Source organism: Salvelinus alpinus, chromosome 1 (genome assembly GCF_045679555.1).
Source record: "Salvelinus alpinus chromosome 1, SLU_Salpinus.1, whole genome shotgun sequence".
NCBI lineage: Eukaryota > Metazoa > Chordata > Actinopteri > Salmoniformes > Salmonidae > Salvelinus > Salvelinus alpinus.
In genome coordinates this window covers 29467801-29539889 of record NC_092086.1, presented here as the reverse complement: position 1 = coordinate 29539889, position 72089 = coordinate 29467801, and the positions used below count along the sequence as shown (strand labels likewise).

Sequence of the window (72089 nt, the reverse complement as noted above, 5' to 3'; positions counted from 1 at the left end):
CTGGTAACCAAGTAACCTGCCATGGCAATAGAATGCAGTACAGTACAGGACAGTTCAGCAGTAAGACGGCTGCTCACCTGCCACTGATTTCTCATAGCTCTTCCCCAGGTTGACCAGGTTCCTGAGCCCAGGGTTGAACTGTTCCATTACATTCTGGGAAGAGGAGAGAAGATGGGTAGTTGGGTTAAATGGGGTCACCGTCACATCAACATGAGATATTCTCAGCCTTTTCTCACTTTAGTGTTCGTGAGTGAGTGAGTGAGTGACGTATAGAGTGATTGATTAAAGGAGCGAGAGGAAAAGGAGTCAGTGAGTGAGTAGGTACACCATTCACACGGCTACAGAGGGCGGGACTCAGACCAACGCACCATTGGGTGCACACTGCCTGCCCTACAGGTCACCTACAACACCAGGTGTCACAGGAAGACCAAGAAGAACCTCAGGGATCTCAGGCACGGCCTGTTCTCCCCACTTACATCACTCTGTATAAGAGCATCATGGCTAAAACTGACACACTGGCCAATAGCTTCTACCCCCAGACCATCAGGCTGCTGAATAGCCACCACTAGTCAGCTACTTGCTCCCCCCCCCCAAATGGACATTTATCATTGTTACAGTGGTAAATAAGTGTATATTATAATTTGTGTTATTGCCCCATTCACTTCTCTTGACCTGCACTGTTGGAGCGTAAGAATTTCCCTGTACCCTGCAATTACATCTGCTAACCTGTGCATGTGACTAATGACCTCTAAACTAAACTAATACAGTTAGCTCTACAAACTATGACCAAAGCAGCCAATGATTAACCAGAGATTGACAAAGGACTGTGGCCTACACTCTGGCTTTCATCTGCATTCCAATGGCAACAGTGCCATTCCTCTGACTGAGAAAGAGACACAAATGGAAACAGAATATGGGAGTAGATGGAGAGAAAGAAGAGGAAATCTAAAATCTAAAAGCGAGAGAGTGATGCATGTTATTATGCATGTTATTATATTATGTTATTATATTATGTTATTATGCATGTTATTATGCATGTTATTATATTATGTTATTATATTATGTTATTATATTATGTTATTATGCATGTTATTATATTATGTTATTATGCATGTTATTATGCATGTTTAGAGATCATTTCCAATATCAAGAGGCTTTTTTGATTGACAGCGCCAATGGATTTCAATAAATCAGGAACACAAGGTCTCTCTCAGAAGTCTCCGTCATATTTTCTTCATTTTCCCAGAAGCCTCCATTCTAAAAAATGACAATGGATTTGACTGATATGGATCCTTGGGGACCAGTAACGTCAGCTCCGTTATCATCCTATATAATTGATTCTCTGTGGGATCATGATCATTGTCTCAGGGGTCTTTCTTCCTGTACACACTTCTTCTCTTATTTGACAGCTTTCTTATGTATTAATGACATGCCCTGTTATATCATGTTTACCTACTGTTTGGAAAGATAAGGGTGAGTTACACCCAAGTATCCGGGAAATTATTTATAAAACCATAGTAGCATATCCGTACAGTCTTGTCTATGAACAAAGCAGCAGGAGAATCCAGTGCAGTGTAGTACGTTAAGGCTATGCAGTCGCACAGTAAACAGTAGACTACACAATGAAAAGTAGACAGTATGCAATTCACTGGTGAGTCAACTGATTTGGCAGTAAACTTCTTATTTTAGAGAGCTCGGCAAATATGTATGTTATAATAGAGAGGCAGGTTATAATTCATCCATTACTATGTATGTTATAATACAGAGGCAGGTTATAATTCATCCATTACTATGCTCAAGCAGGTCTCTATTATTCAGAAGGAAATAAAAACCTGCATAATGCTGCTTGGCTCCCAGGTAATATTTTAAATAGGACCATTTCAACCCTCATGGATCCTCTTTTGCATGTACTCACATCATATTAGGAATAAAGGCCATGTTAATAAGCATGAGAAGCAGTCAGGAGCAGCTCAGTTGACTTGCCTACCACTGAGACCTAACTGGTGATGTTGGAGTAGGAGGGGGAGGCCGTCTAATCTTACCACAGTCAAACTGCAGCTAAATAATTAAACCTGGGGACAGTTTTCCCTCCGTTTCATCATCACCTCAAGGAGAGAGAGGAGCTAAAGGGGGGCTGTTCTGTTCCTGTTCTGACTGTCTCAGGGGACCAAAGTCTAACTCAGTCTAACTGCTCTCTGAGGTGGACTTCAATGCCAGTGAGGCACATCAAGGCATCCACTTGTTCCTTCTTTCATATTGCAGAGAGAAAGAGAGAGAGCACACCCTATCACTCAACAACCTGTCGAGTGTGTGCACTGTGAGGGTGCAACACTTGACACCAAGCAGAGCGAGTTACACAGTAATAGCTAATTAATCCTTAAGAGTCTAAGTCGGTGAGTGGGGGGGGGGGGGGGTGGTTCTATTAAGTGAACATATGGAATTGTTTTAAGATGGTCATACCAAGGATCATTTAGCTATTAGATTTGGAATCTTTCTAGCTTTCCTCTTAGTTTTGCTTTTCCTTAGGGTGCTTTTCTTTTATTCTTTAGTTTTTATCCTCTTATCTTTGTTGTGTAGTAAATTTTTTGGTTTTTATTAACTTATGTTTTTTCCTGTGAAGCGCATTTCATTCATGTCTGAAATGTGCTATATAAATAAAGCTTGATTTGATATTAGGACCCCTATAGGTATCAAAAAATAAATATTTGATGAAACACTGAATTTGGCCATACTGCTATTAGCCCATCGAACCGCATTGAATAATAGATTCATACATGGAAAAATAAATCAAAAGGAACTTTGTTTTAAAGTGTCTGTCCTTATATCAGATATAAGAAAGATCAGGAAATAATTGGTATTATATTTTTACCCATATTTAACCCCTTTTTTGGGGGCACTAAAATAATTCCATATACTTCAATAAATGTTTTAAACTGGTACCAGGTTACATTCAGACGAGCCTTGTAAGCATGCTTGAGATAAACCAAGAACCCCATTGTGTTCGTGAGAGTCATCTGTAGGCCAAACCGTTTGGACACTACAGATGTTTTTGTGAGAAGACCGATTTTCAGGATGTCTCATGGTCTGACAAACACAGCTGTAGTTCAGCCACCAGATATCTGGCTTAAACAGGCGGATTTGATGAGGATTTTGTTATTATGCGGGGGCGCGGACATCGACTCTAGGGGGTTAATTAATGGGTATGACTACTAAAAACAGTTTTTCCAATGGCTTTGACAAGTGTCAAATTAATCCATTGATGTGGATACTGTAACACTTAGGGTAATTGTATTCTGATATAACACTGTAAGTAGCATTTGTGATAATCAAATGTAGAAAAAAAGCGACCCAAGACAACAGAGACAGATAGAAACAGTTTCCCCCCCCAAAAAGACAGCTTTCCCAGCAATAGATTTTATACCACCTACTCATCTGTCAAAATGAGAGGCCATTAACTGACACAGCTGGTGCGTGGTCAATGGACATTAGGGAACTAACGATGGGATAAAAAGGATTACATGTGGTGGAGAAAACAATGAGGGGGAGTACTTCTCTGCTATTATGCTTTCTATTCTCTCTAACCAGCCAGACTCAGACCCTGCCTGACGGCAAGTGTAGCCGGTCAAATCATGACAATACATCACAGCTGGGCTACACTATGAAGAAGGGTATAGTGAGGACAACCCTTATTCATTATCACAGTGAACTTAACTGTATACAGTAGGCTACTTGAAAGCCTGCACAATGATGCTAGGCACAAGTGGTGTAGGCTAACTGAAGCCTCTCACGACAGAAGTATTATGTTTTGTGCCTCTACATCAGGGACAGGCAACTGGCGGCCTGCGGATCAATTTTCGAAAGTTGGTTGTGCATCCCCAGATCGGTTGTTATGTCAGTCACTCGATTAGCCCATGTCAGCTAACATTTTTTAGATTGGTAAATTAATCTAACGGCATGCTATCTAAACTTGTAGTAGTCTAAGCATGGTGGAATTACCAACCGGGGGCCCCATTGATCATCTGATATAATTAAATACTGCAAACATTTGTCCCCACCTAATGGCAAAATGTGTACAATTGCAGGAAATTAACTCTAAAACTTTTTCAAAAATGATCTTCGGCTAGGGCCGCTCTGACTGCGTGTGTGGGTATGGATGTGGGTACGCAGACCCACGAGCCACTGCGGCCCCTCATGATGAGTTCCTATTTTTTGTGGCCCCCATCTGCTTCAAAGTTGCCCATCTCTCCTCTACATAATGTTCTTAGTAGCCTATGGCATGTGTGTCTACTGTACATGCATAGCATAGTACAATAGTACACTACATGACCAAAAGTATGTTGACACCTGCTCATCGAACATCTCATTCCAAAATCATGGGCATAATATGGAGTTGCACCGCCCCTGCTGCTATAACAGCCTCCACTCTTCTGGTAAGGCTTTCCACTAGATGTTGGAACATTAATGCGGGGACTTGCTTCCATTCAGCCACAAGAGAATTAGTTAGGGCGGGCACTGATATTGGGCAATTAGGCCTGGATCGCAGTCGGCGTTCCAATTCATCCCAAAGGTGTTCGATGGAGTTGAGGTCAGGGTTCTGTGCAGGCCAGTCAAGTTCTTCCACACCGATCTCGACAAACTATTTCTGTATGGACCTCGCTTTGTGCACAGGGGCATTGACATGCTGAAACAGGAAAAGGCCTTCCCCAAACTGTTGCCACAAAGTTGGAAGCACAGAATCGTCTAGCATGTCATTGTATGCTGTAGCGTTAAGAGTTCCCTTCGCTGGAACTAAGGGGCCCAGCCCAAAGCATGAAAAACAGCCCCAGACCATTATTGCTCCTCCACCAAACTTTACAGTTGGCACTATGCATTTGGGCAGGTAGTGTTCTCCTGGCATCCGCCAAACACAGATTAGTCCGTCGGTCTGCAAGATGGTGAAGCTTGATTCATCACTCCAGAGAACGCGTTTCCACTGCTCCAGAGTCCAATGTCGACGAACTTTACACCACTCCAGCCGACGTTTGGCATTGTGGATGGTGAGCTTAGGCTTGTGGGCGGCTGCTTGGACATGGAAACCTATTTCATGAAGCTCACATCGAACAGCTCTTGTGCTGACGTTGCTTCCAGAGGCAGTTTGGAACTCGGTAGTGAGTGTTGCAACCGAGGACAGAGGATTTTTATGTGCTACGTGCCTCAGCTTTCCAGTTCTGTGAGCTTTTGTGGCCTACCACTTCGCAGCTGAGCTAGAAGTTTCCACTTCACAATAACAGCACTTACAGTTGACTGGGGCAGCTCAACTGTCGGCAACCGGTGTGGCTGAAATAGTCGAATCCACTAATTTGAAGGGGTGTCCACATACTTTTGTATATATAGTTTATATCTAGTCTCTCTGGCTATAGGCCTACAATATTTGGGTGACAAGTAGTGAGCAACCTGTTATCAACACCACTTTCGGGAATTCGGGTAACTTCTGACAACTGAGGAAGTTATTACCCTACATAGTAAAACAACATTGCAGGTGTTTATATGGGAGGTGTTTTCACGGGGAAAGCCCGACCATTTATGGTATCTCATAAAGGTTCTTTCACAGTTAATTATAATACATTGATTCAAGCAACACATGGTCTCATACGGTCGTTACCTTGTATGTACTTTCGGTGAGCTTGTTCACTTCTTCAGGGTCCCTCGACATGGTTATATCCCTTTAAGCGCCCGTTTAAAACAATACAAATGTCCAGAATAAACTCCCCAGACAGAATAAATATGTGACACTATCGACTCATCGAATTCTTCATAACATGCGCGCGCTCCATATAGCCTGCCGAGAAAGATCCTATTTACCTGTCTTTCCCTACTACAGTAGTCGGTCATGAAAAAGGGAGAGACAATTTCTTCCGAAGGCAAAAGTGAAGTGCAACGGTGCGTTCTCAAAGGACTGCCTGGGGTAAAAGCTGAGCTGTCAAACTTCTGCTTCGATTAACAGTGAGTCGGTTGGTGGGAAAGGTAGGCGGGCAGGGTGTTATTATTCGACGTCATTCATTAGTGCTATGAAAGGTAACAGTCTACAGTGGACACTGGCAGGTGTAGGGCGCTCCCTGGAGGCGACCAATGGCCAACCACGTGGGCAGAATATGTATAATCTATGGAATAATTATAATCCATATCCTATTTATCAATACAAAGATGAATAATTGAAAAAACACTGGACACACAATTTATTTAGGCTACCCTTCCCTTCCTTTCCCACTCACAGGTAGGCATAGGCCTAGCCTAATTCCCTGCAGCAGTCTTGATACATTGAGAAACAAAACTTTATCAGGCTCAAACCTGTTGCTGCAATTTGACATAATATAGTGATGGGTCGTTCGCGAACGAACGGTTCTTTTTGAACGAATCTTTTTGGTGAACGTCGGGAGCCGAATCGCATCGGATGAAAGAACCGTTCATTTGACTACCTGATTTGCATATTGCTACTATTGTTTGTTTTAGTTTTTCAGGCCAGGTACAAATCTATTTGAACACGCATTTCACGATCTGACATAATGGTAGCCTAACTTCTGGGCTGTACATTGGAAAGTTGCATTTTCTTTAATTGTTCTGGGTGAATGTTTACGCATATTGGGCTCCCGAGTGGCACCGCGTCTAAGGCACTGCATATTAGTGCAAGAGGCATCACAACAGTCCTTGGTTTGAATCCAGGCTGTATCGCATCCGGCCGAGATTGGGAGTCCCTGCGTCGTCCAGGTTTGGCCGGGGTAGGCCATCATTGTACATTTGTTCTTAACTGACTTGCCTAGTTAAATGAAGGTTAAAAAAATAAATTTAAAAAAACGAAGTTTGTTAGCCAAATGTTCCGGCTCTTTTACTTGAAGGGAGCCAAAAGTCTAGAAAAAGTGTATCCTTGAAGTGGTGATATAACATTTACAAGTGAAGAGAAGATCGATATCACTAAGAACTACAACAAGCGACATAAATCACAATAATAATAACACAAGTGTTACAGCAGTGCCTATGTCGAACTCTGATTCAGGACATCCTCTCGTGATTAGCCTACAATCAACAACGTTGATAAGCAATAAAACGGGAGGGAATTCGCCTTCGACAGCATGTAATGGTCCGTCTGACATGCAGTGGAGAATCACTCGATGAATAAAGTCAGGATAGTACTAGGGCAGGGCCAAGGGCATCTAATCCATAATATGTTGTCTCTATATCTGTCCAATAGGTATCTGCGGTCCCTGGCTGGGATATTACCACAACAACATACAGTTCCATGACTATCCAACAGATGTCAGTCGCTGCCAAGTTTGTATAGTTCAATTCAGTGCCTGATGATGGTAGGAGAGGGTTGTGTGGGAACATTACAAGCAGTGGTGGGCCGTCAGGGCCTGCAAGGCCTTCTCTGCTGGCCTAAACATCATCAGAATATAATTTTTTTTTAAATATATTTTCCCACAAATATGTATTAAATTATTCCCCAGAGTAAGAGTTATACTCTTCATTTCATAGCTTTCCTCTTGGTTGCACTGCTTCCAGCCCCAGGTTGAGATTTGGAGGGCTGGTCTTTATGTTAGATCTTTTATCCAATCATATTCAGCCATCATGTGTTGCCAGGGGTCTAAAATCTGCTCTCAGGCCTTCAGAATCAACAGTGCGGGCGCTTGTAGCTTAAAGTGAATGGAAATTAAAATTTTGTGTCAACCAATCAGCTTTAGAGTTGGCTATTGTACGCCTGCTGGCTGGCTCCAGTGTTACACAGGAGCCAGCTAGCAGGCCTAGGGCGTCCACGTCTTTTGATTGGATTACCAATATTGAGAGGCAGGTCCTATGGGCAGGTCTATGCAGATCTAGGAAACTCTACTAAGCTGTTTTTTGAACCCACAATGGCGGAAGGAGGAGAAGATATCGATTTCGTCGAGGATATAATTATAACGCCATTCTCAAGACGAACTTTTCAAGAAAAGTTAGACATTGTAAGGAGAGGTCGCCCGACGCCACAAAGCCTGTCACAGGCGGGAAAGGGGTTCGTTCGCTCGCCACTTTCAAAGTTTCAACTACGAGCGCTGTCAATGGCTCAAAGGCTCCGAGAAGCACTGCAAACTGTACTGCTGGGAATGCCTATTATTTGCAAGTGATCGATTTGGTGTTTGGAGCCACACTGGCTTTGCAAACTTGAGTTGTCTGTTAAACACTGTTTACCCAAAAATTTCAATTTGTCAATTTCAAGGTGACGCAACGCCTGGTTATACTGCGTTTCTGTCTAAATGTATAGTGTCTAGAGCCATGGCATAATTGATGATAATAAGAGGTGGATTAATTCGGGTGGGACTGTGTAGTACCTCACTGAAGGCCTAGGCCCCAGGCCCACGGCACGCCACTGATTACAAGCCTAATACAAAGTAATCTAATTTTAGAACACTCAACCTTTACATGGCATGATATAAATGTAATTTCTGGCCTTCTCTTGTTGGATGTTGCTAGCCTAGAAATGTATTATTTTTCCATGTGATGGATTTGCTATGACTATTACATGCATTGCATCACTTTTGGGCCTGTGATTTGACAACCACTAACAAATCTATTTGGTTCACTTACCCTCAAATCAATGAGAGGAACAGAAATGCCATGCATATAGATTTTAAAAGCAAATTTACAGAACCTTTGCCTGTAAATGTCAGTTCAAGTCGAAGCCTGGAGTTTGTGCCCAGGGAGAGCCCCAGAGCAGATAGGATAGAATGTGATATGAGTCCAGGGCCTCTGGTTCTATTTGGACTATTGTATTCCCACACCGCCATTTTGCCTTCAGATGACAATGTCATGCTTTATTATTTCCTGAATCGATATTAAAGTTGGAATCTGTGAAACTGCCATGTCCATTTGCGATATTACAACAACAAAGACATTACTTCCAACAACGAACACTATTCTTTCCCCCCTCAGACATCATTTCAAGCGTGATAGAACAGCTGACTATGTACTAGGATAGAACAGCTGACTATGTACTAGGATAGAACAGCTGACTATGTACTAGGATAGAACAGCTGACTATGTACTAGGATAGAACAGCTGACTATGTACTAGGATAGAACAGCTGACTATGTACTAGGATAGAACAGCTGACTATGTACTAGGATAGAACAGCTGACTATGTACTAGGATAGAACAGCTGACTATGTACTAGGATAGAACAGCTGACTATGTACTAGGATAGAACAGCTGACTATGTACTAGGATAGAACAGCTGACTATGTACTAGGATAGAACAGCTGACTATGTACTAGGATAGAACAGCTGACTATGTACTAGGATAGAACAGCTGACTATGTACTAGGATAGAACAGCTGACTATGTACTAGGATAGAACAGCTGACTATGTACTAGGATAGAACAGCTGACTATGTACTAGGATAGAACAGCTGACTATGTACTAGGATAGAACAGCTGACTATGTACTAGGATAGAACAGCTGACTATGTACTAGGATAGAACAGCTGACTATGTACTAGGATAGAACAGCTGACTATGTACTAGGATAGAACAGCTGACTATGTACTAGGATACAACAGCTGACTATGTACTAGGATAGAACAGCTGACTATGTACTAGGATAGAACAGCTGACTATGTACTAGGATAGAACAGCTGACTATGTACTAGGATAGAACAGCTGACTATGTACTAGGATAGAACAGCTGACTATGTACTAGGATACAACAGCTGACTATGTACTAGGATACAACAGCTGACTATGTACTAGGATACAACAGCTGACTATGTACTAGGATACAACAGCTGACTATGTACTAGGATAGAACAGCTGACTATGTACTAGGATAGAACAGCTGACTATGTACTAGGATAGAACAGCTGACTATGTACTAGGATAGAACAGCTGACTATGTACTAGGATAGAACAGCTGACTATGTACTAGGATAGAACAGCTGACTATGTACTAGGATAGAACAGCTGACTATGTACTAGGATACAACAGCTGACTATGTACTAGGATAGAACAGCTGACTATGTACTAGGATAGAACAGCTGACTATGTACTAGGATAGAACAGCTGACTATGTACGAGGATAGAACAGCTGACTATGTACTAGGATAGAACAGCTGACTATGTACTAGGATAGAACAGCTGACTATGTACTAGGATAGAACAGCTGACTATGTACTAGGCCTACAATCATTTTTTACCAAAACGCTGGATGATCATCTCCTCCGTTTAAAAACAATAACAAATAAACTTTCTCTGATCTCACACAGTTGGAAGGGGAAAGACGTCTCTCCATTTGTGTAATTACTGGAAAGTCCTTGAGGCACTAATACCTCAAGGTTTTTGTCAATTTGGTATGGAATGCACCACTGGAATGAGTAAATCAGTTAACATGACATCATGAAAGCCTTGACATTTTTGAAAGTAATAGGCCTATGAATAGATATTATCAATAGCGGGTTGCCTCAGTGCAGGTGTAACAGCTTTACGATCAAAATGATTATACTGTAGTACTGCACATACAGTTTGGCTGATATAGGATAATATACTGTATATACAGTACTAGTCAAAAGTTTGGACACACCTACTCATTCAAGGGTTTTTCATTATTTTGTACTATTTTCTACATTATAGAATGATAGTGAAGACATCAAAACTATGAAATAACACATGAAATCATGTAGTAACCAAAAAAGTGTGAAACAAATCAAAATATATTTTATATTTCAGATTCTTCAAAGTAGCCACCCTTTGCCTTGATGACAGCTTTGCACACACTTGGCATTCTCTCAAACAGCTTCACGAGGTAGTCACCTGAAATGCATTTCAATTAACAAGTGTGCCTTGTTAAAAGTTCATTTGTGGAATTTCTTTCCTTCTTAATGCGCTTGAGCCAATCAGTTGTGTTGTGACAAGGTAGGGGTGGTATGCAGAAAATAGTACTATTTGGTAAAAGACCAAGTCCATATTATGGCATGAACAGCTCAAAATAGCAAAGAGAAACAACAGTCCATCATTACTTTGACATGAAGGTCAGTCAATCTGGAAAATTTCAAGAACTTTGAAAGTTTCTTCAAGTGCAGTCGCAACAACCATCAAGCGCTATGATGAGACTGGCTCTCATGAGGACTGCCACAGGAAAGGAAGATCCAGAGTTACCTCTGCTACAGAGGATAAGTTCATTAGAATTAACTGCACCTCAGATTGTAGCCCAAATAAATGCTTCACGGAGTTCAAGTAACAGACACATCTCAACATCAACTGTTCAGAGGAGACTACATGAATCAGGCCTTCATGGTCAAATTGCTGCAAAGAAACCACTACTAAAGGACACCAATAAGAAGATGAGACTTGCTCTGGCCAAGAAACATGAGCAATGGACAGTAGACCGGTGGAAATCTGTCCTTTGATCCGATGAGTCCAAATTCAAGATTTTTGGTTCCAACTGCCGTGTCTTTGTGAGACGCAGAGTAGGTGAATGGATGATCTCCGCATGTGTGGTTCTCACCGTGAAGCATGAAGGAGGAAGTGTGATGGTGTGCGGGGTACTTTGCTGGTGACACTGTCAGGGATTTATTTTGAATGCAAGGCACCCTTAACCATCATGGCTACCACAGAATTCTGCAGCGATACGCCATCCCATCTGATATGCGCTTAGTGGGACTATCATTTTTTTTTCAACAGGACAATGACTCAAAACACACCTCCAGGCTGTGTAAGGGCTATTTGACCAAGGAGAGTGATTGAGTGCTGTATCACATGACCTGGCCTCCACAATCACCCGACCTCAATCCAATTTAGATGGTTTGGGATGAGTTGGACCGCAGAGTGAAGGAAAAGCAGCCAACAAGTGCTCAGCATATGTGGGAACTCCTTAAAGACTGTTTTAAAAGCATTCCTCATGAAGCTGGTTGAGAGAATGCCAAGAGTGTGCAAAGCTGTCATCAAGGCAAAGGGTGGCTACTTTGAAGAATATAAAATATATTTTGATCTGTTTAACACTTTTGGTTACTACATAATTCTACATGTGTTATTTCATAGTTTTAATGTCTTCAATATTACTCTACAATGTAGATAAAAGTAACAATAAAGACAACCCTTGAATGAGTAGGTGTGTCCAAATGTTTGACTGGTACTGTATATATATATACATATATATATATCTTGTTTTATTGTCACATACACCAGAGATGTAAATTGTACTTTTCTCAGTAAACAAATAGCTCATTATTTGCAATGATAAGTTACATACAGTAAGTTACAGACCAGTTTATGACTGTTAGAATTGAAGTGGATGAGCACATATTGACAAAATGTCAATATTATTCATTGTTCAACTTCTATACTAACACTCCAAAACAATTCCAGTCACTGCATTTCCAAAAACGGTATTGTGATACCAGAAGTGATGTATTTTTCTGTGAAAACCATTTGCAACTCCACAATACTGTTTTATGAGGAACAATAGGGTTCCATAGTTTTGTCCAACAAGCTGGTGATCTCCACACCCTCATTTTCTTCTCCCTCTTTCATTGTTCACATCTTGCTGTCTCACTCAAGGACACGTTTCCATCAGTGCTGAGTGAATAGACACTGACAGTGGTGCTGATAGTGCAGGAAGCAGTCAGCTTTCAGAAGAGCACCTCGCTATTGTAAATCCAGCAAGGCCGCCTAGCTCCTATTGACATGGGCTTTTCTTGCCTTTCTTCACAGAAATGTTTGACAAAGCAGCAAGGAAACAGTGAAGGAAACGAAACCTAGGACGAAACTGCATATTGTTAATGTGACAACTAGTATCCAGTCAGTACTGGAATTAGCCAGTCCTGAAATATCCGTGTGATTTACGCAATGCACCTACCCATACACCTCTCCCAATCCCAGTCCTAGTTGGTCAGAGTGTGTGCAGGTGTTTGTTCCAGCCTAGTACTAACACATCTGATTCAACTAAAGGTGATCCAGATTGAGGCCATTACAAATTGCTCATTTTGATCAGCTATGTTGAGGCAATATCCTGCACTCACAGCAGCCCTCTGAATATGGAGACCTCTGTCTTAGACTGTGTCACCTTTTGGTCCATTTGTAAACTGCCTCAAAATGATCGAAATGAAGGAATTGCTAAATTGAGTGTTCTAATATTTAAGTCTTGCAACCCGTTCCCAACCCAGTCCAATTTGAGGAACACCAAGCATCAGGATACATCGTACTGTACCTCCAGCAATGAAAACAGTGAGATCTAGTTAGTATGAGATTAACTGAGCTGCAAGCATAACACAGGCAGCAAGCAGCAACCCATTATGCTTGGATCTATTTCTGCTGTCTGAGTAATTATTAGACCACTGGCAAAATACAGATTTTTGTTGGACAGGGAATACATTAAGGCACTGTATCTATGCTCTGAGAACACTTGGTGGAGCAGCCATCTTCTCAAAATTGCATAGCCCACTCGATTAGAGTTCACTTGTAGACACGAGAAGCTGTTCTTCTGAGGTTCATCAGCCAGTCATGGAAAGGACATACAGAAGTACAGCCACCACTTAGAGGATAATCATTTCAAGGCACAGCATTGAAGTAAATATCATATTTAATTAGCCTTTTGTGTCTCTATGGTTCAAGGTGTGTACTTACCTCTCTAGGATGCTCAAGGTGCTGCTGTTTTAGTATAAACATTTTCAAACGTCCCTTTTTTGCCTCCTTCAAACTTGTGTGCCTTACATATTCTTGAGAAGAAGGTGACCCTGAAGCTATTTTGTATTTTTCTGTGTTATAAAGCAGTGGCTGTTTTTCTTCTGTGGTTTCCTAGATGCAGTATCCTGTTCAATTAGTAACCTTGAATACTCCCATACAATAAAAGCGTACTGAAAGAGTTCTGTTCATACCACATCTGAAATGAATGTATGTGTATGGAGCAGTTAGGGACCAAACAAATCCCCATTTCATTTATTGAGCATTGATTTATCCGTGCCAGACTGTTTCAAAGCTAGCCAGGGTGCCAGACTATTTCTACATTCATCAATGCTACATCCATTCCATCATTTCCATGTCCACCCAGACAGACTGGCCCTCTCCCACGTAGACCACTTCAAAGACACAATGTTGTAACACGTTGAGTAATCTGAGATTCATTCCTATCGATGAACAATATTTTCTCACAGAAAAATGGCATGTGTAGGATGACTTGTGTTGATATTCAGAAGCTAAAACATCTTGCACAAATGCACACAGACAGCCAGCCGGCCGGCCAGTGGGGGCATAGAGCCCCAGCCTCTGTGATTGCTTTGATAATATTGTAGTGAGAGCCTTGCAGTGTGAACATTTCATAACATGAGTGAACTAACGCTGAGGGAAAGTCCACTGGGATCCACTCTGGTGGATGAGGCTGGGGCTCTACCCCAGCTATATACAAGCTCTCATTGAAACAACCACAGAGAAAATAAACCAAAAACTGTATTTTCAAATGCATTTAGTAAGCAAAGCATGTCGTCATTTTTCTCCACAAGACACCACCACCTCACTACAAAGGTATGCTCTGATGTAGGGCTCGTTTAGTTAGATTCATTTGGGGGTATGGAAAGCCTCAACCCTTCTCCTTCTTCACTTACTTCCTCCCATCCCTCCGTTCTTTGAGGTAACCACTGATCTAACACAGCCCAATAGGAGACATAGAGTCACTGAACTGTGTTTATACTGTGTTCTAGTCATGGGTCATCCTATGTACAGTAACTACTCAATATATATACAGTGCCCTTGGAAAGTATTCAGACCCCTTGACTTTTTCCACATTTTGTTACATTACAGTCTTACTCTAAAATTAAAAAACAATACCCAATAAAGACAAAAGGAAAACAGTTTTCTTTTTTTATTTAGCAAATTTATAAAAAATAAAAAAAAGATAAAAACCTTTTCAGACCCTTTGCTATTAGATGCTAAATTGAGCCCAGGTGTTTCCATTGATCATCCTTGAGATGTTTCTACAGCTTGATTGTAGTCCACCTGTGGTAAATTCAATTGATTGGACATGATTTGAAAAGGCACACACCTGTCTATATAAGGTTCCATAGTTCAGAGTGCATGTCAGAGCAAAAATCAAGCCATGACGTCAAAGGAATTGTCCGGAGAGCTCCGAGACAGGATTGTGTTGAGAACAGATCTGGGGAAGGGCACCAAAACATTTCTGCAGCATTGAAGATCCCCAAGAACACAGTGGCCTCCATCATTCTTAAATAGAAGGAGTTTGGAACCACCAAGACTGTTCCTAGAGCTGGACACCCAGCCACACTGAGCAATCGGGGGAGAAGGGCCTTGGTCAGGGAGGTGACCAAGAACCCGATGGTCACTCTGACAGAGCTCCAGAGTTCCTCTGTGGAGATGGGAGAACCTTCCAGAAGGACAACCATCTCTGCAGCACTCCACCAATCAGGCCTTTATGGTAGAGTGACCAGACGGAAGCCATTCCTCAGTAAAAGGCACATGACAGCCTGCTTGGAGTTTGCCAAAAGGCACCTAAAGGACTCTCAGACCATGATAAACACGATTCTCTGGTTTGATGAAATACAAGATTGAACTTTTTGGCCTGAAGCCAAGCATCACGTCTGAAGGAAACCTGGCACCATCCCTATGGTGAAGCATGGCAGCACCATGCTGTGTTTTTTTTTCAGCGGCAGGGACTGGGGAACTAGTCAGGATTGAGGGGAAGATGAATGGAGCAAAGTACAGCGTGATCCTTGATGAAAACCTGCTCCAGAGTGCTCAGGACCTCAGACTGGGGTGAAGGTTCACCTTCCAATAGGGCAACGATCCTAAGCACACAACCAAGACAACACAGGATGTCCAGCTTCTGGACAAGTCTCTGAATGTGCTTGAGTGGCCCAGCCAGAGCCCGGACTTGAACCTGATCGAACATATCCGGAGAGACCTGAAAAAAGCTGTGCAGCAATGCTCCCCATCCAGCCTGACAGAGCTTGAGAGGATCTGCAGAGAAAAATGAGAGAAAGTCCCCAAATACAGGTGTGCCAGGCTTGTAGCGTCATACATAAGATGACTCGATGCTCTAGTCGCTGCCAAAGGTGCTTCAAGTTTCTAGCCACGCCTATTGCTTACAGGTGTATACAATCTAGCACACAGCCATGCAATCTCCATAGACAAACATTGGCAGTAGAATGGCCTTACTGAAGAGCTCAGTGACTACCAACAAGTCAGTTCATAAAATGTCTGCCCTGCTAGAGCTGCCCCGGTCACTGTTATTGTGAAGTGGAAACGTCTAGGAGCAACAACGGCTCAGCCGTGAAGTGGTAGGCCACACAAGCTCACAGAACGGTACCGCCGAGTGCTAACGCGCAGCGTATAAAAATAAATCATCTGTCCTCTGTTGCATCACTCAATACCGAATTCCAAACTGCCTCTGCAAGCAACATCAATACAATAACTTTCAATCGGGAGCTTCATGAAATGGGTTTTCATGGCTGGGCAGCCACACACAAGCCTAAACTCACCATGCACAATGCCAAGCATCGGCTGGAGTGGTGTAAAGCCTGCCACCATTGGATACTGGAGCAGTGGAAACACGTTCTCTGGACTGATTAATCACGCTTCACCATCTGGCAGTCAGACTGTCACGCCCTGACCTTAGAGAGCCTTTTTATTTCTCTATTTGGTTAGGTCAGGGTGTGATATTTCTATTTCTTTGTTGGCCGGGTATGGTTCCCAATCAGAGACAGCTGTCTATCGTTGTCTCTGATTGGGGATCATACTTAGGCAGCCTTTCTTCCACCTTTAGTTTGTGGGATCTTGTTTGTGTGTAGTTGCTTTCTGCACTGCATGTAGCTTTACGTTCATTTTGTATTTTGTTGTTTTTTCGGTGTCATTTAAAATAAAGAAAGATGTACGCCTACCACGCTGCACCTTGGTCCAATCCATCTCTAAACGAACGTGACACAGACAGAGGAATCTGAGTTTGGTGGATGCCAGGAGAACGCTACCTACCCCAATGCATAGTGCCAACTGTAAAGTTTGGTGGAGGAGGAATAATGGTCTGGGGCTGTTTTTCATAGTTTCGGGCTAGGGCCCTTAGTTCCAGTGAAGGGAAAGCTTAACAATATAGCATACAGTGACATTCTAGACGAATCTGTGCTTCCAACGTTCTGGCAACAGTTTGGGGAAGGCCCTTTCCTGTTTCAGCATGACAGTGCCCCTAAGCACAAAGCAAGGTCCATACAGAAATGTTTTGGCGAGATCGGTGAGGAAAACTTGACTGGTTGCACAGAACCCTGACCTCAACCCCATCGAACACCTTTGGGACTGCGAGCCAGGCCTCATCGCTTAACATCAGTACCCAACCTCACTAATGCTCTTGTGGTCTCCGCAGAAATGTTCCAACATCTAGTGGAAAGCCTTCCCAGAAGAGTGGAGGCTGTTATAGCAGAAAAAGGGGGACCAATTCCATATTAATGCCCATGATTTTGGAATGAGATGTTCGACGAGCAGGTGTCCACATACATTTGGTTATGTAGTGTAGAGACTCTGAAAGCTCGTTCTGATATTTCTTTATTTTTACTTTGTGGATTGTGTGTGTATTGTTGTGTATTGCTAGTTATTACTGCACTGTTGGAGCTACTGTAGACACACTGCACCTGCGATAATATCTGCAGATCTGTGTATATGACCAATAAACTTTGATTTGACAGCAGGATTTCCTTAACAGCATGCTACACCAATCCAGTCATGTCAGATCAGTGATTATTCCAACAAGTAATTGAAAATGACCCTAGAGATCAGTCTCCAGAAGGAATTGCCTTAAAGGAGATAACTTTATAAAGTCCAGACCCCATTTTTTTGGGGCAATTTCACTTCTTTTTGAGAAACTTACCCCAACCAGTGATACATACTTATAATGTAAACAAGCATGACTGTCAGTCACTTTGGATAAAAGCGTCTACTAAATGGCACATATTATGTCATTATTACAGTGCTCGTTCTGCAGTGCTCGTTCTGCTCGTTCTGCAGTGTCAGGGCTTAGATGAAACATCAACAAACATGTCCTTTCAGAAATGGCAACACTCTCAGTATAGTGATGCAGGTCTTTAGATGTTGCACACATGCAGTTGTGTCATTATTAACTTTTTCTGCAACGTTATATTCTATTTTGTGCGACTCGAGCTTTCCCCTGTCATCTGTGATATTTCTCTGTGTAGCCTGAGCATGCGCACACGGAAAACAATGGCTTGAGTCGCACAAAATGAAATATTACAATGCGGATAACGTTCATAATGACGCAGTTAGATTGACACAATTAAATTACACCATAGACTTCTAGTCATTGCGCTAACGAGAGTTAGCGTTGGCACGCGAAACTACCTCACTGCCACAATCCCGAAGTATCCCTTTAACTTTAAAGGAAATTTCGTCAGTGAGGTAGTTTCGCGAGCCAATGCTAACTAGCGTTAACGCAATGACTAGAAGTCTATGGTATCTGCTATGGGGAAGTAGATAAAGGGCCAAATCCCTTTTAGCACGTTGGGACTGCTTGGGAATGCAGGTTTAAACCAGCAGGGTGCAGATTCTAGAGTTAAATAGAGTCAAGCACGGCTACAGCACACTTCCATTGTACACTCTTAGAAAAAAAGGTGCTACCTAGAACCTAAAAGGGTTCTTCGGCTGTCCCCATAGGAGAACCCTTTGAAGAACGCTTTTTATTTCCAGGTAGAACCCTTTTGGTTTCCATGTAGAACCATGTCGGCAGAGGGTTCTACATGGAAACCAAAAGAGCTCTTCGCGGAACCATAAATGATTCTACCTACAACCAAAAAGGGTTCTCCTATGGGGACAGCTGAATAACCCTTTTGGAACCTTTTTTCTAAGAGTGTACTTACACTGACTTCATTGCCATTAAATGCCTGCCTTGTCGTAGCCTATAATCTATGTGCATGTGACAACACGGAGGTGAATCCGTTTAGATGTCTCGTCTACTCCACAAAGATATGATAATTACAACACTTTACATGGAAATCCCCCTGGAATTTGGTCTTTTTGATCGTGTCAACCAAATCTAGAGTCACAGACAGCTAGCTGCATCGAACGGATCCTCGGTAGTGTTTTCAAACTTGAGAGGGAGCTCTGTCTGTCTGACTACAAAGAGTTCATTGATCATTGAGGAGTCCTGAGACCGTATTCATGAAGTGTCAGTAATGCTGTTCTAAGATCAGTTTTGCCTTTTAGATCATAATGAATTTGATTAAATTAACAGGGGGGACCTGATCCTAGATCAGCATATGTGACGTTTTATGAATTCATGCAGACGGCGACCGCTTACTAATTCTGAGAGCTTGTGTTTCCTCATAGGCTCAGGCTAATTGCTGTGGTCCAATACCCATAGAGATAGCTTACTACAGTATGTTCAAAGCAGACGTGTGACAGACAAGGGACACTTGTTGCGTTTCAAGTCTTACCTCCCTCTCGTTTAATCACACATGTTGTTTTGACGGCAGGAGCGGAACACATGACAAAACTCTATGTGAACAATGCACGTTCTTCATTTAACTGTCTGACAGTGTGTGCATGTGTGTATGTGTGCGCATATCTCTTTCTGTGTGAGTGAGAGAATTTCAATAGAACACTGTTCTTTAATGTTTTTGACATGTGTATGGAATATTCTGCTTGTACTATGGTGAGCTGAGTACCTCACACACACACACAGATGAGATAGATAAGGGATGAGGTAGTTCACAGTGCTCCAGATGTAAGGAGCCACCCACAGAGATATACTCCCACTGCCGCTCCCTCTTCCATAGAGATATTATGTCAAGAGCAGCCTGTGTGATCCTTCTCATTGTGGAAGTGCGTAGCTAGCCATCAGAGGAGTCATCACAGATAGTGAATGGGGAATCAGGGAGAGTACACTCTGTGGGGTTTGTTAAGAGGAAGATAGAGGAAGCAAAGAAGTACTGAAGGTGTGTGGGTGTTAGGGTGGGAGAGGAGAGTGTGTGTGTGTGTGTGTGTGTGTGTGTGTGTGTGTGTGTGTGTGTGTGTGTGTGTGTGTGTGTGTGTGTGTGTGTGTGTGTGTGTGTGTGTGTGTGTGTGTGTGTGAGAGAGAGAGAGAAAGTTCAGGTGACATGTTTACACAGAACACTCTTTTGGGCAGCCTCTCCAAAGCTAGCGGACATAATACATTAAATTTATTTTGAACCTCATATAATCTCCAGCACCAAACCAGTGTCTACATATGTGAAAATAGCGAGTTAGGATATGTAGTTCAAAAGATAAGAAGGTCCTAAAAAATATCTGTCTGTGACATCACAGGGTAGCATTAAAAGTCAAAAACGGTTATTTTCAAAACCTGCATCGAGTTTCTAGCCCAAGGCAGGGCATTGTCTTGCTCCCCACGTCACCGTGAATCTCATAGTGCTTGAAAAACACTGTTTTTAAAATGGTTTAACTCTTGATGATGTCATTAGGTAGAACTTTTTCACTTTTTCCTACAAAACTAAACAATTTGCTGTTTTCACAACACTGGTATTGTGCTGGAGATAATGAAAAGGAGGCTGAAAAGTGGTGGAGTTGCGTTTTAAGTCCCGAAGCTCTTTCGCAGACCTTTAGATAGATCGTGCTGCGTTGCACAATAACTGGCCCATTGACGTCAACAGCAGAGATGGGAGCTATTGTAGAGAGAGGAGAAGATCAACATAGTAATGGCCTCCAGCTCCAGGTCATCGTGCTAATTTCAGGCTCATACCTTGGCAAGAGAATGTGTTATTACTGGCAGTGAAAAGTGTAAATTGAACTTCATATAAAGTGCTGTGTAGGTTCCATTTCAATTCCACACGGGAGATGAGTAACAACACACACGGGTCTGGAAACCTTTCTTCAGCTGGTGCTGAACAAAACCAACCAGCACTCAAGCTACATACTGTACTACCTTGAGAAAAACTACTTCCAGAGTAAAGTACAACCTACCAGTTATTCATTATGTAGAATTTGTTAGCGTCAACTTCAAGTTGCCCTTGAGTCTCCTGGAGGAGCCTTGGCATCCTGACTGAGTCAGACATACCCACTCACATCAATCATGGGCACAGTGGGCACCGTGAGGACATTGAAGATTGGATGATGGGCATCAACACAGCTGTTCCAATCTGTGCCTGTCCACACTTCCATTTGTACCTACTGTGCCATGTTTCAGCCATCTGCCTCAATGTTTACTTTCCATAAAGCCTGACTGAAATATATTCTAAAATGACAGTGACCAGGCACTCACTTGTTTGACTTGCATTTCACTGTGTGAGAATGTGTTGTTTAAAGTGTTCATTCGTGCATAGTAACTCCTTACTTCTACATCAGTGACAAGCACCTATAGTTCTTTACACAGCTGTAGAGACAATGTATTTACCTAAACATACATGTATGACTGATGTACCCATATACAGTGCATTTGGAAAGTATTCAGACCCCTTGACTTTTCCCACATTTTTTTATGTTACAGCCTTATTCTAAAATTGATAAAAAATGTTTCCTCATTAATCTACACACAATACCAAATGACAAAGCAATACCCAATATCACATTTACGTAAGTATTCAGACCCTTTACTCATTACTTTGCACCTTTGGCAGCAATTACAGCCTTGAGTCTTCTTGGGTAAGACACCACATGTTCGATCTGGTTCAGGGCTCTGGCTAGGCCACTCAAGAACATTCAGAGATTTGTCCCGAAGCCACTCCTGCATTGTCTTGGCTGTGTGCTTAGGGTCGTTGTCCTGTTGGAAGGTAAACCTTTGCCTCAGTCTGAGGTCCTGAGCGCTCTGGAGCAGGTTTTCATCATGGGTCTCTCTGTACTTTGCTCCGTTCATCTTTCCCTCTATCCTGACTAGTCTCCCAGTCCCTGTCGCAGACAAACATCCCCACAGCATGATGCTGCCACCAACATTTTATTTATTTAACCTTCATTTAACTAGGCAAGTCAGTTAAGAACAAATTCATATTTACAATGATGGCCTACCAAAAGGCAAAAGGTCTCCTGCGGTAGACGGGGGCTGGGATAAAAAAAAATATAAATGAATATATATATATATGTATAAGCTGTCAAAGCTTTGGGGACCTTTAACAGAATGTGACTGGCAGAATGAGTGTTGTATGTGGAGGATGAGGGCTGCAGTAGATATCTCAGTTAGGGGGGAATGAGGCCTAAGAGGGTTTTATAAATAAGCATCAACCAGTGGGTCTTGCAACGCTATACAGAGATGACCAGTTTACAGAAGAGTATAGAGTGCAGTGATGTGTCCTATAAGGAGTATTGGTGGCAAATTTGATGGCCGAATGGTAAAGAACATCTAGCCGCTCGAGAGCACCCTTACCTGCCGATCTATAAATTATGTCTCTGCAATCTAGCATGTTTAGGATGGTCATCTGAATCAGGGTTAGTTTGGCAGCTGGGGTGAAAGAGGAGCAATTACGATAGAGGAAACCAAGTCTAGATTTAACTTTAGCCTGAAGCTTTGAAATGTGCTGAGAGGAGGACAGTGTACCGTCTAGCCATACTCCCAAGTACTTGTATGAGGTGTTTACCTCAAGCTCTAAACCCTCAAGAGGTAGTAATCACACCTGTGGGGAGAGGGGAATTATTCTTACCAAACCACATGACCTTTGTTTTGGAGGTGTTCAGAACAAGGTCAATGTTAGAAAAAGCTTGTTGGACACTAAGAAAGATTTGTTGTAGAGCATTTAACACAACATCCAGGGAGGAGCCAGCTGAGTATAAGACTGTATCATCTGCATATAAATGGATGAGAGAGCTTCCTGCTGCCTGAACTCTGTTGTTGATGTAAATTGAGAAGAGCGTGGGGCCTAGGATTGAGCCTTGGGGTACTCCCTTGGTAACAGGCAGTGGCTGAGACAGCAGATTTTCTGACTTTATACACTGCACTCTTTGAGAGAGGTAGTTAGCAAACCAGGCCAAAGAACATGCTTCACCATAGGGATGGTGCCAGCTTTCCTCCAGACGTGATGCTTGGCATTCAGGCCAAATAGTTAAATTTTGGTTTCATCAAACCAGAGAATCTTGTTTCTCATGGTCTGATAGCCATTTAGGTGCCTTTTGACAAACTCCAAGCGGGCTGTCATGTGCCTTTTACTGAGGAGTGACTTCCGTCTGGCCACTCTACCATAAAGGCCTGATTGGTGGAGTGCTGCAGAGTTGGTTGTCCTTCTGGAAGGTTCTCCCATCTCCACAGAGGAACTCTGGAGCTGTATCAGAGTGACCATCGGGTTCTTGTTCACCTCCCTGACCTAGGCCCTTCTCCCCCGATTGCTCAGTTTGGCTGGGTAGCCAGCTCTAGGAACAGTCTTAGTGGTTCCAAACTTCTTCCATTTAAGAATGATGGAGGCCACTGTGTTCTTGGGGACCTTCAATGCTGCAGACATTTTTTGGTATCCTTACCCAGATCTGTGCCTCGACAAAAATCTTGTCTCGGAGCTCTACAGACAATTCCTTTGACCTCATAGCTTGATTTTTGCTCTGACATGCAATGTGAACTGTGGGACCTTATATAGACAGGTGTGTGCCTTTCCAAATCATGTCCAATCAACTGAATTTACCACAGGTGGATTCCAATCAAGTTGTAGAAACATCTCAAGGATGATCAATGGAAACAGGATGCACCTGAGCTCAATTTCAAGTCTCATGGCAAAGGGTCTGAATATTTATATAAATTAGGTATTTTTGTTTTCGCTTTGTCATTAGGAGGTATTGTGTGTATATTGATGAGTAAAAAAAAGGAATCAATTTGAGAACAAGGCAGTTACGTAACAAAATGTGTTTAAAGTCAAGTGGTCTGAATACTTTCCGAATGCACTATATGTCCCAAAACACCTACAGCACACACACACACACACACACACACACACACACACACACACACACACACACACACACACACACACACACACACACACACACACACACACACACACACACACACACACACACACACACACACACAACTCTACACACACCCTACATCCGCCACAAAACATACACTAATTGAACAATCACCAATGCCACATTCATCACCAGCCACACATTACCAGGCAAAGCACATGCATGAAAGCCGAGCTGTTCCACACAGCCACATGGGCCCTCTCTCCCAACCAGAGCCCATAGGAGGAACATGTAGGACTGTGAGAGTGGATTGACCTTGTGCAGCTGGAGGTTGATGTTGGGTAAATCACAGTACCTGTGTGTCTCTGGCTCTCTGCCATCCATCCACTCACTACCATGCATTAATAGGATCTCATCTCACCTTGATGAAAACGCAAGTTGACATTTATTGGGATGGAATCTTGTCCTGGAGGCAGAGCTGACTGAGCGGTTTCTGCTAGATGGACCAGCTGCAAAGTCAACATTGGCTATATCGTAAAGAATTATTAAAACTAAAATTAGCTTTTTGTTCTTAATTTAAGGTTAGTATCAGGCATTAGGGTTAGCATTGTCTGATAACCCTAATGAGCTGCCTCCAGTACATGAGTCATCTCAATAAATGCCAACCTGCGACGAAAACCTGAAGTGATGTCACGTCACAAGGATCATATGCTCTGTATTTTATCATGTATTATTCCTAGGTATCACCAATGATATCATACATGGTTTTTATGTATATGGTTATAATAGTACTTGAGGCCTTTCTTTCCAACCAGAAATGACGTGGTCATCATGAGTAATTATTTTTCGGACCCATTTCTAACCATGCCTACAGAATTAAAGAAAACATTATATTATACAGTATATACAGTACCAGTCAAAAGTTCAGACACATCTACTCATTCCAGGGTTTTTCTTTATTTTTACTATTTTCTACATTGTGGTTGAGAGAATGCCAAGAGTGTGCAAAGCTGTCATCAAGGCAAAGGGTGGCTACTTTGAAGAATCTCAAATATAAAATATATTTAGATTTGTTTAACACTTTTTTGGTTACTACATGATTCCATATCTGTTATTTCATAGTTTTGATGTCTTCACTATTATTCTACAATTTAGAAAATAGTAAAAATAAAGAAAAACCCTTAAATATATATATTATAGAATCTCTATGACCATGTCTATCCATCCCCCACCCCTTCTATAAAAGCTTCTGTTAGTGGAATTAAATAATTCCTACAATATACTCATTAATTAAATTCAAACTGTCTATTTATAAGAATTTGTAAGATACTTATTAACATAAAATAGACAGGATACAGTCATATTAAAATTAGATAATAGTGTTTATTCTCGGAGCAAGCTCCCATTTGATCATAAACACAGACTTATATACAATATATGACGTCATAGGTTACAGAATGCGTCTCATTGTCCTAATCAAATAGAAAACAGGTTCAAAAGTTCATTCTAACCTCACAGGGCACTCACATGAAAACACCATATAATCATTTATCCTGAAGGCTCACTATAATTGATTACCACTTGAGCAGACAACTCAAGATAATGAAAGACCTAAAAAGTGACCCACAGCCTTATCTAAACATCTCAGGGCTAAGTTAGATCCGTTCTCACAGTTGAATGACCTATGATAAAATTACAACCCACAGCGTAAGTAGGAAAACCTGCATGCAGTGTTCAATTTGTTCTCCCCACTTAATGTTAGAATCTCTATGACCATTTATCAACCCCTTCTTAAAAGCTTCATTCTGGTCTTTTGCTCGGGGAAAACTATAATTTACGGTTTGATACTGAGTGAGATGGGTCCAGGGCTTTGACCGACCAGGGAGCTCATGAAATTCACATTCATAAACAGCTGAGCAGGCTCTATAAATAAACACTTAAATGGCTTCACGGTCGGGGGCAGATCTGTTTCCTGATGAAAGTCAGATGATCTGTAAATGTCACAGCAGAGAGAGGGCTTAACAGTCCTCCGGCAAGTGTGTGTGTATGCCCTTGTGTGTGCCCTTATCAGTAGCCTACTAGGCAGATGTAATATCCTCAGCCTCCCAGGCGATGTAGTATCCTCAGCCTCCCAGGGGATGTAGCATCCTCAGCCTACAAGGCAGATGTAGTATCCTCAGCCTACCAGGCGATGTAGTATCCTCAGCCTCCCAGGCGGATGTAGTATCCTCAGCCTACCAGGCAGATGTAGTATCCTCAGCCTACCAGGTGGATGTAGCATCCTCAGCCTACCAGGCGGATGTAGTATCCTCAGCCTCCCAGGGGGATGTAGCATCCTCAGCCTACCAGGCAGATGTAGTATCCTCAGTCTACCAGGCGGATGTAGTATCCTCAGCCTCCCAGGGGGATGTAGTATCCTCAGCCTCCCAGGGGGATGTAGTATCCTCCGCCTCTGAGGGGGATGTAGTATCCTCAGCCTCCCAGGGGGATGTAGTATCCTCAGCCTCCCAGGGGGATGTAGTATCCTCAGCCTCCCAGGGGGATGTAGTATCCTCAGCCTACCAGGGGGATGTAGTATCCTCCGCCTCTGAGGGGGATGTAGTATCCTCAGCCTCCCAGGGGGATGTAGTATCCTCAGCCTCCCAGGGGGATGTAGTATCCTCAGCCTACCAAGGGGATGTAGTATCCTCGGCCTACCAAGGGGATGTAGTATCCTCGGCCTAACAGGCAGATGTAGTGTCCTCGGCCTACTAGGCAGATGTCGGATCCTCAGCCTACTAGGCAGATGCAGTATCCTCATCCTCCCAGGGGGATGTAGTACTCGCAGCCTACCAGGGGGATGTAGCATACCCAGCCTCCCAAGGGTTGTAGTATCCTCGGCCTAACAGGCAGATGTAGTGTCCTCAGCCTACTAGGCAGATGTAGGATCCTCAGGCTACCAGGCAGATGTAGGATCCTCAGGCTACCAGGCAGATGTAGGATCCTCGGGCTCCAAGGCAGATGTACTGTAGATCCAATAGTTTCCACAGAGAGCTAGAGGATCACACTATGCTTCTCCATCAGTCATGTACTGTATTATACTGTATAGTCTTATATCTCCAGATTAACGTTTGTTGACTTTGAGTTGATTGCCTCAGTGCTGTGACCCTTGGCTGTCTTATCAGTCAACATTACATCATAATGCAACAAAACATGTATTCATATTTGATGCAACGGCACCGTAAAAAATTTATGTCACAAATTTGAGTATTGCCTATAATATTGGTTGCGTGGTTGTGGTCAGACAACACTGGGACGTTTTATAGAGGTGCTATCTAAGATAAGATCGTACTTTATTTATCCCCCAAAGGGGACATTTGTTTCCCCCAGCAAATACATAAACATATATATACAAACTAGATACACTACAAAAGACACACAGACACTAAAATATGTTATCAAGATGTTACAGAAATATGTAAATGACATGTGAATTAGATTTGTGTGCACTTCATGGAAAACAACATTTCAACCTTTTTCTCTTTCTCTGTAAGAAACCAGTCATCCTGGCTTTAAAATCCTTCTCATATTGTCTGTCTTTGTTCCAGGTAATTATGATCAAAGTGGTGCAGTATCAAAATCCAATCAAATATCAAGAAATACTATTTCCGATATCATATGGACCAATGGTTAGTGATTAAAATGGCAGCGTTTTGAAACTACTGAAATACAAATACAATGTTCCAATGAGGCCACAACATGTTCATTGTTGGGCTGTGTCCACAACATGTTCATTGTTGGGCTGTGTCCACAACATGTTCATTGTTGGGCTGTGTCCACAACATGTTCATTGTTGGGCTGTGTCCACAACATGTTCATTGTTGGGCTGTGTCCACAACATGTTCATTGTTGGGCTGTGTCCACAACATGTTCATTGTTGGGCTGTGTCTGTGTTGTTGGCTTGGGCTACAGCTGACACATTTATGAAGTGTTGATGAATGTGCATTACCTCAAAACTTATCAAAGTAAGTGTCCAACATGTTCTCATTATAAATGTTCAATATTATGACATTTAACTGTTGTAGTTACTTATATGTCACCCAAGCTGACATGTTATTTATACAGTATGTCACTGTTACAATGTGTTATTAGTGGGAAAAACAATCTACACAAGTTAAACCTTTCATTACCCACCATTACACAGTACTATCTTTTGAATCACAATGTTGAGGCACATTAATGTGTTTTAAAGAGTAACATTGATGTATTTCTGCCTTCATGCCTTCTGCTTCGCTTTTTTCTTTTGAACACACAAACTAACTAAATATGAACAGCTCAGATAAAAGAGGAGGAGGGGCTTAGAAAATAGGCTCATTTAAAAACAAAATGGCAGCCAGATGGAGAGAAGACCAGGGCAAAAATCTGAAGAGTTCTTTATGAATCCTCATTTCATGAGAGTTGTTGAGGCCAAAGGGGGTGTGGGTCTGCCTAATAGTCGGAGAGATCCAAGTAGCCTAAAAAACGGCAGCAGGCAGCACACCCAAACCCAGCTGTATAGTCAGATCCTGCTGCTGTTCAATGCCTTTATCCTACAGACTCTAATAATCACCAGGGCCAAAGGAGCTTCTCTGTGGTCTGAAATGAAGTTTTATCTCCCGGTCACGAAGCAAAGCGCCGGGTCTCGTCTAGTCCCGCTCTCTTCGTGTCCTGAGAGGACCGTCTGAGAGCCCTTTAATTCTCCATTCTTCACTTAGCAGTGATGGGATGCTTTACCACCAGTGATCAAATATGCCCGACACCGGTTGGCTTTAATTACAGGGTTTAAACTTGGATGCACCCAGCTTCACACACTCCAACACAACCTTGGGCTCCGTTGAAAATGCATAGCGCGAACACCCAACATCATGGGTGTGTGTGTGACTCTGTGTCTGTGTGTCTGTGTGCGTGTGTGTTGTATGTGAGTGTGTAGGAGCAGAATACAAAGCTTTAATAAACTATCTGCCAAATAATTGTGAGCCTCCGGTGCCAATGTCATCCGCGGAGCAATATACGTAGCATACACTCCATCCATTGTGCTAGGGAAGTGGAGTGGGGCAACTGGCCTACTGGGTAATAACATTGAGTTAAACCCTTTCAAGTGATGCACTTTTAGCCTGAAGTAGTTGTCATTACATCTGCATCTACGCTAGCACTTATTTAATTACATTCCTTGCAATTCCTTCCTTTAATACTGTACTTCCTTTAATAGTGTACTATCGTGACTTGTGCTGAAACTCCCTAAGTCTATTCCTATGCCGAAAGAGTCGCGAGTAGCTGATGCATAGTGTTTAAACGCAATAATAGCAGTAGCACATCCCCACTCTCTCAAAGGTCCAGATTAATCATTTCACTGTTGGGTACAAAGATGTATATGTCTCCCTCTACACTTGTTAGATGTATTAGCTACATGCCAATCTGAATTACATTTGCGTAGGTTTGTGTAGGTAGTACTGTCGTTTGTCACAGAATGCGTCACAAAACCCGCTTTTAAACTCAACAATAGAGTATGCCTCTAGCAACAGTTGGGAAAGAAGGAAGAAACCTGGAAAGAATCTTTTGAGATGGAAAATGAGCTCTTTCTCCACTGGCTGGCCAGTCATATAGTAGACAAGTAATATGTCAACGTATATGACATATCGCTACCTACAATAGTAAAACGTCATTATTTTGACACATTCTTATGAGACCATATTGGAAATCTAAGTTCAGAGTAGAATTATCCCCCTATATTCTCAAGCAGAGTGTGCTCTCCCTCCATCTCCACAGCAGTTTACTGAACCACTATTTCCATCCTCTTGTTTACAGTCAGTAATTGGGCCTGATTTACAATGCATTCACAATGTGACCCCCTGGGGTGTCGCGGCAACACATGAATTAAGCAATAGTGCCAACCGTGACAGCTCAAGCAGAGAACACGGAGAGAGGAGAGCTCTCGAACGCAACGTGCCCTACATTACCGCTGCTGCTTCCCATAATCCACTGAGGCCGATTTTTCATTTCCACCTGGAAGGCTGCCAGCCAGAGGATTTCTCCGCTGTTGATAACATTCCACGGATGGAGAGAGAGAGAGAGAAAACATCCATTCATATCCTCTGGGTTCGGACTCGTTGCACACAACATGACACTTCTCCTGACTTTGTGTGTCTGTAGTCAACAAGCGCGACAAATAAGACGGTGTTAAGAAGTATACAATCACATTCTGTCAGTTTACAAGCCTTATGAAACATGTGTTTGGTTATGATTCATCTGTATTGATAGAAGGGGAGGCAGTATGAGTAGCCACTGACCCTAGGTAATCTTAACAGGACAGAGGTACTATTTTACTGGACGTTATCCTGTTTATCCTCACATGGGACTATATATATTCCTACTACAGTGAAATAGCCGACACATGTGAGTATACAGTATTTAGTATAGTTTGATTACAAGGTGGGTTTTTAAATATGTTGCACTATCTTTAATGTCTTTCAATAGTATAAGGGAGATCCTTTCTCCCCTTTCTCCCTGCACCAGCCTCCACTGCACTCCGCAGCTGACCCATGAATCTATTCAACACTTGAACTCTTTCTGATGGCACGATTTTCAGGCAATTGTTCGTATTTGGATTTTGAATATTTTATTAGGTGCAAGAGGACATCCAACCACACTGCATGGAGACACAGAACATAAATGGTAGATGAAGATGAGGTTAAAGCAACAGCTGAATCCTTTTTGTTTGTCATTTATCTTTTCACAATTCCAAGGTTGCATTGTAGGGAAAAAATACAAATGATATTTGCTGAACTGAAAGATGGAATCCACAGTAGGGGAAAGCAGCGCTACTGGTCATCCCACCGCCGCTGTTATTGTTTTGTCACACGGCATTGTAATAAGAAAAAAGTAGTGCAATGATGTCCGAGGTGAAATACAGCGTTTGTTGTTTTCAGTAACTTCTCTGTTGTTGTAATATCCCAAACGGACGTGGCTGTTTCACCTTAAGGATTCCAACTTTATGGTTTGAATCATCCGCAAACAAAAAGCACATTCGGTGCTGAAAAAAAGGCCATTGAACATTTTAAAAGAAGATGTCCTTCTTCCACTAACATTCTGAATGAAATAGTGACTCAGTGCAGGTAAACACATTAACTCATGAGCAGAAATGCTAATAAAATACAAGAAATTAAATCGTCTCTACAGAAATAAAACATACATTTATATAACACATAAAAGGACATTCATATGTAGAATAACTTTGAAATGTTCTAAAATGATAGGTGTGTACCCCTTTAAAACATTACTGCATTATATCATTCTCAAAGGCCATCAGAAATGTTCTGAATCCCGCTGTTCTGTTTTTACAAACGTATATCTTTCCAAGATGTCCCAAAGGAAAGGAAGAGACAAACGTCCATTTGTTTCCTAACATCAGGTTAGTCCTCTGCACTCTTCATAACCAGATAAGGGTTGAATTGACAGGCATTGTGGTATTGTGTTGCAGCAAAACAAGTGTGAACAGAGTTGAAGAAGCAAACTTGACACATGTGTATCTACTGCACCACATTTCAAATCACTGTAGTTTAAATGGACTGGAATGAACCACAACATTAATTCAGAACGGAGTTCTTTTTTCTTATCCCTAAGGAAATTAAAGACATTTTCTACAAACAGAAACATAGCAAAATGTTCCAGTGCTTTTTGTCTTGTTCCAACCAGAAACATTCAGATCTCTTCTCATCTTTAGTTTCACAGTCTTCATTTTCATAGCGTCTCTCTGGCTTATAGCAAAATGCCTCTATATTATACAATGCAACGGGATAGTAAAATAGCTCACATTCATCTTCTCATTCATTTGACAAACATGATATTTACTAACACAGATTATGGACAAAATCCTTCCTTGAAGGTCATCCAGTCCCTGGCATCCCATTCCAACCCACGCTCCCCCAGTGTGGCACACAGAGCGCTGAATTCCCGGCTTCCCGCCAGTCCTCGGCAGCTTTCCGACTTTGCTTTTAACCTGCCTGGGCCGGCCGCTGCACAAAGCTGCTTGGGATGGCAGCTGCTCAAGGGGAGGAGAGGTATTAGAATAGATTTACAAGAATGTGAATGTCCTCGTCACTAATCTCTAGGGCCTTTTACACAACGAGAGCGTGCACACACCCACACAAACTGCTATTACAGTAAACACACCCACCTGTGCATGTACATATGCACACACATATACACACATACAGTACGCATGCATTCACTTTTGCACTCAATACTCTCAGTGACAGGTCAAAACACATGCACACGTTGAAAATGGTCTATTCCACCATTGCCTTTACATTCTATACTCATCAATAGCCCTCTCTGGAACATGGGGCTTCTTTTTACTGCAAAGGAACACAAGCTCACATCATTTACCGAAGAAGTTTGCCATGCAACTCAGAAATAGCTGTCCACACAACACAATAAAAGCTTCTATGGGTTATATATTAGCTCACATTCTCTGAATACAGTACAGTGCTCAATTATCAGTGTTTGAAATGCCTTAGAGAGGAGCTGTGTTCAAACATGACTCAGTCAAAAGGATATCTAGCTAAAGGAGTAAAAGACAGAATACAGAGTAGAGAGTCCTCAGTCTCAAGTGGGTTCTCTGTAAAATCCTCTAGTTAGAATCACGTTGGAATGGGCATGAACTTGTGAGCCATGTACTTAAGCATGGAAAATCACACCAAAACCCATTTACTAGATCTAGGTCTGTAAACAAAGGCAATACCCGTTGAGCCCTTTTTCCTCCTTGAGGGGTGTTTCTGAAGCAGCACAGAGAGCGCGGAACCAGAACCACCTCTCAAGCCTCCGGAACCTTCGGAACCCAGTGTCATGACAACGTTACACATCCAACTCCTTTACGGTTCGAACATACGGTCCTCGCAGATCTCCAACGCCACCTTGGATGCTCCTCCCATGACTTCTACGTTGGTGTCGATCCAGGGAACAATGTTCCCGGGCATGTAGGAGGAGCAGTTGGCCATTCCCATGATGTCCACAGGCCGGAGGACCCGGTCCCACATGTTGAACTGGCTCAGCTCGCCAACGAAGGCCTGGGTGGCGTCGAAACGACCCCCCACCATGTCCTGTACAGGGAGAGGGACTGTGTTTAAAATCCCATCAGTGTACAGAAACGTCATAGCCTGGGTGATTCATCGTTTCTGCGTTCAACAAGAATTCAAAGACATCAATAATTTTGCCAAAGCCGGAACAGAACGACAATTTTAAATAAATTGTATAGTACGTCTGATAGATGAGACAGATCTATTGCTCTGCTATTGGTTTCCTCTGTGCGTCTGTCATTTCACTCTACAATTGCAATTTTATCCATGAAAGACACACTACATGCACTGTAGCTTTCCACATAGACTAGCAGCACACGTGCTGCATAAAGTAGTCCACCCAATGAGACCCAACAGCTACGTTACATTACTGGGTCCCTATGGGAACGATCTTAATAGTCAGTGTTCTGTACTACATCGCCGTAGAGATAGTAAGATGCTGTCATGGAGATATCTGTTGGAGTGTCACACTAACAATGCTCCCAAGGGTGCGCTGTCACTGGTTAAGGCAGGCAGAGAGGTGAGGTAATGGTAAAGGGTTGTTGATAGCGTGACAAGAGCCTTGCCTCCCCCTTCTCATCTCTCCCTCTCCCTCTCCGGTGGGAGTACATCAGAGCCTGGCTAAGCCTCACCTGTTCCTGTCCCAGGATGATCACCCCTCCAGGTTTAATTGGGTGCCAGGGGGCCAGGTTCTCCCCGGTGCCCAGCCTCTCCCCATCCTGGTATGCCTCCCAGAAGCCGTCCCGCGTCGTCCAGGTGATGCAAATGTGGTGCCAGCGGCCGTCGCTCACCGACAGGGGCAACTGGGCCACCTGGGTAAGAAGGGTGAGATGGGCAGTACAACGTTAGATGGGATTAATTTTTAATTGTAAGCCGCTCTGGATAAGAGTGTCTGCTAAGTGACTCAAATGTAAATGTAGAATACTTATAGGGGCAAAGAGGGTAAAGGAGGGTAATTCATGTTAGAGGGGCTATACTAACTTGGGCAAAAGGGGCAAGAGAATACCTGTGTTTTTGTCTTTGTGTGGTGAATCTTAATTTCCACTTAAGTCCAATTTTCATTTAGTCATGCATGGATGTCTATGGGAAACTTAGAAAAACATTCACTCAAGTGAAGGATATGATTCCCCTTAAGAGCTTATTGTAGACTTTACTATCAGGGAGAATATCCCAGGGCAGATAGGGCAATAGAGCTCAAGTTGAACCGTACAATCTGCCGTAAGAGGCAAGAGAGCACAAGTGCTATATATCACTGGGGCAGATGGCACAATGAAGCTTTGACTGAGACACACAACACAGGGCCAAATGGAGCAAGACAACACCAGCACTTTACAAATAGTTTAGAGTAAAGTGACAATATACTGTAGACTGTAGAAATTGCAGTCATATGGGATTGCAATTCGAAAACAAGACCAGAAAGATATAGCACAGGTTACGACATCAGAGCTTTACCCAGACTTTACAATGTCATCATGGTCCACAGAGGATTCAGCATAGGAGAGAATGGAGGTGGAAGTCATTAGCTTTATATAGAGCTTCTATATGAGCCATAACCATAGAGACCATGACATGCAGAGGCTACTGCCAACAATTTCCTGTCTGCTCTTAATCCCTCCCATGAGAAACTAGAGCTTGACCTCCAAAGGTGTTCCAGCATATCACATTTACACTAAAGCCAATCAACCAGAGCATTGATACTGTGGAACTAATTACTGCCCTCTAGTAATATCCCTGAGCCTTGGTCAACCTGAGGACGCTAGGTCTGATATCATACCCGGAGCCAGGAGTTTCTCCCTGACCGTGTGAGCAGGAAACAAACACAGCAACTGTTGTTTACATAGGGCCCGGCAGATGAAACAGTTGCAGAATGTCTTTTAGACCACACCAACATCTCTAATCAAAGCTCTGACAAAGGCTATGAGACCCAAACATTTGCAAAAAATAAACAAGTGATGAGGGAGTTTATTTTCTATGAACGATTATTCAACATTTCCTAGAATGCACCTGCAAGCAATCCTTAAAGGTGTGAGGGCATTTCACCTTTTAGATCCGACAGGTGCAGAAAGAAATTCAATAAAACCACCCCATCCGGGTATTGACTAAACCCAACCAACCACAACATCAAAAGATGTTTACTCTTGTCCAATAGGCAGCCAACTGCTGCGAAAGTACTGATAAAATAAGTTCCAAGTGGATATATTTTGGCATTAGGAAAGCTTTAAAGGACAGGTTCAATATTTTTTTTACCTAATCTGTATTTCGGATGTAAATGTCATCTTATAGAAGGGTCCAGACACTTTTTGTGTGAATTTACTTGGTGATTTTGCTTTTTTCTCTGGTGCTGTATTAGTTCCTCTTTTTTCAGAAACATACCGCACCTGGAATAGACTTTATCATTGCTCGTTCTGCAGTATGGGGGCTCCGGAAAAACAACGGCTCCAAAAACAACCAACTAAGTCCTTTTCCAAACGGCAAAGCTCTCAGTATAGTGGTGCAGGTCTTTTGATGTTGTACACATTAAATGATGCATTTCCAAACTTTATCCGCAAAGTTATATTCCATTTTATGCAACTCGAGCGGTTTCCGTTACCAGCAGTGCTAAACAGAGAAGCATGTTTCTCAAAACCAAGTGAATCTGCTAAAGTATCTGGACCCTTCTAAAACATGCCATTTACATCCAAAATAGAGTTATGGTTCTATAATAGTGAACGAATCCTTTAACTCCTTATAGAAGCCAAAATAATGAGATGCAACAGGAATGTTGAATGGATTTGATCCAGGGAAGATTCTCTCTATCTTTAATGAATCTCATTTTGGAGCACGAGAGCATTTGCACCAGATGAATGGTGTACCATTGACAAAAGAACATGGTGTAACATTCTAACCTTAAACTGTTGATTATATTACCAGGAATCACCATGCAGACCTGGGTCGTGTTAGTTAGGTTTTAAAACATTTTGAAACGAATATTAGTGTTATATTGATGATTTCATCTTCTCTCACACATACAGTCTCTGACCCTCTTTCCTCCTCTCTCACACTCACTAACACTTTCATTGGTTCCTCTGTTCTCTGGTGCTGTATCGGTCCCTCTGTTCTCTGGTGCTGTATCGGTCCCTCTGTTCTCTGGTGCTGTATCGGTCCCTCTGTTCTCTGGTGCTGTATCGGTCCCTCTGTTCTCTGGTGCTGTATCGGTCCCTCTGTTCTCTGGTGCTGTATCGGTCCCTCTGTTCTCTGGTGCTGTATCGGTCCCTCTGTTCTCTGGTGCTGTATCAGTTCCTCTGTTCTCTGGTGCTGTATCAGTTCCTCTGTTCTCTGGTGCTGTATCGGTCCCTCTGTTCTCTGGTGCTGTATCGGTTCCTCTGTTCTCTGGTGCTGTATCGGTTCCTCTGTTCTCTGGTGCTGTATCGGTTCCTCTGTTCTCTGGTGCTGTATCGGTTCCTCTGTTCTCTGGTGCTGTATCGGTTCCTCTGTTCTCTGGTGCTGTATCGGTTTGTCTGTTCTCTGGTGCTGTATTGGTTCCCTCTTCCATCTTCCTGTACACTCTGCTCCCCCCTCCCCCATCTCTCCCTCCCTTCTCTCTCTTCATTTCTAGTGTTTGTCTGACATCCACACATGTATAATACATGGTGAAACCAGAACTGTGGGGAAAACTGGCTCTGCCAATAAACCAGATGCCCAACACAAACCCAAATCCAACCCCACAACCAAAAAACCCCACCCTACTTCACTTCAGCCAAACTCAACTCCCACTAGGTTCAGTTATCCAGCAGTAACGCACAAAAAAAATAACTATTTGTGTTGTCTATTCAAACACCACGATTGCCATGGTTGTATTCCTTTGAAGACAGAAACCCATGAAATATTAATTGTAGCATCTTTTTGAGCACATTGGAAATTGTCTTCCTTCAAAAAGCATTGGTTAACAAGGGGGGAAAGTGTCTGATTTTCATTATTAAATGCAAATATTGAAGCGACCTTAAGCCAACCTAGGACCCTCAACAAGAGGTGTGGGCCTCTTGGTGTAACGGCCATGGTGTTGTGTTGATAGTCGCTGGACCCAGGTTCAAGAACCTGTTGGTTCTACCCCCTGAAAACAGACTGGAAGGACTACAACATGACCCCATTTCAGCTCCTTTTCTGTGCTGGCTTGATCGTCTGTGTCTATTCAATCGTCACAGTTTGTTTTTGTAATAGAAAATGCACAATGATACATGCTCAACTGTAACCAAGTTCTTTAGAGTAAATGAGTCTTTCGTGGCCGTAGCCCAGGAGTTGTTTTTGTAATGGACAATCAATAAAAGACTAGGACTTACTTTGTCGTTGACCAACAGCTCTATGGGGTTGTTGCCCCACTCGATGAGCACGATTTCATTGGCCTGTCCTGGCACCCCGTAGGAGAAGGGGGTTCCTATACCAGGGCTGGCGCTGGACTTCAGCCACATACACACTGTGAAGGCATACATCTCAGGGAGACTCTTCTTGATGCGTCCGTACAGGTAGTTGGTGCGCAGGGGGAGAGACACCTTGAAATCCTCGGGTGACTTAAATGCGTTGTTACCTGAAGACAAACAGAGGTGTGAAAATTATTAGATAGAGGTAGTATCCATCACTTTCATCGGTCATGACATGCACTGTTCACATACACCACCGTGTCTGAGTCTGCCCACATAGGGGGCTCTTATTGAACCATTGGTTACTATGGAAAGCAAGCCGATGACAGTAGTAACACAACAGTGCATCGTCCAAAGTAGACAGACAGCCTTCCACTGTTAGTACTGTCTACTACCACCGTCTACTACCACCGCCTACTACCACCGTCTACTACCACCGCCTACTACCACCGTCTACTACCACCGCCTACTACCACCGCCTACTACCACCGTCTACTACCACCGCCTACTACCACCACCGCCTACTACCACCGCCTACTACCACCGCCTACTACCACCGCCTACTAACACCGCCTACCACCGCCTACTAACACCGTCTACTACCACCGTCTACTACCACCGTCTACTAACACCGTCTACTAACACCGTCTACTAACACCGCCTACTACCACCTCCTACTACCACCGTCTACTACCACCGCCTACTAACACCGCCTACTAACACCGCCTACTAACACCGCCTACTACCACCGTCTACTACCACCGCCTACTACCACCGCCTACTACCACCACCCTCTATAAAGCTAATGAGCAAGAATGGGTAGTGGGCCGCTGACTTTGACGATGTTGGACTGTCGTAAATTGGCTGTAAGGGTTCGATGTTGGACTGTCGTAAATTGGCTGTAAGGGTCCGATGTTGGACTGTCGTAAATTGGCTGTAAGGGTCCGATGTTGGACTGTCGTAAATTGGCTGTAAGGGTTCGATGTTGGACTGTCGTAAATTGGCCGGAAGGGTTCGATATTGGACTTTCGTAAATTGGCCGGAAGGGTTCGAGGTTGGACTGTCGTAAATTGGCCGGAAGGGTTCGAGGTTGGACTGTCGTAAATTGGCCGGAAGGGTTCGAGGTTGGACTGTCGTAAATTGGCCGGAAGGGTTCGAGGTTGGACTGTCGTAAATTGGCCGGAAGGGTTCGAGGTTGGACTGTCGTAAATTGGCCGGAAGGGTTCGAGGTTGGACTGTCGTAAATTGCCCGGAAGGGTTCGAGGTTGGACTGTCGTAAATTGCCCGGAAGGGTTCGAGGTTGGACTGTCGTAAATTGGCCGGAAGGGTTCTATGTTGGACTGTCGTAAATTGGCTGTAAGGGTTCGATGTTGGACTGTCGTAAATTGGCTGTAAGGGTTCGATGTTGGACTGTCGTAAATTGCCCGGAAGGGTTCTATGTTGGACTGTCGTAAATTGCCCGGAAGGGTTCTATGTTGGACTGTCGTAAATTGGCTGGAAGGATTCGATGTTGGACTGTCGTAAATTGGCTGTAAGGGTTCGATGTTGGACTGTCGTAAATTGGCTGTAAGGGTTCGATGTTGGACTGTCGTAAATTGGCTGGAAGGATTCGATGTTGGACTGTCGTAAATTGGCTGGAAGGATTCGATGTTGGACTGTCGTAAATTGGCTGTAAGGGTTCGATGTTGGTGATGGTCATGGTGATGATGACAGTGGCGGTCGGTGCCGTTTAAGATGAGGGAGGACAATTCTTTTTTTTAATTGGCCTTATTTATGTTACAGCATATTAGATGACTGTCATTCATATTCCATTCACCCAGTTCAATGTAACATCCATAGGTTTAAGCTACTAAATTATGCTCAAATTTTCCCTGTACCCATCATGAGGTTGCTACAACCTAGACTATGAATTAAAGTTTACAACCTACAGTAGGTGCACACAGGTCGAGAGAAAGACTTGAGGTGACAGACAGTGACACATTCAATAGAGCCTTGCACCATCTTGCCTGTATCTAGCTGATCTAGGGTGTAATCATTAGTCTAACAGTTGCAAACTAGAGTTTCTATTGGACAAATTCCGGTATGTTTACCCCCGTTTTGTTCCGTTTGCTTTATTTGGTGGAATGTTAATTTTCATAGCCATATACAAACATCTTGTTGTATTCCTTCTCACATCTACATGCTCTCCTCCTCTCACCTTTTCCCTTCGCTTGTGGACTTCAATGCACTACACATCATCTGCTACAATCATGCAGTACAGTGGACAGTTAGTAAGCAGGTCTGCAGTTACACTGGCGGGCCCCGGTGGCAATAAATTAGTAAAACCAAAAGGTTACCTTGACTTGGAAGAGTTCCAGTGTTGGATAGTCATACCCAGCTAGCTAACATACTGTAGCATCCCTCTGAGTCGGGGGTTTGAGTAGGCTAAACTAGCTAGCTAACATACTGTAGCATCCCTCTGAGTCGGGGGTTTGAGTAGGCTAAACTAGCTAGCTAACATACTGTAGCATCCCTCTGAGTCGGGGGTTTGAGTAGGCTAAACTAGCTAGCTAACATACTGTAGCATCCCTCTGAGTCGGGTGTTTGAGTAGGCTAAACTAGCTAGCTGCATTTGCAAGTATAAAAAAACGATGAAATATAGCTCTCTTTCTCTGTCTCTCTTGCTCCTCCTTCTTTTTTAAAGATATTAATTAGCCTAGGTAAAAAAAAATGTGTCACCCATACGTAAAATGTATACACGCATGACCGTAAGTCGCTTTGGACAAAAGCAGCTGCTAAATGGCATACATTACGATGATGATTGAACATGAATACAAATGTGGATGGGCACTGGTTGGTGGAAGTATAACAGCTTGTATTGTTTCCAGTCTTAATTGAAACATTGATGAGGTGTCAGTAAGACAGCATATTGTATACACATCTGTTACAATGAGAGTGAGAGAGAATCAGAGACAGCCTGTCTTTCTGGAAGCAGTGAGATGAGAGTGAGAGCAAAAGAGAGAAACACAGAGAAAATAATGAATTAGAGGGAGAGAGGGGCAGAATCAAAATGAGAAGACTCGGGTGCATGGAGAGAGCCTGATCAATGACATACATCGGATGGTCAGACGGTCTCTGCCTCCCCACCCAAATCTCAGCATAAGTCTCTGCTGCTATAGTAACAGCTATTGGGGACCCCGAATAAACAACATAATGTGTGTGTGTTGTAGTATCCAACATAATGTATGTGTGTTGTAGTATCCAACATAATGTATGTGTATTGTAGTATCCAACATAATGTATGTGTGTTGTAGTATCCAACATAATGTATGTGTGTTGTAGTATCCAACATAAGGAGGAAGAGGCAGTCAGTCAGAATGTGAGTGGTTGGGTCTGTAGTCAAAGGAGGATCGAGAGGGATGATGAGGTCCCTGAGGTTCTCTCCAGCTATTTCCTGATCTCCAACAGAGAGAGAAAATAGGCAAGGAGAGACAGAGACAGAGAGAGAGAGAGAGAATAAGCAAGGAGAGGCAGAGAGAGAGGCAGAGAGAGAGAGGGAGAGGCAGAGAGAGAGAGGGAGAGGCAGAGAGAGAGAGGGAGAGGGAGAGGCAGAGAGAGAGAGAGGCAGAGAGAGAGAGAGAGAGAGAGAGAGAGAGAGAGGCAGAGAGAGAGAGAGGCAGAAAGAGAGAGAGAGGCAGAGATAGAGAGAGAGAGACAGACAGAGAGAGACAGAGAGACAGAGAGAGAGACAGAGACAGCAAGAGAAGGCCACAGAGAGAGGATGCAGGGTGAGGGGAGTTTTTGGGGACCTGCAAAAATAGAGGGAGAAAGGGAGTGAGGGTGGGAATGAGGGGAGTGAGGGGGAATAAACCCCCTACTCTCCAGCTCTGTGATCCCCTCTAGCCTGGGTAAATAAAGCTGGAGAGTGAGAAAGAGTAAAAGAGCAAGATAGAATGAGGAAAAAGAGAGGGTGAGAACGACAACTACAGCTCCCTTACTTCTCTCCAGCTCTGTGATCGTCTGGCCTGGGTAAATAAACATGGAGACTGAGAAAGACTGAGGATGAGAAATAGTAAGATTGAGGGAGGGTCAGTGAGAACATATCCCTTACTTCTCTCCAGCTCTGTGATCCTCTCCAGCAGTGAGGTGAGGGTGCTCTCGGTACGCTGACGGTGGGCAGCCGTCTCGTTGTACAGCTGGCTCTTCTCTTCCTCCAGCTCGGCCACCTTCCTCAGAAGCTGGCCCTCTAGGGCCCCCAAACGGTGCTTCAGCAGCTCCCGCAGCTCCGCCGGTAGGGGCCTCACTGCATTCCCACCCACACCTGCTGCTGCTGCTGACGTGTTGGCACGCAACTGCTGCTGCTGTGGTGGAGGGAGGAGAGAGAGAGAGTTAATCCCCTATCCGGACGTTCTGTCGTTCAGTCACAGGTTGTGTTATGCTGTGTTCAGAGTGGAGGTGGGATCAAGGAACAGGAACAATATATATGTTGGGGAGGTCCTTTCAGGAACCCGTTGGAGTAATAATTAAGTGCATCACCCCAAACACACACAAGCACACTTTTGAAAATCATTCATTTGAATTAGGCCTGCTTATTTATGAGGGGTCTAACCCCAGAGGATGTAATTTTCCTTGTGCATAAGATTTTGAGAGTTATACAAAAAACTGATGGAATAACCTATATCACTGATTTTTTTTGTCATGTATTAAGCATATATGTGGAGAGAGGAAGAGAGAGAAATATATAAATACAGTTGAAGTCGGAAGTTTACATAAACCTAGGATGGAGGCATTAAACTCGTTTTTCAACCACTCCACAAATGTCTTGTTAACAAACTATAGTTTTGGCAAGTCGGTTAGGACATCTACTTTGTGCATGACACAAGTAATTTTTTGAAACAATTCTTTACAGACAGATTATTTCACTTATAATTCACTGTATCACAATTCCAGTGGGTCAGAAGTTTACATACACTAAGTTGACTGTGCCTTTAAACAGCTTGGAAAATTCCAGAAAATGATGTAATGGCTTTAGAAGCTTCTGATAGGCTAATTGACATCATTTGAGTCAATTGGAGGTGTACCTGTGGATGCATTTCAAGGCCTACCTTCAAACTCAGTGCCTCTTTGCTTAACATCATGGGAAAATCAAAAGAAATCAGCCAAAAAAATTGTAGACCTCCACAAGTCTGGTTCATCCTTGGGAGCAATTTCCAAATGCCTGAAGGTACCACGTTCATCTGTACAAACAATTGTACGCAAGTATAAACACAATGGAACCAGGCAGCTGTCATACCGCTCAGGAAGGAGACATGTTCTGTCTCCTAGAGATGAACGTACTTTGGTGCAAAAAGTGCAAATTTATCCCAGAACAACAGCAAAGGACCTTGTGAAGATGCTGGAGGAAACAGGTACAAAAGTATCTATATCCACAGTAAAATGAGTCCTATATCGACTTAAAACTCTACTGCCTCAGAAACCCGGATCCGGGAGCACCCCCCACCCCCCACACACTGATTAGCATAGCTAGCATAGCTTCACAAGTAAATAGTAGCATCTAAATATCATTAAATCACAAGTCCAAGACACCAGATGAAAGATACAGATCTTGTGAATAAAGCCACCATTTCAGATTTTTAAAATGTTTTACAGGGAAGACAAAATATGTAAATCTATTAGCTAAACACGTTAGCAAAATACACCACTTTTCTAACTCCATCAGTTTCTTACTCCTTCAGGTGCTATCACCAATTCGGCTAAACTAAGATATTGATAGCCACTAACCAAGAAAAAAACTCATCAGATGACAGTCTGATAACATATTTATGGTATAGGATAGGTGTTGTTAGAAAAAAGTGCATATTTCAGGTAGAAATCACAGTTTACAATTGCACCGACCATCACAAATCGACTAGAATTACTAGATAGAGCAACGTGTATGACCAATTTACTCATCATAAAACATTTCATAAAAATAGACAAAGCATAGCAATGGAAAGACCCAGTTCTTGTGATTTCAGACCATATTTCAGATTTTCTAAGCGTTTTTCAGCGAAAACACAATAAATCGATAAGTTAGCATACCACATGTGCAAACGTTACCAGAGCATCGATTCCAGCCAAAGAGCGCTATAACGTAATCACCGCCAAAATATATTAATTTTTTCACTAACCTTCTCAGAATTCTTCCGATGACACTCCTGTAACATCATTTTACAACATACATATACAGTTTGTTCGAAAAGGTGCATATTTAGCCATACAAAACCGTGGTTATACAATGGAAATAGTCACAACTCAAGCCTCAAAATGAGGAACGTCAGCTTTCAGAGTGATCTAGTTTAATCGAAAGCTAATCATATACTTGACTAAAAAATACAGGGTTGACAGGAATCGAAAGACAAATTAGTTCTTAATGCAACCGCTGATTTACATTTTTAAAATTATCCTTACTTTTCAATACAGGGTTCGCCAAGTGAAGCTATACCAAACAAAATGGCGAAATATGCGTTTAAAATATTTCGACAGAACAACGATTTATCATATTAAATATTGCTTACTTTGAGCTGTTCTTCCATCAGATTCTTGGGCAATGTATCCTTTCTATGTTATAAACGTCTTTTGGTCGATAGATGTCCTCTGTCCTTCGAAATATCCACTAACGATCGAACGGGACCCCAAAACGTGTCCAAAGTTTCAGAGTGCACAACAAAGAAATTCCTCAAAATCGCACTAAACGGATATAAATTGCTATAAAACGGTTCAAATTAACTACATTATGATGTTTTTAACAACTATAACGACTGAAAACATGACCGGAGAAATATAACTAGTTAAACAACGATTTGGAATGAGGCAGGTCCGATGTCCATCTTGCTTGTGGCGCAAGGAAGAAGAGAGAGAGGTCCTCCCACGTTTTGTGGTTTTATATGGGCTGGGATTGTGCAATAGACTCCATTCAAAACGTGATGACGTACAGACACCCAGAGGAAGACGTAGGCAGTGTCGGTTTCTTCATAGCATTCACTGTCGCCTTAAAAACAGACTCCAGATCAGGGGTAAAAATTTCTGAAATCTGACCCCTGTCATGAAAAGTGCTGTAGATATTGTTCTGTACCACTCAGAGACAAAATTCCAACTTCTATAGAAACTAGAAAGTGTTTTCTATCCAATAATAACAATAATATGCATATTGTACGATCAAGAATTTAGCACGAGGCAGTTTAATTTGGAGACCCAAATATGCTAATGCGGAACAGCACCCCCTATAGTCCCAAGAAAGGCCACTCAGCAAGGAAGAAGCCACTGCTCCAAAACCGCCATAAAAAAACCAGACTACGGTTTGCAACTGCATATGGGGACAAAGATCGTACTTTTTGGAGAAATGTCCTCTGGTCTGATGAAACAAAAATAGAACTGTTTGGCCATAATGACCATCATTATATTTGGAGGAAAAAGGGGGATGCTTTCAAGCCGAAGAACACCATCCCAACCGTGAAGCACGGGGGTGGCAGCATCATGTTGTGGGGGTGCTTTGCTGCAGGAGGGACTGGTGCACTTCACAAAATAGATAGACTCATGAGGAGGAAAATGATGTGGATATATTGAAGCAACATCTCAAGACATGAGTCAGGAAGTTAAAGCTTGGTCGCAAATGGGTCTTCCAAATGGCCAATGACCCCAAACATACTACCAAAGTTGTGGCAAAATGGCTTAAGGACAACAAAGTCAAGTTATTGGAGTGGCCATCACAAAGCCCTGACCTCAATACTATAGAACTTTTGTGTGCAGAACTGAAAAAGTGTGTGCGAGCAAGGAGGCCTACAAACCTGATTCAGTTACACCAGCTCTGTCAGGAAGAATGGGCCAGAGTTCACCCAACTTATTGTGGAAAGCTTGTGAAAGGCTACCCAAAACATTTGACCCAAGTTAATTTAAAGGTAATGCTACCAAATACTAATTGAGTGTATGTACATTTCTGACCCCTGGGAATGTGATGAAAGAAATAAAAACTCAAATAAATAATTCTCTATTATTATTCTGACATTTCACATTCTTAAAATAAAGTGGTGATCCTAACTGACCTAAGACAGGGAATTTTTACTAGGATTAAATGTCACAATGAATTGTGAAAAGAAAAACTGAGTTTAAATGTATTTGGCTAAGGTGTATGTAAACTTCCGACTTCAACTGTATATACAGTTAAAACAATTACATTAAAGTGCAATAGGAAATAAATAGGTTTATACATCTCTCCCTCTCTCTCCCTCTCTCTATGTAGAGAGAGAGAGAGAGATGTAAACCTATTTATTTCCTATTGCACTTTAATGTAATTGTTTTATCAGTTTTATTCCACACTGTGCGATCATGTATTATATCTAATAACGACATAAAGGATTGGTGCTTATAGATAAAGGCTACATCAGCCGCAAACGGATTGCACAGTTACAATAACATACATGACCTCAATATTATCAGAGAGATACGCTGCGTCTCAAATAGTACCCTTTTCCTTGTAGTGCACTATAAAGGTAACAGGGTGCCATTTGGGATGCAGCCAGAGATATGATCATCATGAAGCCACGTGAGACCAGCACACTCATTCCCAGGCACCAGAAAAAATGCTATCTGTGTGATTGTGAGTATGCCAGGGGCTGCCACTCCCACATGACTTTGATTGTGACGACACTATAATAGATTCATGAGATTAATCACCTTAACTAACCTAGCTGTGGGCATCATAGGATTAGATTCTATGGTGGACATACCCACAATAGGCCTTTTTTTCTTGGTCTGTTTGCTGCGTAGATAGGACCTCATCCGTGATACAGTGGATACAAAGCCAGGGGAAATGTTTGTATGATTTGTGACATAAATTGCACAAGCAGTTGGAAAAATGACAAGACTGCGTGTGGTGCCGCATGGAAAAATGAATAGGAATGATTGAAAATACACATCTCTGCTCGACTTCTCCACGGATGGTGCCTGACACTTTTGACACCAATTTATGTGTGCTGATTGTCTATTCATATCAGCTGCTTTGATTCATCAAGCATAAGCAGCATGCTTCTGACATACTACACTACATTACCCTTTGACTTTGAGGAAGAGAAAGTGGGTAGTGTCTTATCGTTTAGGCTACATTCAGTATCAGACATGCCTGATGTGGTGGGTGCTACACATTTGTGGTGAAAAGATGAAAACCTCCATACATAATGTAAGAGTGATATGAAAAGCATGATCATTATAATTTACTGTAGCCGTAACCACAAACATCCATATTCATATAGGGGTATATTCATATATTAACCTCCATACAAAAATGCTACAGTGTATAATAATTTTAAAAACAAATTGACCTGAATGATATAAATGACTGTAGCTATAACCACAAACAACCATATTAATATAGGGGTATATTCATATATTAACCTCCATACAAAAATGCTACAGTGTATAATAAAAAAAATATACATTTGACCTGAATGATATAATTTACTGTAGCCACTACAGCCTCCATATCTCACCTCCAGATTCTCCAACCGACCCTTGAGCCCCTGCATGGTCTTTCCCAGCTGGTCTATAGTTTCCGTGGGGTCCCTGGGAAGGTCTCCCATTGTGTTCTTACTGTAGTCCTTCCGCCTGGAGCTCTGGCCCCTGGACCTGCCCGCTGAGTCCTCTGCGGCCGCCTCGCAGCGGGCCAGTTTGGAGTTCAGCTCCTTGATAGTGCCCTGCTGACTCACGATAGTCTCCTTCTGCTGGAGGATGGTCTCTCGGAGTTGGAGGATGGTGTTCCGTAACTCATCCTCCACGGGGCTGGTGCTCTGCACGCGGTTACCGTTGGGTTCGAACGAGCAGCTAGGTTCGGCGCCCGCCGGGATGGCGGAGCAGAAGAAGCGGCTACCTGTCGCATCCTGAGCGCGCACCGTGCGTCCACTCACTAGGTATAAAAGTCCAACTAAGAAAGCCAGCATGCCGGATACGAACACAGATTCCTTGTATGTTTGGAAAACTCCTCCTCACGAAATTAATGTTTTTCGTTGAATCACATCGATAGGTTAAATAGCCTAGGCTAAACTCTTGTCTTCAACACCAAAACGCACAATAACATAAATCAGATGGTAGACATAGTTCTGGACTTCGGAACTGACACGAGATAATTTACTGAAGTCAACAGAACTTCAAAACCATTTAGATTAATTGTCTGAGGGCTCCAATCAAATACTATCATAAACCATCCAACCACATAATGATAAATGCCCTAGTCGCAAATGTCATAGAGCAATCGGTTTTCCCTCTCCAAACCTAAATAAATTAATATCGAGGCAATTCTAATTTTACCGAAAGAAAGTTACCATCCTGGTAAAAGATGTAGAATTGATTCTGGTCACGAAGTTGTTGCAGGTTGTTACTGCTCGGAAAGGTTTCTCTCCACACAGTCCATGGTGCCTTAAAAGACAGCGACCTAGCTTCAACAGATTAATATGGAGCGCGCGCGCGGACCGGGGCGCTCCCGCTCATCATCATCTGTTCATGCTCGCTGAGATTCGTACCACGTCATCATCTGATCCCAGCACAGACGAGTCATGCTTTGCCTTCTGGATTCTGTTCGATCTGTTTGTAAAAAGAATGCGCGGAGTTTCATAAGTGAACACCATCCCGTGCATGCCAAAGTGTCTTTGGATGAGGTCTCTAATATCGTGAGTGCAATGTGAGAGCCTTTATCTAGCCTAAAGTAGTCAACAGTGAGTTGGTTTGAACATTAAATGAGGTTTCTTGTCAGTCCATAGCCTCTTACAGCACACATGTATTTTCTAACGATGTACTAATGCAGTGAATATGAATGTTTAATAGAATTGAGGTTCAGTACTCAGGGAGACTTCTTTCCCCCACTTGAATGGCATGGTCAGACAGTGAGTAGGCTGTAGGTTGTAGTGATGAGTCCAGGAGGGCTAGCTAGATGTAGACTTAATGTGTCAAATGTCACTATTTCTCTGCTGGAGCATGTAGTTAGAGCTGCCAGGTACCAGCATACCCCTGGAAGTAGGGGTGTTGAGGGTGCTACAGCACATTTACAAGAAAACATTCATAAACCACCAAACTACTTCCTGCAACTATGTGTGCCAGTCTGTGAGCAATTTAACTAGAAGCTGTACTTATCCTGTATAGTTTGAGTGTACATTTGAGTAATAGAAAAGTCAAACTTGTAGTTTGGGAGATGGGAGATTCTGGAGCGGTGCCTGAGACAGCATTTTCCACCACCATCAACATAACATGAAATTATGGAATTTCACATAGAAAAATGGTGTCTCATCCCTCCAATAGAGTTCTAGACATCCCAGGGCTGAAAATGATTGGCGAGCTCACGAGCAGAGAAGAGTGGAAGGGAGAAAATTGTCTTACGTCAGATAGCGCAACGATTCCTCCTGCACGGATCTGTCTCGTATCTCGCAAAGACTCATGGGATTGTTCAAAAGTAGTTGGGCTACAATGTGCTTTCTAACACTCAACAATATGACCTAGGTGACATCCCCTAATGAACCCCATCTCATCCTCAAAACAGACTGAGTTCATCTAAACTAGGCAGTTCATCTGTTAATAATGTTGATGTGTTTTTGGTGAGCAAGTCTTAGTCACACCGTTTTACATCTAGCTAAGGGGTTTTGTGTATCAAGGATCAGTATTTCTGAAGTTTGACAATATGCATGAAAGGTAGCTTACATTTGTCCAACATTAGCTTGCTAGCTGAGCCAGTCACACTAGCTGAGCCAGTCACACTAGCTGAGCCAGTCACACTAGCTGAGCCAGTCACACTAGCTGAGCCAGTCACACTGATCCAGTCACACTAGCTGAGCCAGTCACACTAGCTGAGCCAGTCACACTAGCTGAGCCAGTCACACTAGCTGAGCCAGTCACACTAGCTGAGCCAGTCACACTAGCTGAGCCAGTCACACTAGCTGAGCCAGTCACACTAGCTGAACCAGTCACACTAGCTGATCCAGTCACACTAGCTGAGCCAGTCACACTGAGCCAGTCACACTAGCTGAGCCAGTCACACTAGCTGAGCCAGTCACACTAGCTGAGCCAGTCACACTAGCTGAACCAGTCACACTAGCTGAGCCAGTCACACTAGCTGAGCCAGTCACACTGATCCAGTCACACTGAGCCAGTCACACTAGCTGAGCCAGTCACACTGATCCAGTCACACTAGCTGAGCCAGTCACACTGAGCCAGTCACACTGAGCCAGTCACACTGAGCCAGTCACACTAGCTGAGCCAGTCACACTGAGCCAGTCACACTGAGCCAGTCACACTAGCTGAGCCAGTCACACTAGCTGAGCCAGTCACACTAGCTGAGCCAGTCACACTGAGCCAGTCACACTGCCTAGTGCTGCACACAAAATGCTGAATGCTTCCACCAATCAGTTGAGGGATGAGCTTCGGGTAGAAGTGACGTCATCTGACGTAAGACAATGGATAGGCAACACTGACAGGCTCAGCAGGGGACTGGCTGCCACTGTGACTCTGTGACAACCTTATCCAGATGAGGTAAAGAACACTATCTGCTCTCTCTCTTCCTCTTTCTCTCTCTCCCTCTACCTTCTCTCTGTCTGTCTCTCTGTCTCTCTGTCTCTCCTTCTCTGTACCTGCCCCCCCCCTCTATCTTTCACTCTCTGTCTTTCTGGAAGTGAACTGGAGAGGAAGTTCAGCAACTCTTGGAGGACATTCTGAATGAACCACTGAGACAGAGATGGGATGACAATGTCAACTTTGTCTCTCCGATTAAAGTAGCTCCTTGATATTAAGTGGTGGCGGTAAAACCTCTTTCCCAGAAAGCTTCACATTCATTCATTATGTAATCCCATCTTGGATGTTTTTTCTCTCTTTGAAATAAATAGTTAATTTTTCTTTTGTTTTGTTAAGCTCTATGGATTTCACATGAACTTTGATAATTCAGTAATGCATATTTTTCCTATGTAATTGCCTCAAGTGAGTTTGTTTCAGAAGTATTCTGATAAACTGTACTTCACTTTTTTGTGTCTCAAATGACCAACAGGTAGGATCCAACTCTGTTTTGAGGTCATACTCACACCAGATCACAGTCTGCTACAAAGTATCCAATCAGCAAAGAGCCGTGCACATTTTCTGTGTTGGAACAATCACCCCCTACTACTTCCTGTTGCTCACTACCTGTTGGTCAATGGTCATGACAGAGAACTAGTGACAGTAGCAGCTCTGTGACGGTTTCTGGTCCAGCTGAGCTGTTATCGACAGGTAGTGACAGGTCTCATCAACCCTCTGACACACATACACACGCAAACAAATGCACGCCCACACACCTGCCTGAAAGCACTGGGCTGGCAAGCACACACGTGAACGCAAGGAAGCACACACAAATGGATACATACACACCTATATAAAAGTCTTTACAATTTTGATTATACGTTGTTGGGTTCTGAGAATATGAAAATATACTTATTCATGTCACTGATGGAGTGCTGAGGTTTAGAGGGTCTACACCAGAAGTTAAGGGTTATAGGAGGAAGGTATATAGTGTGTGCAATTAAGCTTGGAATGTGTTGAGTGCAGGGAAGCGATTGCACGTGGCAGGCATTGATAAGGGGAGAGAGCCATGGATTACCTGATTGAGGGGGGTTCAGGTCAGGTCACCTTAAGGGAGAAATAAAAGTTCATGGCCCGTATCACATAGTGTCCTGCTTAGCAGTAAAGAACAATGTTTGTACAGATGGGTAGGAGGAGACTCAGCCAATGAGGAATGGTTAAATATCAGTGCTTGTGTGAAAATGTTTTTGTCTAATGTAGCTGTATTGATCCTCTTGTTAAGCTTTCATAATGTCCGTTGTGTTTTTACTCTGAGAATTAGAACCTTACAACGTGAATGAATAATCTATCTTCGATGTCAAGCTTTCACTTTCTCAGAAACAACAACAGGATTAATGTGAAAACAACACGACAGAACACACACCTCCCTCACACACCGCCCAGAAGTGGGAAACTAACTGAATACAGATTAAAGCACAAGTTGCTCTTTTACATAAACTACAGAGGGGACCTGATGACACAAACACGCTGGGTTTGGTAATTACTTGGACACGTGTGCATCAGTCTTGGCATTTTGATACTGCCATCACATTGGTTGCACTGTAGTTAGTAGGACAGCTGCACTGAGAGAGAGATTGATTTTTCAAAAGGCTGCAGTGGTCTTTGATGTTGAATATGGCATGGAACCGAGGCAGCAGCAGTGATACCGTTACCGCTACCTTTCCCAATGCAAGGGAAAAATAACACCATATCCTTGTTTACTGAGAAGACTGGAGAAGTATCAAGGGTGTCGTGTGTATACAGCGTTCACCTTCACAGATCAGTCTGGACGTTGCTTTCAGAATTCAGAAAGGAAACACCACGTGCACAATTAACCATTTATTAGAAAAGATTACATTAGTCTGGGAGTTAGACTCTGCTCCTTCAGGGTAGCTTACTGACAGGGTGAAGCATCATATAAAGATTGCATTAGTCTGGGAGTTAGACTCTGCTCCTTCAGCGTAGCTTACTGACAGAGTGAAGCATCATATAAAGATTACATTAGTCTGGGAGTTAGACTCTGCTCCTTCAGGGTAGCTTACTGACAGAGTGAAGCACCATATAAAGATTACATTAGTCTGGGAGTTAGACTCTGCTCCTTCAGGGTTGTCACGTCCTGACCTTAGTTCCTTTTTTATGTCTCTATTTTGGTTTGGTCAGGGCGTGAGTTGGGGTGGGCATTCTATGTTTTTCATTCTATGTTTTGTATTTCTATGTGTTTGGCCTGGTATGGTTCCCAATCAGAGGCAGCTGTCTATCGTTGTCTCTGATTGAGAACCATACTTAGGTAGCCTTTTCCCACCTGGTGTTTGTGGGTAGTTGTGTCCTGTTTTGTGTTGTGTCACCTTTCAGGACTGTTTCGATTTTCGTTGTTTCACTTGGTTATTTTGTATTTTCGTGTTCAGTTGTAATAAATTAACATGGACACTTACCACGCTGCATTTTGGTCCGATCTATCCTGTTCATCAGATGAAGAAGATCGTTACAGAACTACCCACCACCAACGGACCAAGCAGCGTGGTAAGGAGGAGCAGAGGGTTCAGGACTCCTGGACTTGGGAGGAGATATTGGACGGTAAGGGACCCTGGAGACAGGCTTGGGAATATCGCCGCCCGAAAGCAAAACTGCCTCTCTGCTCAACAACTACATCATACCAGTCATCCAACAGACTCCCATTCAGAGCGACACACAGAAGCATCCAGGGTCAATGGCCTGCTCAAGGGCACGTCGACAGATCTCCCACAAGGCCAAAAACGGGGACCCGAACCGTCCAAGATCCCCGAATAATTCCCCAAAAGCTGCCCCTCAAACATCCGAGACCCTTCCCACAGTCCCCCCCAAGAATTTTTTTTATTATTATATATATATATATATATATATATATAAAATTCTTCCATTCCCCACCCCCAAGAACCCCCCCCAATGCACCAACAACCAAGAAAATTAACTAAAGAGAAAAAAGAAAATGACAAAGGAAAACAGAAAACAATGCAAAATAAAACTAAGGACGTCAAGTACAACTGAAATCATAACAGCAAGGCCAACTGTATATGTTTGAGGGCATATCTGGCACTGTTTACATGTGTGTGTGTCCGTGTATGTGTGTATTTCAATGAGAGTGTGTGTATATGCATGTGTACAAACACCTGCCTCAGGCAAACCGGCATTAACTGTAAACACACTGCCCCTCAGTGTCATTCCAACTTACTTTATATTATGTTTTATTTTGACTTTATTTTTTATACTTTTATCTTTGACCATCATTCTATCTCCCGCCCAGCAACTCCCAGCACTCCCACTTGTCTCCAATTCCACATCCCAACCCTCAGCTTCCCTCAGCCCATCCCACCTATCTCTGCTGGCCACCCTGGCATGATGACTCCTTGCTGTCCCCAGTCCACCCGGCCGTGCTGCTGCTCCAGTTTCAACTGTTCTGCCTGCGGCTATGGAACCCTGACCTGTTCACCGGATGTGCTACCTGTCCCAGACCTGCTGTTTTCAACTCTCTAGAGATAGCAGGAGCGGTAGAGATACTCTGAATGATCGGCTATGAAAAGCCAACTGACATTTACTCCTGAGGTGCTGACGTGACCTGCACCTTCGACAACTACTGTGATTATTATTATTTGACCATGCTGGTCATTTATGAACATTTGAACATCTTGGCCATGTTCTGTTATAATCTCCACCCGGCACAGCCAGAAGAGGACTGGCCACCCCTCATAGCCTGGTTTCTTCCTAGGTTTTGGCCTTTCTAGGGAGTTTTTCCTAGCCACCGTGCTTCTACACCTGCATTACTTGCTGTTTGGGGTTTTAGGCTGGGTTTCTGTACAGCACTTTGAGATATCAACTGATGTAAGAAGGGCTTTATAAATAATTTTGATTTGATTTGATAAGAAGATATTGTATTTTCTGTACATTGCAAGATAAGAAGAGAATGTATTTTCTGCATATTGCAAGATAAGAACACATTGTATTTTCTGCATATTGCAAGATAAGAACACATTGAATTTTCTGCATATTGCAAGATAAGAAGAGGATGTATTTTCTGCATATTGCAAGATAAGAAGACATTGAATTTTCTGCATTTTGCAAGATAAGAAGATAATATATTTTCTGCACATTGCAAGATAAGAAGACATTGTATTGTCTGTAAGCTAGTCACCCAGCTGAACCACGTCCTACTTTTCTCTATCAAGATGCAGCACACTGAGTATCCAGGGTCCACTTTATTTTCCAATATGGGGCAACAATAGCATAGAGGTTAGAGAGGCGGACCGGGAACTGCTCTGCTCCTGACCCTGTACATGTGTGTGTGTGTGTGTGTGTGTGTTGGGAAAGGCAGAACACACATTTCCGTTCCAACCAATGGATAATAAAGTTGTATTTTATTTGCTGCAATATGAAGCTCTTGATGAGTTGGTAATTGCAAACAAACAATATATTCCACAGCTTGTGATTTACATAATACCATGCTGCTCCTGAGTGGTATGGATAATGGCAGCCCACACACCACCCGGCCGGCCATCAGGCCCTGGCATGGCCTCAGAGGGGTGTGTATGTGTGTGCATGTTCACATTTTATTAGTCTTATTTTAGTATTTTTTATTTAACCTTTATTTAACTAGGCAAATTGATTAAGAACAAATTCTTGTTTTACCATGACAGCCTAGCCCAGCCAAACCCTCCACTAACCCGGGCGACGCTGTGCCAATTGTATGCCGCCCTATGGGACTCCCGATCACGACCGGTTGTGATACAGCTCGGGATCAAACCAGGGTCTGTAGTGACGCTTCTAGCACTGAGATACAGTGCTTTAGATCGCTGCGCCACTCGGGAGTATGCACAGGATACACATGGTAAACATCGTCCAATTAAATGTCTACTTAAAGGTTCCCTCTCGAAAATGCAACAACAGTAAGGCATAATAAAACATACGAATATGAACATAAATTAAATGGCTCAGTACAGAATAAACATGCTATTTAACACTGGCCAGTTTTTTAGGTACACCCATCTGGTACTGGGTCAGACCCCCTTTTGCCTCCAGAGCAACCTGAATTCTTCGGAGCATGGAAACATTGTCCAATTGGTATCAAGGGACCTAACATGCCAGGAAAACATTCCCCACACCATTACAACACCGCCACCAGCCTGTATTTGTATTTATTAAGGATCAGCATTAGTTCCTGCCAAGGCAGCGGCTAGTCTTCCTGGGGTCCAGCAACATTAAGGCAGTTATAATATTACATGACATTACACTTCATAACACTTTTCACAACACATTAAGTGTGTGCCCTCAGACTGCTACTCTACTACCAGATATCTACAATACAAAATCCATGTGTGTAGAGTGCATGTGTTAGTATGTGTATGTCTTGTGGCATTGTGGGGTATGCATGGGTGTCCGAGTTCGGTGCTAGTAGTTTAAACAGACAGCTCGGTGCATTCAACATGTCAACACTTCTTACAGAAACATGTAGTGCTGAAGTCAATCTCTCCTCTACTTTGAGCCATGAGAGATTGATATGCATATTATTCATGTCTTTGTGGCACCTGACCACACAACTGGACAGTAGTCCAGGGGTGACAAAACTAGGGCCTGTAGGACCTGCGCTGTTGATAGTGTTGTTAAAAAGGCAGAGCAGCGTTTTATTATGGACAGACTTCTCCCAATCTTAGCTAATGTTGCATCAACATGTTTTGACCATGACAGTTTACAATCCAGGGTTACTCCAAGCAGTTTAATCACCTCAACTTGCTCAATTTACACATTATTCATTACAAGGATAAGTTGAGGTTTAGGGGTTAGTGAATGATTTATCCCAAATACAATGCGTTTAGTTTTTGAAATATTTAGGACTAACTTATTTCTTGCCACCCATTCTGAAACTGACTGTAGCTCTTTGTTAATAAGGCATCCCGCTAGTGGGACAACTTCCGGTGAAACTGGAGGGCGCATAATTCAAATAAATAATAATACAAATTATGGATATTAAACATTTAGGTACATACAAGTGTCTTATATATCGGTTCTAAGCTTAAATTCTTGTTAATCTAACTGCACTGTCCGATTTACAGTAGGCTTTACAGCGAAAGCATGCAATGCAATTGTTTGAGGACGGCGCCCCACATCAAAATATTTTTCCACCGGCACAGGTTTCATAAATTCAGAAATAGCGATTTAAATATTCACTTACTTTTTGAAAATCTTCCTCTGATTTGTCAACCAAAGGGTCCCAGCTATAACATGCAGTGTCGTTTTGTTAGATAAAATCTTTTTTTTATATCCCAGAAAGTCTGTTTAGTTGAGTAATCCACTCGTTCAACATGCCAAGATAGGAATCCGAAAATGTACCCCTAAACTTTGTTTCAACAAGTCAAAATACATTTCTATTAAATCCTCAGGTACCATAAAATGTAATTAAACTATAATATTTCATACGGAAAGAAGTGTGTTCATTAGGAAAGCGATATTAGCAGGTGCGGGTCCTCTTCATCGAACGCGCATACACGGTTTTCCAAGTCTGTGTCCCTATAGTAAAACTCATATTTCTTACTTTTTTGGGGAAGAAACAAGCCTGAAACCTTGAACAAAGACTACTGACACCTAGTGGAAGCCATAGGAATTGCATACTGGGAGATAGATTTAATTGTTTCCCTCTACGTTCCATTGGAAGAGCATGGGCTCTCAAACAAATACATCTGGTTGGTTTTTCTTTGGATTTTCTCCTACCATATCTATTGTGTTATAGTCACCTACATTATTTTAACATTTATACGAACTTCAGAGTGTTTTCTTTCCAATGGTACCAATAATATGCATATCCTGGCTTCAGGGCCTGAGCAACAGGCAGTTTACTTTGGGCACGTCAGTCAGGTGGAAATTGAAAGAAATAGGCCCTAGCCATTAAGTGTTGCAGTGATTTCACTTGCTGTAGTTGCTGACGTGTATAGTGTTGAGTCATCTGCATACATAGACACTTTACTCAACGCCAGTGGCAGGTCATTAGTAAAGACTGAAAAAAGTAAGGGGCCTAGACAGCTGCCCTGCTGAATGTCTGATATTACCTGGATTATGTTGGAGAGGCTTCCATTAAAGAACACCCTCTGTGTACTGTTAGACAGGTAACTCTTTATATAGCAGGGGGTGTAACGCCCTAACACATACGTTTTTCCAGCAGGAGACTATGATCGATAATGTCTAAAGCCACACTAACAGCTCCCACAATCTTTTTATCATCAATTTCTCTCCGCCAATCATCAGTCATTTGTGTTAGTGCCGTGCATGTTGAATGCTCTTCCCTATAAGTGTGCTGAAAGTCTGTTTTCTAATTGTTTACTGTCATTGTATCTGGTCAAACACCATTTTTCTAAAAGTTTACTAAGGGTTTTGGTAAGCTGATTGGTCTGTTATTTGAGCGGTAAAAGGGGCTTTACTATTCTTAAGTAGTGGAATGACTTTTGCTTCCCTCCAGGCCGGAGGGCAAACACTTTCTAGTAGGCTATTATCCTCAGTCATTTTCCATCCGTTGTCATTGTTGATAGACATTAATCATTTCTTCACCTCTTCCACACTCACTTTACGGAATTCAAAATGACAACCCTTCTATTTCATAATTTGGTCAGTTATACTTGGATGTGTAGGGTCGGCGTTTGTTGCTGGCATGTCATGCTTACGTTTGCTAATCTTGCCAATGAAAACATCATTAAAGTAGTTGGCAACATCATTGGGTTTTGTGATGAATGAGCCATCTGATTCAATGAATGACACAGCTGAGTTTGCCTTTTTGCCCAAAATTTCATTTAAGGTGCTCCAAAGCTTTTTACTATCATTCTTTATGTCATTTATCTTTGTTTCATAGTATAGTTTATTCTTTTATTCAGTTTAGTCACATGATTTCTCAAATTTGCAGTATGTTTGCCAAATGTTTGTGCAGCCACTTATTTGCCATTCCTTTAGCCCCTTTCCCTTTAACCATACCATTTTTTAATTCCTCATCAATCAAAGGGGATTTAACAGGTTTTACAGTAATTTCCTTAATGTGTGCATGCTTACTAGTAACTGAAATAAGCAATTTCACAAATGTGGGTGGTTGCTCCTCATTACACACCACAGAGCAGATAATATGATTTATGTCATCAACATAGTAATCACTACTAAATGTATTGTATGACCTATTATACACCCTATAAGGCCCAGCCTTGGTAACTTTGGTTTTCCTAGATATGGCTACTATATTGTGATCACTACGTCCAATGGATTTGGATACTGTACCGTTGACACCAGGCAGGATGAGGCCATCGACTCTTGCTGCTTACGCCAAATCCTGACTCTGCCATCAGCAGGACGCAACAGGAACCGGGATTTGTCAGACTAGGCAATGTTTTTCCACTCCTCAATTGTCCAGTGTTGGTGATGGCGTGCCCACTGGAGCCACTTCTTCTTGTTTTCAGCTGATAGGAGTGGAACCCGGCGTGGTCGTCTGCTGCAATAGCCCATCCGTGACAAGGACCAACGAGTTGTGCATTCCGAGATGCCGTTCTGCACTCCACTGTTGTACTGTGCCGTTATGTACTGTGTCGTTAATCTGGACCCCTACAAATCAGCTGGGCTAGGGAATCTGGACCCTCTCTTTGATGATGATCTGCCACAATTGTTGCAACCCCTATTACTAGCCTGTTGAACCTCTCTTTCGTATTGTCTGAGATCCCCAAAGATTGGAAAGCTGCCTCGGTCATCCCACTCTTCAAAGGGGGAGACAATCTAGACCCAAACTGTTACAGACCTGTATTTATCCTACCCTATCTTTCTAAGGTCTTCGAAAGCCAAGTTAACAAACAGATTACTGACCGTTTTGAATCCCACCGTACCTTCTCCGCTATGCAATCTGGTTTCCGAGCTGGTCATGGGTGCACCTCAGCCACGCTCAAGGTCCTAAACGATATCATAACCGCCATCGATAAAAGACAATACCGTGAAGCCGTATTCATCGACCTGGCCAAGGCTTTCGACTCTGTCAATCACCACATTCTTATCGGCAGACTCAACAGCCTTGGTTTTGCAAATGACTGCCTCGCCTGGTTCACCAACTACTTCTCAGACAGAGTTCAGTGTGTCAAATCGGAGGGCCTGTTGCCTGGACCTCTGGCAGTCTCTATGGGGGTGCCACAGGGTTCAATTCTCGGGCCAGGGTTCAATTCTCTTTTCTCTGTATACATCAATGATGTTGCTCTTGCTGCTGGTGATTCTCTGATCCACCTCTACGCAGAGGACACCATTCTGTATACTTCTGAACCTTCTTTGGACACTGTGTTAACTAACCTCCAGACAAGCTTCAATGCCATACAACTCTCCTTCCGTGGCCTCCAACTGCTCTTAAATGCAAGTAAAACTAAATGCATGCTCTTCAACCGATCGCTGCCCGCACCTGCCCGCCCGTCTAGCATCAATACTCTGGACGGTTCTGACTTAGAATATGTGTACAATTACAAATACCTAGGTGTCTGGTTAGACTGTAAATGCTCCTTCCAGACTCACATTAAGCATCTCCAATCCAAAATTAAATCTAGAACTGTCTTCCTATTTCACAACAAAGCATCCTTCACTCATGCTGCCAAACATACACTCGAAAACTGACTAACCTACTGATCCTTAACTACGGCGATGTCATTTATAAAATAGCCTCCAACGCAAATTGGATGCAGTCTATCACAGTGCCATCCGTTTTGTCACCAAAGCCCCATATACTACCCACCACTGCGACCTGTATGCTCTCGTTGGCTGGCCCTCGCTTCATATTCGTCTCCAAACCCACTGGCTCCAGGTCATCTATAAGTCGTTGCTAGGTAAAGCCCCGCCTTATCTCAGCTCACTGGTCACCATAGCAGCACCCACCCGTAGCATGCGCTCCAGCAGGTATATTTCACTGGTCACCCCCAAAGCCTATTCCTCCTTTGGCTGCCTTTCCTTCCAGTTCTCTGCTGCCAATGACTGAAACGAATTGCAAAAATCTCTGAAGCTGGAGACTCATATCTCCCTCACTAACTTTAAGCATCAGCTGTCAGAGCAGCTCACAGATCACTGCACCTGTACATAGCCCATCTGTAAATAGCCCATCCAACTACCCCCACATTGTTATTTATTTAATTTCTTTGCTCCTTATCACACCAGTATCTCTACTTGCACATTCATCTTCTGCACATCTATCACTCCAGTGTTTATTTGCTAAATTGTAATTACTTCACCACTACAGCCTATTTATTGCCTTACCTCCCTTATCTTACCTCATTTGCACACATTGTATATATATTTTTTTATATTGTGTTATTGACTGTACATTTGTTTATTCCATGTGTAACTCTGTGTTGTTGTTTGTGTCCCACTGCTTTGCTTTATCTTGGCCAGGTCGCAGTTGTAAATGAGAACTTGTTCTCAACTGGCCTACCTGGTTAAATAAAGGTGAAATAAAATGTAAAAATATATATTTCTTTTACCTGTTTGTGGCCCGCCTGTTAGCATTTTCCTTCGACCCCTCTCATCAACGAGCTGTTTTCGCCCACTGGACTGCCGCTGACTGGATGTTTTTTGTTTCTCACACCAAACTCTAGACACTGTTGTGCGTGAAAAGCCCAGAAGGCCAGACGTTTCTGAGATACTGGAACTGGCGCGCCTGGCACTAACGATCATTCCACGCACAAAGTCACTTAGGTCACCTGTTTTGACATTCTAACGTTCAATCGAACAGTAACTGCATGTCTCGATGCCTGTTTGCCTGCTTTATATAGCAAGCCACGGCCACTGGACTTAGTGTCTGCAGGAGCAAACCATTTTCGTAAAAGTCCTGTACCTTATAAACTGGCCACTGAGTGTACAAACTTGCCATGTGCGTGTGTGGGTGGGTGGTTATATGTGTGACAATTGTAGATCTCTTTTGGCCTTGTTCTCAGATACACTTAACACGATCCTGGCTCAATAGTTCTATTAATAATATTGTACAGGAAGCAGAATGTTGAGGTTATCCATTGATGCCTGTTTGTCATTTATAGTGAGGTTCATTTTTTTCAGAGCCTTGAACATTGACAGCTCTGGTTGATTGTAGAGAAATGTTGCATTTTTATGTAAGTTTAACGTTCAAGTTAAAGCTACTTTCCATTCCATATATATTTGTTTGGAGTTACCTTGGACTCACAGCCTTGAGCCTGTTTCAGGTAACTACACAGCCTTGAGCCTGTTTCAGGTAACTACACAGCCTTGAGCCTGTTTCAGGTAACTACACAGCCTTGAGCCTGTTTCAGGTAGCTACACAGCATTGAGCCTGTTTCAGGTGGCTACACAGCCTTGAGCCTGTTTCAGGTAACTACACAGCCTTGAGCCTGTTTCAGGTAACTACACAGACTTGAGCCTGTTTCAGGTAACTACACAGCCTTGGGCCTGTTTCAGGTAACTACACAGCCTTGAGCCTGTTTCAGGTAACTACACAGCCTTGAGCCTGTTTCAGGTAGCTACACAGCCATGTAGCTGTAGCTGTTTCAGGTAACTACACAGCCATGAGCCTGTTTCAGGTAAATACACAGCCTTGAGCCTGTTTCAGGTAGCTACACAGCCTTGAGCTTGTTTCAGGTAACTACACAGCATTGAGCCTGTTTCAGGTAACTACATAGCCTTCAGCCTGTGTCAGGTAGCTACGCAGCCTGGAGCCTGTTTCACTGTAACTATTGTACAAAGCCTTGAGCCTGTTTCACTGTAACCATTGTACACAGCATTGAGCCTGTTTCACTGTAACCATTGTACACAGCATTGAGCCTGTTTCAGGTAAATACACAGCATTGAGCCTGTTTCAGGTAAATACGCAGCCTTGAGCCTGTTTCAGGTAACTACACAGCCTTGAGCCTGTTTCAGGTAACTACACAGCCTTGAGCCTGTTTCAGGTAGCTACACAGCCTTGAGGCTGTTTCAGGTAGCTACACAGCCTTGAGACTGTTTCAGGTAACTACACAGCCTTGAGCCTGTTTCAGGTAACTACACAGCCTTGAGCCTGTTTCAGGTAGCTACACAGCATTGAGCCTGTTTCAGGTAGCTACACAGCCTTGAGCCTGTTTCAGGTAACTACACAGCCTTGAGCCTGTTTCAGGTAACTACACAGCCTTGAGTCTGTTTCAGGTAACTACACAGCCTTGAGCCTGTGTCAGGTAACTACACAGCCTTGAGCCTGTTTCAGGTAAATACACAGCCTTGAGCCTGTTTCAGGTAACTACACAGCCTTGAGCCTGTTTCAGGTAACTACACAGCCTTGAGCCTGTTTCAGGTAGCTACACAGCCATGTAGCTGTAGCTGTTTCAGGTAACTACACAGCCATGAGCCTGTTTCAGGTAAATACACAGCCTTGAGCCTGTTTCAGGTAGCTACACAGCCTTGAGCCTGTTTCAGGTAACTACACAGCATTGAGCCTGTTTCAGGTAACTACATAGCCTTCAGCCTGTGTCAGGTAGCTACGCAGCCTGGAGCCTGTTTCACTGTAACTATTGTACAAAGTCTTGAGCCTGTTTCACTGTAACCATTGTACACAGCATTGAGCCTGTTTCACTGTAACCATTGTACACAGCATTGAGCCTGTTTCAGGTAAATACACAGCCTTGAGCCTGTTTCAGGTAAATACGCAGCCTTGAGCCTGTTTCAGGTAACTACACAGCCTTGAGCCTGTTTCAGGTAACTACACAGCCTTGAGCCTGTTTCAGGTAGCTACACAGCCTTGAGGCTGTTTCAGGTAGCTACACAGCCTTGAGACTGTTTCAGGTAACTACACAGCCTTGAGACTGTTTCAGGTAGCTACACAGCCTTGAGACTGTTTCAGGTAGCTACACAGCCTTGAGCCTGTTTCAGGTAGCTACACAGCCTTGAGCCTGTTTCAGGTAGCTACACAGCCTTGAGCCTGTTTCAGGTAACTACACAGCATTGAGCCTGTTTTAGGTAACTACATAGCCTTCAGCCTGTGTCAGGTAGCTACGCAGCCTGGAGCCTGTTTCAGGTAAATACACAGCATTGAGCCTGTTTCAGGTAAATACACAGCCTTGAGCCTGTTTCAGGTAACTACACAGCATTGAGCCTGTTTTAGGTAGCTACACAGCCTTGAGCCTGTTTCAGGTGGCTACACAGCCTTGAGACTGTTTCAGGTAACTACACAGCCTTGAGCCTGTTTCAGGTAACTACACAGTCTTGAGGCTGTTTCAGGTAGCTACACAGCCTTGAGGCTGTTTCAGGTAAATACACAGCCTTGAGCCTGTTTCAGGTAACTACACAGCATTGAGCCTGTTTCAGGTAACTACACAGCCTTGAGCCTGTTTCAGGTAAATACACAGCCTTGAGCCTGTTTCAGGTAACTACACAGCCTTGAGCCTGTTTCAGGTAACTACACAGCCTTGAGCCTGTTTCAGGTAACTACACAGCCTTGAGACTGTTTCAGGTAACTACACAGCCTTGAGATTGTTTCAGGTAACTACACAGCCTTGAGCCTGTTTCAGATAACTACACAGCCTTGAGACTGTTTCAGGTAACTACACAGCCTTGAGCCTGTTTCAGGTAGCTACACAGCCTTGAGACTGTTTCAGGTAACTACACAGCCTTGAGCCTGTTTCAGGTAGCTACACAGCCTTGAGACTGTTTCAGGTAACTACACAGCCTTGAGCCTGTTTCAGGTAGCTACACAGCCTTGAGACTGTTTCAGTCTCGCCTGAGATGTGAACATGCATACAAATATATCTTTAAAACCTTGACATTACAAAACTAAACCCAGTCAACACACTTCATCAAAATATTAGGGCCTGTTTGTGGGAGGATCACATAGCACCTTGCTGGTTAGGTCTATTTCTTGACATGTTTCCCTACCGTTTTCTCACAATTTTAAAGATTTCAATCTGCATCTTATTGCATTTCACTGCCTACCATAAGTGAGGGATGATGCTGGATTTGTCGCGTCAGAATTATTCATAGCCGAGAATTGATTCGGGAGAAGATAAATGCCCAAATGAAGTGAGAGCTTCTGGTAAGGTAATTTAGAAAGGTTGCGTGTGGGTGGCAACTCTGAGAGCAACACGTGTTACATGCAGATGGAGCTGAAAAGTGTGGGGTACCTCTCAGTCTCTGAGTTGAACTGTTGCAATTATGTGGGTACGCTCCGCGCTATAGCCAAGCTTTCTGTATCTAAAGACTCTCCAGGGGGAAGCTTTTAGAAAGCTGTATTGAGAATTAAGACTGTGGTCCATTGTCTGAATCGTTACTGCAGTACGGCAGGTAGCCTAGTAGGGGCGGCAGGTAGCCTAGTGGTTAGAGCGTTGGGCCAGTAACCAAAAGGTTGCTGGAATGAATCCCCGAGCTGACAAGGTCAAAATCTGTTGTTCTGCCCCTGAACAAGGCAGTTAACCCACTGTTCCCCAGTAGGCTGTCATTTTAAATAAGAATTTGCTCTTAACTGACTTGCTTAGTTAAATAAAGGTTAAATAAAAATAAAGAAATGAACTCCCCATGGTCACATCCAACACAATCCACATTCAACCAAGACAGGCAATAATAGTCCTCAACAGAGTGCTGAGAAATAGCACAAATACCTTTCTGGCTTCAAGACTCCATCAACCCTGCTGTCTTATAATAACATGCTCTTCTTTCAGGAGAGACAACTCTGGGGCTTCTGATTAGAATCAGGCCACAATCCATAGAAATCTAGACAGAGGACCAGAGTGACCCAGAGATGGAGCCAAGAGTCCCAGCTGCAACAGCGGCCAGCTGGGCCAGAAGCGCCCCAGATAGGGGTGACTGATAGAGAGCCTGGTCCCTGCTGTGGATGTCTGGAGAAAGGACACAGACCTTTAGACTCCTTCAGCCAAGAGCATGGTGTCGTGTTTTTGGCATCATTAAACTGAATCAAATCAAATTTCAAATCAAATGTATTTATATAGCCCTTCTTACATCAGCTGATATCTCAAAGTGCTGTACAGAAACCCAGCCTAAAACCCCAAACAGCAAGCAATGCAGGTGTAGAAGCACGGTGGCTAGGAAAAACTCCCTAGAAAGGCCAAAACCTAGGAAGAAACCTAGAGAGGAACCAGGCTATGAGGGGTGGCCAGTCCTCTTCTGGCTGTGCCGGGTGGAGATTATAACAGAACATGGCCAAGATGTTCAAATGTTCATAAATGACCAGCATGGTCAAATAATAATAATCACAGTAGTTGTCGAGGGTGCAGCAAGTCAGCACCTCAGGAGTAAATGTCAGTTGGCTTTTCATAGCCGATCATTCAGAGTATCTGTACCGCTCCTGCTGTCTCTAGAGAGTTGAAAACAGCAGGTCTGGGACAGGTAGCACGTCCGGTGAACAGGTCAGGGTTCCATAGCCGCAGGCAGAACAGTTGAAACTGGAGCAGCAGCACGGCCAGGTGGACTGGGGACAGCAAGGAGTCATCATGCCAGGTAGTCCTGAGGCATGGTCCTAGGGCTCAGGTCCTCCGAGAGAGAGAAAGAAAGAGAGAAAGAGAGAATTAGAGAGAGCATACTTAAATTCACACAGGACACCGGATAAGACAGGAGAAGTACTCCAGATATAACAAACTGACCCTAGCCCCCCGACACATAAACTCCTGCAGCATAAATACTGGAGCCTGAGACAGGAGGGGTCAGGAGACACCGTGGCCCCATCCGACTGAAGATTAATCTGTATCAAAAATTCTCTGTAATTATTATTACGCGATTAAACTGATTAATCATGTAACTGTAATTAACTAGGAAGTCGGGGCACCAAGGAAAATATCCAGATTACAAAGTTATAATTTTTCCAATATAACTTTCAGATATTTTAATATCTGATCAATTAGTCTTTGATTAATTAATCATTATTTACCTCATGTTAGTCTCATTCCAAACGTCGTAAATTGTTGGTTATCTGCATGAACCCAGTCTTCACTATGAGTCATCCATACATCAATTGTCTTAAAATATTTATTTACTAACTAAGTAATTCACAGAAATGCATAAACAAACAGTAGATAGTTACAAGGAAATGATAACGGAGTTTCCCTAGTGTGATAACCCGGTATCGCGGCTTGGTGGACAAAAAGGGAAGTGGGGGTCAACTGAGATGAGACACTACAAAGTTGATAACTATAACAATTGCAATGCTAATCCTTTGCACATGAACGCTCACTCATTCGGGAACAATTGCAATCAATATATATATTTACGCTCAGTGTGTCGTCGGGATCTCTGTTGAAAAGTTTGTTTCTGTTGGAGAGTTTGTCCGCCCTCTCTCTGTCTCTGTCGTGGTTAGAATAGATGGTTCAGAGTGACATTCATTCATGTCGTTATAGAATAGTGGTTTCGGCGGTTGTCGGTCTTTGTGTTCAATGATACCGAATTTCTAGCAGCAGACTAGTAATTAATATCAAAGACTTGTTCTTATTCTGTCGGTATCGATAGTCTAAGAGTTTAACCACGTGGTATGGTTAAAAGATTCAGCCATCTACTCAAACCTTAGCTTATACTCAGGTTTATGGTCTCCTCTCAAACCTTGGCCCTCTCGTTATCGAGGTAAGCTGGTCAGGTGATAGAAAACCCGGGTGGGGGTTTTATTCGGAAGAGCAGAAAAGGGCCTGTTCCAGGATGCCCGGCCATAACTGTGCTCATGGGCAGTCCTCTGATTTAGTTAAACTCCAAAGGGAATTGGAGTTTCCTTCATTAAACAGTCCAAAATCACATTACACAATTTCACAAACAGGATCATCCACACTCATTCATCTTATACAACAATTAGTAAGACTCATATCTGAGGCTATTGTATAAACAGCGTTATGGTAATGTGGGCGTATTGTCTCTCATGAGTTTCACAAAATTGTACCAAACGGACCAGTTCGTAGGTGGATTCTTCACCGATCTTTTATACCTTCTCCAGAACATAAATGTTGTTCGGTACACAAGTTCTGTGAGGTGGAAGAAATTCCTTTGTTCTCTCTATGAAAACTCCCTCTCTCTCTATACTGTGGTCATGAGGAGCTAATCTCCTCCAGGAATTTTGCGACCTGAGGTCGCAGCAGCCTGAGTGTAGGAGACAGAGAGAGGGGGATCATGCTTGCTGTACCCAAAGAGGGCAACGTCATGACAATGGTCACTACATCCGTCGTCACTGGATCACTGGATCCTAAACCTCTGCTCGAGAACCCCCGGCCATTTCCACTTTTTGGATCCATTCCTTAACAAGCTGATTCAACTAAGCAAGGGCTTTCTGATGAGGTTATTTGTTTAATCAGCTGTGGTAGTTAATGAATTAAAAAAGTGTAACTGTCCAGGGGTATTCGTTATCCATGTGGCTAAAGAATAATGTCTTCAACCTTTATGCTGAATAGAGAGTCCTGAAATACCAAACCAATGCACACTGTTCTGTTCTTTTTAAGAGTCAGTACCTCGAGGCATGGATTTGTTAGACACTCAAACACATCCTGCCCAGTTCGTGATAGGCTAATAATACATTGTTTATACTGGCTCACCATATTTTCTGAAAAACATATATTCTGTTTTCTGAACAGCATCATTGAGCATCACTGAGTAGTTCTGGGGTGCAGCACATCTCTATGAGTCAGCCCCTACTGGTACACCAGCCTATTGATTCCTCTACCTGGTTCAAAGAAAAAGGGAGGAGACACTAGCAGAAACTCAAAAATGACATATTAACTGAATAGTCTTTAAGAAACCTTATAAAGCCTAGTTAGATAATCTGTTATGTAATGGCTGTAGCCCAGCTCCAGACTCACAAAAGGCTCCAACTGACACGTCATCATGGAGAACGGGTTCCAGCAGTCCCCTCAGTAGCCAAGCCGTGTTGTCGTATCTCACTATGATTTGACTGTTTGACTTTGGTGTAGCCTGGTCTCAGATTTGTTCGTGCTGTCTTGTCAACTCCTTCAGATGTAGGATCTTAATTTGATCATCCTGTTGTTGCAGGAAATGTCCTGCACAGCAGGAAATGCAAACTTGTAGTCTATTCATGATTTTAAAAGGCTTCTAAATTGCGCAATTTCCACAAATTTCAGACTTGATTTGCCCTAACAAAAAATGTATCACATTAATTATAATCTACACAATAATTCACATTTCCTGTTGCTATAGGATTATTTTCCTGCTGTGAGAAACTTGTCAAATTAAGATCCTGCATCTGTATTGGTCAATTTGTTGGCGAGGCAGCACAAACTGATCTGGGACCAGGCTAGCGTGGGTGTCACCTTCTCTTTGCCCAAGCCAGGTTTCATAACATGGGATTACATGGGGTGCTATGAGCCTTCTGTGGAACCTATCACACCAATACAGCACAATATACCTACTGGACCAATGGTGTCTGTTTCCACACGTTGTCACACAATCACACACCTTGAAATGGGCTAAGGCAGTGGATGAGAAGGTGATAGAAAATCTGTTTGGACAAGATGTAGAGGTGTGTGTGTGTGCATGTACATGTGTGTGTGTGTGTGTGTGTGTGTGTGCTAGACAGATTGGCCAACTCCAGTGTTTTTTTTATCACCAGGATGACTGTGGCGCTACCAAGCCTTTTTCATGGAGCTCAAAGCAACACAACGACATGTGCTATAGAATTGAAGTAGATGTCTATTCTAAACAGCACTGGTGGAGGGTTCAAAATGACTAGACAGGGAACATATCAGAACAATGGGTTTGGGCTAACTAGCACTGGAGCTGCAGCTTTAACTTGGCTTGACACTGTTTGCCATCTGACTGGTCACACACTGGTTGAATCAACGTTGTTTCCACGTCATTTCATTCAAATTATGTTGAACCAACGTGGAATAGACATTGAATTGACGTCTGTGCCTAGTGGGATGGCTCCTGCTGTGCCATCACATTATAGATGAAGTCAAGTACTGCAAACCAACAGGCGGGTCTGTTTGTACATGTGTTTGTACATTGCTGTTCCCTAAACAAATCAGAATATTGTATGTTATGTGGTGCTGTGTTAAATACTGGTGTATATTGTATGTATGACACTATAACTTGTATTGCCAATATTGGTTCTGGAAAAAATACAAATCACCATGCATTTCCCTAATTTCCTTTCATAGGTCAGGTGTGCTACTACAGTGTACCATACTTAACTTGTAGAACAGTTAGCTTTAACCTTCACAGGTATGCAATGCATGCATATCCTCATCCTCATCCCCCCTCATCCCCCCTGTTTTTCTGGTCTAGATACAGTAGTTATCAACACTACTTCCACCTCCTCTGGGGCCCTGTTACATCTCTTCTTCCTCTTCGCTGACTCACTCTCTTTTCTCTCTTCCTTCCTTCATCACCGCCCTCTCCCTCTTTCTCCTGTGGGTACTGAGCCTGCCACAGTCTCTGTGGTCTCCTCTGGCTGGAGGAGCATTTGGCTTCCCCGGCATTAGGCAGCTGTGCCGTGTGATGCCAACTGAGCAGAGCAGAGCGGGCCTCCCAGAATTCCAATGTGGTGGTACAGATCCCCCTGCATGGCTCAGCCTGCTCCAGGAAGCCTACAGAAGGAAGTAGTGAAATAAATGAGAGCTGGGACTAAAATAGAGAAAAATATTAAAACTAGTTAACTCAGATTGTTTTTAATGCAAGGACAGAGAGGTAGACATTCATTAGACAATGGGTAGAAAAATAGAAAGGAAAAGTGTTTTCAATGAGAAATAAATGTTTTTTCAATAAAGCATGTTTAACTTAGGCCTCCCAGTGGCGCAGCGGTCTAAGGAACTGCACTGCAGTGTTGCAGTGTCACTACAGCCTGGGGTTCAATCACAGGCTGTGTCACAACTGGCTGTGACCGGGAGTCCCATAGGGCGGAGCACAATCATCCAGGTTAGTGGAGGGTTTGGCCGGGGGGGCTTTACTTGGCTCATTGCGCTCAAGCGACTCCTTGTGGCAGGCTGGGCACCTGCAGGCTGACTTCGGTAATCAGTTGAACGGTGTTTCCGCCGAAACATTGGTGCAACTGGCTTCTGGATATTAATAAGAAGCACGGTTTGGCGGGTCATGTTTCAGTGGTGTTTGCTGGGGAGTTTCAGCGATGAGACAAGATCATGAAATTGGTGAGAAAAAAGGGGTAAAAAAATGAAATAAAAAAGGATGTTTAAGATAGCAACATCAAATTAATATAAAGATTTCCTTTCATGAGGTTGGGTCCATAATAGAGATGAGAGAAAAACTGTTTCCAATTACAAGAAAAAGCACATATTTCAATTTAAGTGTGTTTAACTTGTTTCTGACCAGCCTTGGCAGCAGCTAATGGGAACCCTAATTAATACACATATAAAGATGTCCTTTTATGTGGTTGGGTCGATAACGTGGATAAAAGGAGAGTAAGAGAAAGGGAAGAGAATAATGAATCCTTCTTATTCTCCCATCAAGGACCAACACCAGTTTTTATTATCCACTTTCAATGATGCTTCATGTCTTCAATACTTCCATTTGAATGGGACCGTTATAGATGGAATGTACAGCAGGCCTGTTGATTTGCTTCGGCCTATTCATGTGGTCTCTGACTCTGTGTCACAAAGCTTCTATCTTTGTGTTTTTGCAACTGTAATAGACAAAAATAGCATTCTCTATAGAAAATAGAAAATAGCCATCTCTATAGAAAATAACCATCTCTATAGAAAATAACCATCTCTATAGGAAATAACCATCTCTATTAGAAAATAACCAACTCTATAGAAAATAACCATCTCTATAGAAAATAGCCATCTCTATAGAAAATAGCCATCTCTATAGAAAATAACCAACTCTATAGAAAATTGCCAACTCTATAGAAAATAACACACTCTATAGGAAATAACCATCTCTATAGAAAATAGCCAACTCTATAGAAAATAACCAACTCTATAGAAAATAACCAACTCTATAGAAAATAACCAACTCTATAGAAAATAATCATCTCTATAGAAAATAATAATCTCTATAGAAAATAATCATCTCTATAGAAAATAACCATCTCTATAGAAAATAACCAACTCTATAGAAAATAACCATCTCTATAGAAAATAATCATCTCTATAGAAAATAACCATCTCTATAGAAAATAACCAACTCTATAGAAAATAACCATCTCTATAGAAAATAATCATCTCTATAGAAAATAACCATCTCTATAGAAAATAACACACTCTATAGAAAATAACCAACTCTATAGAAAATTGCCATCTCTATAGGAAATAATCATCTCTATAGAAAATAACCATCTCTATAGAAAATAACCATCTCTATAGAAAATAGCCAACTCTATAGAAAATAACCAACTCTATAGAAAATAACCAACTCTATAGAAAATAACCATCTCTATAGAAAATAACCATCTCTATAGAAAATAGCCAACTCTATAGAAAATAACCAACTCTATAGAAAATAACCAACTCTATAGAAAATAACCATCTCTATAGAAAATAACCATCTCTATAGAAAATAACCAACTCTATAGAAAATAACCATCTCTATAGAAAATAGCCATCTCTATAGAAAATAGCCATCTCTATAGAAAATAATCATCTCTATAGAAAATAATCATCTCTATAGAAAATAACCAACTCTATAGAAAATTGCCAACTCTATAGAAAATAACACACTCTATAGGAAATAACCATCTCTATAGAAAATAGCCATCTCTATAGAAAATAGCCAACTCTATAGGAAATAACCATCTCTATAGAAAATAGCCATCTCTATAGAAAATAACCATCTCTATAGAAAATAACCATCTCTATAGAAAATAACCATCTCTATAGAAAATAACCAACTCTATAGAAAATAACCATCTCTATAGAAAATAACCATCTCTATAGAAAATAACCATCTCTATAGAAAATAACACACTCTATAGAAAATAATCAACTCTATAGAAAATAGCCAACTCTATAGAAAATAACCAACTCTATAGAAAATAATCATCTCTATAGAAAATAACCAACTCTATAGAAAATAATCATCTCTATAGAAAATAGCCAACTCTATAGAAAATAACCAACTCTATAGAAAATAACCAACTCTATAGAAAATAATCATCTCTATAGAAAATAATCATCTCTATAGAAAATAACCATCTCTATAGAAAATAACCAACTCTATAGAAAATAACCATCTCTATAGAAAATAATCATCTCTATAGAA

General features: G+C 42.7%; 2 protein-coding genes across 2 annotated transcripts in view; both read right to left on the bottom strand.

Moving 5' to 3' along the window:
- The window catches only part of baiap2l1b (BAR/IMD domain containing adaptor protein 2 like 1b), an 85641-nt gene extending 79662 nt beyond the window's left edge, over nucleotides 1–5979 (bottom strand). Inside the window, exons 1-2 of the mRNA XM_071395657.1 lie at nucleotides 5642–5979; nucleotides 78–153 (exon numbers count right to left, since the gene is read on the bottom strand). Coding sequence (XP_071251758.1) covers nucleotides 78–153; nucleotides 5642–5692 — 127 coding nt within the window. The 5' untranslated portion in view covers nucleotides 5693–5979. The remainder of the gene's footprint in view (nucleotides 1–77; nucleotides 154–5641) is intronic.
- Nucleotides 5980–30477: 24498 nt separating this feature from the next.
- Nucleotides 30478–47756, bottom strand: nptx2a (neuronal pentraxin 2a). The gene is made up of 5 exons (XM_071395645.1): nucleotides 46850–47756; nucleotides 41437–41686; nucleotides 37269–37513; nucleotides 33585–33764; nucleotides 30478–32976 (listed from the first exon to the last, which is right to left on the bottom strand). Exons 1-5 carry the CDS (start codon nucleotides 47294–47296, stop codon nucleotides 32749–32751), a joined length of 1350 nt encoding a protein of 449 aa, XP_071251746.1. The 5' UTR covers nucleotides 47297–47756; the 3' UTR covers nucleotides 30478–32748.
- Between the last annotated feature and the right edge of the window lie 24333 nt (nucleotides 47757–72089).

Excerpts from the sequence above, each read along its gene's own strand:
- nptx2a (XM_071395645.1), bottom strand. The coding sequence starts at position 47,296 with ATGCTGGCTTTCTTAGTTGGACTTTTATACCTAGTGAGTGGACGCACG. Across the intron at positions 41,687-46,849 it reads GTCGGTTGGAGAATCTGGAG|CAGCAGCAGTTGCGTGCCAA; the intron begins GTGAGATATGGA and ends CCTCCACCACAG. Across the intron at positions 33,765-37,268 it reads AGCTGTTGGTCAACGACAAA|GTGGCCCAGTTGCCCCTGTC; the intron begins GTAAGTCCTAGT and ends CTTCTTACCCAG.